At 40.2% G+C, this 69478-nt stretch overlaps 6 protein-coding genes across 12 annotated transcripts; 3 read left to right on the forward strand and 3 right to left on the reverse strand.

The window, feature by feature from the left end:
• Window positions 1-316: 316 nt before the first annotated feature.
• LOC115756706 (sugar transporter ERD6-like 7) lies at window positions 317-5189 on the forward strand. 3 transcript variants are annotated; one of them, XM_048285600.1, is made up of 19 exons: window positions 318-575; window positions 611-911; window positions 1028-1090; window positions 1614-1703; window positions 1840-1899; window positions 2008-2073; window positions 2209-2274; window positions 2434-2509; window positions 2607-2674; window positions 2774-2863; window positions 2961-3041; window positions 3201-3285; window positions 3561-3604; window positions 3684-3746; window positions 3878-3937; window positions 4016-4069; window positions 4173-4232; window positions 4358-4472; window positions 4898-5189. In XM_048285600.1, the coding sequence occupies exons 2-19, from the start codon at window positions 726-728 to the stop codon at window positions 5017-5019; spliced, it is 1449 nt and encodes a 482-aa protein (XP_048141557.1). In that variant the 5' UTR covers window positions 318-575; window positions 611-725; the 3' UTR covers window positions 5020-5189. The 3 variants fall into 3 exon arrangements, with proteins under 3 accessions (XP_030552432.1, XP_048141557.1, XP_030552434.1); XM_030696572.2 differs by having other exon boundaries at window positions 317-911; window positions 2607-2671; window positions 2771-2863; XM_030696574.2 differs by having other exon boundaries at window positions 318-911.
• Window positions 5190-14142: 8953 nt separating this feature from the next.
• LOC115756712 lies at window positions 14143-17922 on the reverse strand. Its single transcript, XM_030696584.2, has 4 exons — window positions 16780-17922; window positions 15362-15569; window positions 15135-15264; window positions 14143-14922 (listed from the first exon to the last, which is right to left on the reverse strand). Exons 1-4 carry the CDS (start codon window positions 17787-17789, stop codon window positions 14612-14614), a joined length of 1659 nt encoding a protein of 552 aa, XP_030552444.2. The 5' UTR covers window positions 17790-17922; the 3' UTR covers window positions 14143-14611.
• Window positions 17923-28736: 10814 nt separating this feature from the next.
• On the forward strand, window positions 28737-30701 carry LOC115756711 (methyl-CpG-binding domain-containing protein 4-like). The gene is made up of 2 exons (XM_030696583.2): window positions 28737-28889; window positions 29917-30701. Exons 1-2 carry the CDS (start codon window positions 28851-28853, stop codon window positions 30421-30423), a joined length of 546 nt encoding a protein of 181 aa, XP_030552443.1. The 5' UTR covers window positions 28737-28850; the 3' UTR covers window positions 30424-30701.
• A 1284-nt stretch (window positions 30702-31985) lies between these two features.
• LOC115756705 (piezo-type mechanosensitive ion channel homolog) lies at window positions 31986-54075 on the reverse strand. Of its 3 annotated transcripts, XM_030696571.2 has the most exons (22): window positions 53908-54075; window positions 53503-53734; window positions 52327-52407; window positions 51835-51994; window positions 51590-51747; window positions 50145-50301; window positions 49857-50043; window positions 49018-49130; window positions 47859-47943; window positions 46412-46627; window positions 46155-46332; window positions 44339-44464; window positions 44013-44186; window positions 43637-43870; window positions 41493-43037; window positions 38769-41263; window positions 37958-38353; window positions 36351-36509; window positions 35698-36207; window positions 34141-34285; window positions 33894-34038; window positions 31986-32644 (listed from the first exon to the last, which is right to left on the reverse strand). In XM_030696571.2, the coding sequence occupies exons 2-22, from the start codon at window positions 53549-53551 to the stop codon at window positions 32509-32511; spliced, it is 7449 nt and encodes a 2482-aa protein (XP_030552431.1). In that variant the 5' UTR covers window positions 53552-53734; window positions 53908-54075; the 3' UTR covers window positions 31986-32508. The 3 variants fall into 3 exon arrangements, with proteins under 3 accessions (XP_030552431.1, XP_048140051.1, XP_048140053.1); XM_048284094.1 differs by lacking the exon at window positions 53908-54075 and having other exon boundaries at window positions 44339-44461; window positions 53503-53846; XM_048284096.1 differs by lacking the exons at window positions 46412-46627; window positions 47859-47943; window positions 49018-49130; ... (5 more) ...; window positions 53503-53734; window positions 53908-54075 and having other exon boundaries at window positions 46072-46209.
• A 3124-nt stretch (window positions 54076-57199) lies between these two features.
• LOC115756710 (auxin-binding protein T85) lies at window positions 57200-61630 on the forward strand. The gene is made up of 6 exons (XM_030696582.2): window positions 57200-57337; window positions 58692-58798; window positions 59349-59552; window positions 60196-60263; window positions 61175-61545; window positions 61587-61630. Exons 1-5 carry the CDS (start codon window positions 57211-57213, stop codon window positions 61278-61280), a joined length of 612 nt encoding a protein of 203 aa, XP_030552442.1. The 5' UTR covers window positions 57200-57210; the 3' UTR covers window positions 61281-61545; window positions 61587-61630.
• A 1731-nt stretch (window positions 61631-63361) lies between these two features.
• Window positions 63362-67227, reverse strand: LOC115756707 (exosome complex component RRP4 homolog). Of its 3 annotated transcripts, XM_048284109.1 has the most exons (9): window positions 67086-67183; window positions 66508-66719; window positions 66156-66257; window positions 65996-66041; window positions 65335-65424; window positions 64475-64540; window positions 64304-64369; window positions 63485-63979; window positions 63362-63449 (listed from the first exon to the last, which is right to left on the reverse strand). In XM_048284109.1, exons 2-8 carry the CDS (start codon window positions 66660-66662, stop codon window positions 63521-63523), a joined length of 984 nt encoding a protein of 327 aa, XP_048140066.1. In that variant the 5' UTR covers window positions 66663-66719; window positions 67086-67183; the 3' UTR covers window positions 63362-63449; window positions 63485-63520. The 3 variants fall into 3 exon arrangements, with proteins under 3 accessions (XP_048140066.1, XP_030552438.1, XP_030552436.1); XM_030696578.2 differs by having other exon boundaries at window positions 63362-63979; window positions 66508-66722; window positions 67086-67227; XM_030696576.2 differs by lacking the exon at window positions 67086-67183 and adding an exon at window positions 67062-67081 and having other exon boundaries at window positions 63362-63979; window positions 66508-66722.
• Between the last annotated feature and the right edge of the window lie 2251 nt (window positions 67228-69478).

Genomic DNA, 69478 nt, shown 5'->3' on the forward strand with positions numbered 1-69478 from the left:
GATGTATCAGTTTGGAGTTTTTCGTGATATTAATCCCAAAAAAAGAGTAATGTTCTAGTGGAAGAGCTCTTCTTTTTCTCGGATAGTTTCTTTTTGCACCAAATAGATAAGAAACTATCAATTTTTCTTCTTTTGGTCGAAGAAACTATCAATTGAGATCCTGTTTTCGTGGCACATAGACGTGGGTTAACGTTGAAGAACAGTGCCTCCATGCAAAAATGGGCAGAACTTAATCACTTTCCAGGTTAGCTGAATCCTGAAAACCATCTGGTTTTCAAGCATGGCACTTTCACCTTGGTTTTTACTGTTTTGTCTTTCTCCAGAGCCGTGTCACTAAGGAAGTCCAGTTCATGTTTTTCACTTGCCACTTGCGCATAAAGAGCAACCCAACCCGTTACATCTGTAATGATGCTGTTTCCGGAAACTCTGTTCTATTAGTGATTCCATTACCATTAACGATGGGCCAGTGAGAAAAGCAAAGAATTGCTTGCCAAGTCTGCAAGACTGAGAGGTCCCCGAGGAATTCCTAGAAACCGCGAGATCGGCGAGACGGGTTTTCCGTTTTAGCACTTGGGGTTTCTCGTTTTCGAGCCATCCATATGGAGAAAGGAGACTAGCCATGTTGGGATGAGAACTTATCTTTTTGGAACGTGTAGATTTGCTAGTTCCTTATATATAGTCAGATAGCGAAGGAACGAGCATTTTTGCAGACCGAGCGAGCAACCATGGCGATCAACGAGGACATCGAGAATCACGAAACCAGGGAGAGAGAAGGAGCGCGGGAGCCACTCCTTGTGCTGCGAGAGAAGGACCGAGCTGGGGAAGATGAAGGAGCCGATCAGGGTCGCCCGTGGATGGTCTACTTCAGCACATTCGTTGCGGTTTGCGGTTCCTATGAGTTTGGGGCCTGCGTAAGTAGGAAATGCAATTTCCTGTGAAAAGTTAGGGTCCGAAAGTAATGGTTAGATTGATAAAGGTTGTGATGTATTGAGTCTGATGAGAATTTTTTGCTTCATTGGATGTTCAGGCAGGTTATTCATCACCAACTCAGGAAGCTATAGTGGAGGAACTTAGTCTCTCTACAGCTGAGGTATGTCGAATTTTACCTGCGAGTGTTGAAAAGCACATGTCGCATTATATCTGTTCGTTGCTTCACTTCAATATTGGATTCGTCGCTGAACGCGCCCGTATACAAGAAAATCCAAGTAACGATCTGCTCGTATTCCGGGTCCATAATATGAATGAGTTATATGATCATAACCCCTTCGAGCAGAGTCTATAAAAAATATGGAGGTTGCCTTCGAGGTAGAGATGCCTTGTTCTCTAAACATCTTATTCTTTCTGCATCTTGACGAGTGAAATGTATACGGAATTTTCGCGTCAAACTCCATCGTTGAATGGGGTGGATATAAATTGCGTCTCTTCAGCTGAAAATTGCCACCGCATATCATTCAGGTTACTGATCGAAGCGATAGCTTTCTTCAGAAAATGTTTCCACTGAGATTCTTGGACATCTGGTGACTTTTAGCATCGTTAGCTAGATGGTAATTGAAGTTCTTGCGCTCGTTAAACTCGAGCTGATCTGCAGTTGTTCTTTCTGTGTCTTTGGACAGTATTCAGTCTTCGGATCCATACTGACATTCGGTGCAATGATTGGCGCGATTACCGGAGGACCAATTGCTGATTTTATCGGCCGTAAAGGGGTAAGCAGCAAAGGAACGCGTCTTTTACAATGGAAAACAAAACAGTGTAGTTCAGGACTCGAGAGTTTTAGCTTCGGGATTTAGTCATATCATGCACAGAGGACGTGCCAGCGTAAACATTTCCCGAAAAATGCAGGTGATGAGAATGGCGAGCGCTTTTTGTGTAGCAGGATGGCTTGCTATTTACTTTGCTGAGGTGTGTCCATACCCTATTTTCAAGCCTGTACATAGATGAAGACCGATTAGTTGCGTAAAAACTTCAAGTCTCATAACTCTCTGTTCTGTATAATTTCGAGTAAATCAGGGAGCACTTGCTCTGGATATCGGAAGGTTGGCCACAGGATATGGAATGGGAGTCTTTTCCTATGTGGTAAATCCTCATTTCGTATCACATGAATGCAATGTAGCGAGTTGTTCTGCGGCAACATGCTGGACTCAATTCGCAGTGACAACATGAGACTCCCTTCAGTTCAAATTTGTTGATCTTTTTCTAATTTATGTCCAGGTACCGATATTTATAGCTGAAATTACGCCGAAAGATCTCCGTGGAGCTTTGACTGCTGTTAATCAGGCAAGGTTTTTGTATGAAAATTCTTGGTTAAAATGGCAAGCATGGAGCTACTGTCAAAAGGCCATAGCGTGTAGCAAATTATGCCCTTTTCCTAGTGCAAGATGGTATTACATCCTACAGAGCCTACTGGGGGCCTAACATGTTCTCTTCTCTCCACAGCTTATGATCTGTGCCGCAGTGTCCGTTTCCTTCATAATTGGGACAGTATTAGCTTGGAGGGTTTTGGCATTAATTGGTAAAACCGAAAAGTAGCATAGTTCAAGTTTAGTGCCACTGTCGTTATAGAAAGGACCAAGTCTGAAACCACCTTGAACATCTGCGGTTTTTTGCAGGTCTAATCCCATGTGCAGTCCTACTGTTCGGCCTGTTTTTCATTCCAGAGTCTCCTAGATGGCTGGTAACAAATCAAGATGAACACCAGAATCTTCTTGTCTAAATTCCTGTAAGAGAGGGATTCGTAGTGTGGGAATGAATTTTAGGATTCTGCTAAATGCAGTTGAAAAGGGGCCGCGAAAAGGAGTTTGAAGCTGCGCTGCAGAAACTCCGTGGAAAGGATGTGGATATTTCTGAAGAGGCCGCTGAAATACAAGTAAAGGGCTTTAAGTGCATACTAATTTCAACTTAGCTCCTCGAACTTTATAAGTACGAATAGGTGATGGAATGATCGAATTTGCTTTTCTTGACAGGACTATATCGAAACTCTTCAACGGCTCCCGAAAGCCAGCATGCTGGATTTGTTTCAGAGAAGATATCTGAGCTCCGTCATCGTAATCATCTCTCTTTATTAACTGCTATGTATCCAATAAATTCCCCCTTTCCTTGCTTTCTTGGAATGCCCTGTGTATCAAGAGTATTCAGTAGTTGTACTTTAGGTGATATTTTCCGTTGTTGTACTTTTGGCTGACAAATTTCTTAATCTTGGCCAGATTGGTGTTGGATTGATGGTCGTCCAGCAGTTCGGAGGGATAAATGGCATCTGTTTCTATACAAGTTATATTTTCGAGGAAGCAGGTATGAAGGTCATAGCAAGAAGCTCTTAGGCAGCACAAAAATGAAACTCTGCATTCAATTTTATGATTCCAGAATGGATAACTAAATTAAAAGCAAAGCAGGGATTGCAATTTATCTTATGCAATTAATATTCGAATGGGTTAGTAAAACTCGCAACATCGGATGCTTTTGATCTACTTATCATCACTGAGTGAGCTGTTCACATCATTTAATGCTGAATCTCAAAAGCAAATGTATTAGCCTCGCCTTTTCAATTGCATTGGTAATCTCCTCAGGTTTCTCCTCCAGTGTTGGAACAATAAGTTACGCGATCCTCCAGGTCTGTAGTTCTCGCTCATTTCCTCTTTCCTGGGGATCTAAGTTTTACATTCTCACGCTCAAAGAGTAAATATTTGCAGGTTATTGTCACGGCTATTGGCGCTGCACTGGTCGATAGAGCCGGAAGAAAGCCCCTTCTCTTGGTAAAATAGACGAAAGTCGATGAGCAACCATGTCTATAGTAACAACACTTTTCCAGTTCCGCCCCTTTCGCGAGTTCTGCTACTTGGACCAGAACCTTCTCTGACTCTGTCTCTCTCTCTCTCGATCGCAGATCTCGGGGACAGGATTGGTTCTGGGATGCATACTAACTGCCCTTTCATTTTATCTAAAGGTAAATTCTGCCAGTCCTAGTATCTTCCTTCTGCTTTGCAATGCCTACCGATAACTTTTTGAGAATCTTCCAAGCCAGGTTCATGACCTGGCAGCTGATGCTGTCCCGATACTCGCCGTCACTGGCATTCTGGTAACAATCTCATCTTTCTTCATCTCCTTCTGGCTCCAACCGGTTGCCCGGCACAACAACTTCTACTATAAAATTTTCCTGTTCTGTTTATTCCAATGCTCAGCTGTACATAGCAGCATTTTCGGTCGGAATGGGGGCGGTTCCTTGGGTCGTGATGTCTGAGGTAACTCTAGACATCCCCTGAAGTTTCATGCTTATCAAATTAAAGGGCTGTTTTCGTCAGTGGTGTCATTATGAGAATGACAAAATTTTTGCCAATCATGTTATGTGTTGCTGGTGTTGGATCAGATATTCCCCATTAACATCAAAGGAGCTGCTGGAGGTTTCGCGACACTGGTGAACTGGTTCGGTGCTTGGGCAGTTTCCTACACTTTCAACTACTTAATGAGCTGGAGCTCCTACGGTACGACTCTGCTGAATACGCTCTTTGAACTATTACTACTCTGGCAGGAGATCGGTAAACATTTTGTCACATTGGAACGCGAGTTTTAGCGCGGATTCGATCAAATTACTCATCCTCGATACTTAGCTTTCCCTGAACAATTCAATCCTATTTGGAGGTGTCTATCACTCGGTTCTTCACGCTCTCAAATGCATTTTCAGCCCATTTATTTCAATCAACGCGTTTACAGAACTTCTACCTACATTCGAATATCACGAAATTGAGTCATAGTGTCGTTTAGAAAACAAAAACGTCAAGTGGGTCTTTCTGCAGAATGATTGACAGACGGGTAGTATATTACTGAAGCATTCTTCCCATGAGAAAAATGCCGATATGCCTCCGAAAAACTTGCCAAAAGCAAGTAACTTTACCGACTTGCTTCGCAGGTACCTTCCTTCTTTATGCGGCGATCAACGCTGCGGGGATGGTGTTCGTGATCATGGTGGTCCCCGAAACGAAAGGGAGGAGCCTTGAGCAGATTCAAGCAGCCATCAACACAGAACGATAACCGGAACGCCTCCACAAGTGACTACTCATTTGCTCTTCCTTGTAGTCTCATTGGAGCTTGCATGACACTTCCAAATTCCGCAGATTCAGAGATGGAAGATGATTATGAAGCAGGCGACAACATTTTTCATTTGATAGAACGACGTTATTGGTGAGATCTTTCGGTTCATTTGCTGAGCGGTTCATAGATCCAGCAAGATTACGAGGGAGTGATTGTAATATTGAAGTTTGACAGTGAGAACAAGTGAACATCGCTCTATCTTTGTGAACTTGAATATTGCAGCTATAGTCTTTGCGCGGGTCGACCAACGGCGAAGCTAGTGATTTTCTAACCGAGGCGCGTCGGTCCGTAACCAGAAATTGCCCTGTTGGTTTCCTTCTCTCCTGAGTGATGTGAAAGCTACGCATAAATAATTAGGCCGCCGTGTCATGTCTCCTTCACTGCGAGGACTGCAATTTCTACGTGATAGCCACTTTATATAAATTCCCGCCATACTTTTTCTTATTTACACTTTGATTTGTTGGTTGACTTGGAAATTTTGATGACTGACAACTCCCAACTCTTTTGATTCGCATAAGAGAAAACTTCAAATAAAGGCACGAAGTATTTTCATTTTTTTAAATAAGGGTCTGATGTAGATCTTGTTTCAAATAAGGACCTAAAATGTCATCATTATTTCAAAGAATGACCTAATTAAAGGTATTTTTGTCATTTATATTTTATGATTTTTTTTCTTGTTTTTTTTCTTTGAGGGGCATCGGGGCTCTCGCCGGTGGCAACAAAGGAAAAAAGATTTGGAAAAAATGAAAAGAAAAAAGAAAAAAAGAAAACAAATATAAAAAAATGACGAAAATGTCATTAGTCAATCTTTTCTTTGAAACAATGAGGGAATTTCAGGCTTTTATTTGAAATAAAGTTCACTTCAGACCTTTATTTGAAAAAAATGATGACACTTCAATACCTTATTTGGAATTTTCACCTTGTATTATCTACCCCTTCACTAAGCCTCCATCGCGTTAAACTTTCATGGCATCACATCAAATGATAGAGATGATTAACTCTCTGAGCTCCATATTTATGTTATGTGTTTTACTTCTCACATTACATGTTCTGCTACTACTAGGGACGAGTTATAGTGCAAAGAAGAAACACTTATGTGCCGCTTCCTCTTGTGGCGAGGTCCGCAACATAAGCAATCTCTTCCAATTGAAAGATGATTTAAAAGGTATTGGCCTTTCTAAGTATGAGCTATAGCTTGTGAAAATAACCACATGATTCTATATTTGTATATCGGCCGACATTTTGTGAAGTCAATTATTACGGATTCTATTATGGCGAAGATAACTTCGACGATGATATCATGGTGGTTGATGATAGACTGCAATAGGATAATTGCATGTCCCTCCCTCCTCACTCTTTGACGCATTCCAACTTTAGGGGTAAGGTGTCAAAAGAGTCCTAAACCTATTGCGTTGGTACCAATTCTTAAACCTTTCAATCGAGCCATCGCCTGTGGCCGGCAACCCCGGCCAGCCCTTAGCCAAAAAAAAAAAAAAAGTAAAAAGAAAGAAAAGAAAATAGAAGTAAAACATGAAAAAAATGAATTATTAAAATATTATAATGTCCACATTAACATCGGCTGCGCCACAAGGATGTTTGGAATTCATGCTAGCAATTTTCGACAAAAATTGACCGGATGGACTGAATTTGTATAAATACAAAATATGTAGAACTCAATTGGAAAAAAAAATAAAAGTCTAGATCTAAATTGACACAATTATAATAAGTTTAGAACTTTTTTTGGTAATTTTCCTCCCTGCTAATCAATTGCCAACTTTCCCCGTAGGCCTAGGAAAATACATACTCGAAGCTCCATGTGTGTTGATATCTCTAATATATAAGTGGATGAGAAGGCACCAATCGATTGATGCAAATATCGAAGAATACCTACAAGCTCACAACAACTGTTTGTAAAAAATAATGGCTGTTGGGTGGTCTTGGACATCTCTCACCCCAAGAGCTAGCTAAAAGGACGAGACTTTCCTTTACACTTGTAAATCGACCACCAGTCATTTCCACAACTGATATGGGATAACTCCAATAATGATTTAAACAAAATCGTTACCCAAACTTGATTCCTTATTAATAGATATTTTCCCTTTTCTGTCTCCACAGTTTAAACGAAGTGACAATATGAGATATTGGCCTTGAATAAACTAAAACCCCAGAGATGCCTTACTTATAAGTAAGGATTCTGATTCAATTCAGGGCTGAACATATTCAATTCGATTCAACTTTCAAATTGATTCCGAGAAGTTTCCTGCCTAATTAACGCAGAAACCTGGCCGACCGCACAGACTTTTTCTTCGCTTACTTTGTTTTATTGGTTCACTCGGACATTTCAGATGACTCCAACTCTTTTCCATCACATATGCATACCTTTATTGAGCCTCCGTCGCATTACCAATCAGCTCAAACTTTCATTGAATCAGATCAAATATTGGAGAGATGATCATTTCTCGCAGCTCCATATTTCTGTCCCGTGTTTCACGTCTCATGTCGCGTGTTCTACTGCTAGGGACGAGTTGCAGTGTCCAAGAAGAATCACTTGTACGTGCACCGTTTCATCTTGCGGCGCGGTCCGCAACATAAGTTATCCTTTTCGATTGAAAGGCAACCCCGAAAGGCTACGGCGCCTCCCTGTTCGAGCTAGCTTGTGAAAACAAGCGCACCGTCCTGTATCTACATGCTGGCCAGTATTTCGTGAAGTCGATCCATTATGGTTACTATGATGGCCAGAATAACTGCGGGGGTGATGTTTGTAAATTAGAACTATGCGGGGAGTGAGACGTTAACTTATGAATTGTTTGGGACATCTAGGGGAAGAAAAGCGCAATCGTGTTTCTTCGAGATGAAAGATCACGCTACAACGACATGGATTCCCCTAGTAAACAGAACAAATTTTGAGCTGAACACTATCTTGAAGAGTGGATTATTTTCACGTTTAACTGCCAAAAATGATAGATTTAATTCTTCATTTTCTAGTTAATCATTTTCAGTCACCTCAAACGAATTCTCTTGCTTTATGCAGATCGTACAACGTGGGACAAGTGTAGGCTTAAGGTAGATGCAGGTCTGAACCTTGTCTTTGTCTTGGGTATGACTCGTCCTTTAGTCCTCACAACTATGAAGATCTCAAGCAGCACTGTGATTACAAAAAAACTTGCGTTTGAAAAAAAAATTATTGCACTGTGCTAATCTATGGACAATTTCTATGCAGCCAACTTCGTCGCTGCAAAATTCATACTCGGAGTTCCATGCGTGTTGATACTTCTAACCTATAAATGGATGAGAAACCTTAAAAGTGGGAACGAAGTTTTTGAACAAATCAGATTCTAACGGCCAAGATTTTACAAGCGAAATGGCCACAATTGGAAGGATCCACCAAGTTAATGTGGTACAATTGGTCGGTTTTTGCTTCGATTACTCCAAACAAGCTCTTGTCTATGATTTCATTCCAAATGGATTTTTGGATAAACACATTTTGTATAAACATGGCGATGATCCTCTTGATTATAAGAAAATGCATAAGATCTCTCTTGGCATAGCTAGAGGAATAGAATATCTACATCAAGGATGTGATACGCGCATTCTACACTTTGATATCAAGCCTCGTAGCATTCTCCTAGACCAAAGTTTCACTCCGAAAGTTTCCGACTTTGGACTTGCATGATTTTATCCCACCGGTCACAACATAGTATCGTTGACTGCAGCAAGAGGAACTTAGGGTTCTATGGCTCCTGAGTTATTTTATAAAAACATTGGTGGCATTTCTTATAAAGCCAATGTTTATAGTTTTGCGATGTTGTTGATGGAAATGGCCGGTAGAAGGAGAAATCTAAATGCACATGCAAAGCGTTCAAGTCAAATTCACTTTCCTTTGTGGGTTTATGATCAAATCAGCGAAGAAAAGGAAGTTGAAACGGAAGATGCCATAGAAGAGGAAAGAGAAACAAAGAGGAAGATGATAATCGTCGCACTATGGTGTATACAATTGAGCCCTAACGATTGGCCATCGATGAACAAAGTCCTAGACATGCTTGAAGGAGATATGGATAAACTGCAACTGGCTCCAAAATCGCTTTTGTATCCGATCGAGAGGCCACTCGATGATGTTGATGCCGAGATAGAACTTGATACAGTCTCATCATCGTCAAGTGCTATGATAGTTTCCGGTAGTTACCAACTCTACCTTGACAGTGAGTTTTCGAAATCATGCATTGTGTGATTGTTCCTCTCTTGTGGAAATGAAATGCAACATACAAATAGTACTACCAACATGTATCATCGTCATTCACAAATGTGATCCGTGAAGCTTTCACATGTTTTTCCATATAGCACCAGTGTTTTCTGGTAGACTCCATATGGCCGTTTTATAAGTGACGATGAATGTCGCATACCATTTCATTATCAGAGAGGAAAGACAGAGTACGCTGACTATTTTGCATTCACGATGAATGGAAATTGAATACGTGATGGCCAGCACCCCCAATTTGTATGGTTGGAAAAATTATCAAAAAAGTCATAAATCTATTGTTATTGTGCCAATTCAGTCCTAAGCCTTTTTTTTTTTTTCCCGTTAAGTCTTAAATCGTTTACAATTGTGTCAATTTAATCCATTTAATCGGCGCTGACGTGGCAATTTTTTAGTAACTTTTTTCTATTTTTTTTACTTTTATTTTTTTTTTTGGGTTTAGGCCTGCAGCCCTACAGGCCACTAGCCCCTTGGGCGAAGGCTTGCAACCCTTGCCAGTTCTTGGGCTCGATTATTGTGGTTGCCCAAGCAAGGGCTCTTGGCCCTCGCCTAGATTTGGGCAATAGCCGCGGCAGCTACGGCGAGGGTCACTACCCCTCGCTCGCGAAGAAGGGAGGGCTCGCAACCCTCGCCGGCTATTGGGCTGGCTACGGCCATCACCCAAGCGAGGGCTCGCGGCCCTCACCTAGATTTGGGCAACACACGTGAGCCCTCACCTAGCCGCGGCGAGGTCACAAGCCCCCGACCTCACCGCAGCTGGGCGAAGGTTGGTGGTAAATAGGGCTGCTGCCCCCAAACACCCCAAAAAAAAAGAAACAAAGTTATTAAGCAATAATTTTAAAAATTTTGAAAATTGTTAAATATTATTAAAAAAAATTTCCATGTCAGTTCCGACCGACCAAATGGATTGAATTGGTACAATTGTAATAGGTTTAGGACTCAATCAACAAACAAAAAATATTTAGTACTGAATTGACACAATTTCAATAGGTTAAGACTTTTTTCGGTAATTTTCCCGTCATAAGACCATGCTGGAATTTTTTTTTTTATCAGACCGAGACTAAAGAACAAAGTATAGGATGTTTACTAAGAATTGACTAAGATTACCATGACATTATAGGCTCTTTTGTACAAGAAACAGAGGAAGTGGCTATCGCTTGTTTGTGTCGCGACAGCCATGGCTTTCTGATCGACGGCTTCGCCCAATAGGCGAGAGCGTCATAGGAGATTCAAGCAGAAGCTGCAGCAATGGTTTTTGAGCAGGAACCGGACGGCACCGCTGCTTATATTTTGCTATCAAATCTGTCTGCCTCAGCTGGTCCACGGGAAGATGCAGCAGCATCAGAAAGAAGATGAAACTGAAAAATGTTGCAAAAGAGGCCAGTTTTAGCTGGATTCAAGTGAAAAATATAGTTCACAAGTTCAACGTGGGTGATCTTTGAAGAACTGGACCAATTGGCCAGTCGAGTAAAGAATCTGGGTTATGTTCCTAAAACTGAATTTGTTCTCCATGATGTGGAGCGGGGAACAGAAGGAACAATATTTGCTCCAGCACAGTGAAGAAATTGCCTTTGCTTTTGTCCTTATAAGCACCTCCAGTCCGAAATATACCCAGGGTATTCAAGAATCTTTGGCATTTGCGGAGATTGTCATTCTGCCATCTAGTTTATCTCCATGGCGACTGGAAGATCTGTAGTCGTAACGGATGCAGACCGTTTCCACCATTTCATCGACGGAACATGCTCATGCTACGAAATCATTAGGGGGTGATAGGAGACACTTTGCGAAATCAGTAACAAAGAAAGAGCCAACATTGTACCCTAAAATTAGACCCGTCAAACATATAGGTCGAGTCGAAAATGGTCCGACCCAAATAGATCCATTTAACTCGTCGTTTTAACTTATTAATCTATTGATCCGTATTTGATTCGATCCATATTGCTAAAATGCATCCATATTTAACCCAATCTATGAAGACTCAAACCCCAACTAAGGTGAGAATGCGGAATAAGAGAGCGTGAGAGCCAGTGAGGAGGAAAGAGAATGAAAAGAGAGTTGTAGAGGCGAGTTGTGTCTAAATAAGTTGTAAATCCATTTAACACCCACATTATATCGGGCTTTACCACTTTAAACTGATTTATGACTGATCTACTGAATATAACAAACTCATATAACAACTCAACTCGTCATGTATGGCTTAAGAAACATATCTATGGCATATTTTGGACAGGTATACCTAAATACAATATTGTATGTATAGTTCATTGGCATTCGTGCATGAGATAATTCAGGATACTTTCGTGAGGTGAGTTTCCGCTTAAAGATTTGGGTAATCGTTCCTTAATATTCATCGACGATTTAGAAAGCAATTTGAGGTATTATCTCGTGTGGAGATGCTTGCAGAATAAACTAATCAGTGACCGTATTACTATAAGAAAAATGAAAGTGTGCAGCTAAAACGTCATTGGTTACGTCATTTGTCCCTATTAAGACAACCTTAAACAAGTAGTTTAGTCATCAAGTATCAATGCTTCTGACGATTTTTTTCTTATTTTTATTTTTTGCTGTCATACGTTGGGCGAAGGTCCGGAGTCGCAGACTTGTATTGTAAGGTCGCAAGTTCCGAGGATTCGTGCCGGTCAAACATATTGATGCTTTTAGATCCTGGGATTTTCTAAATCGAGATCCCAAGCTAAAAATCGAAATAAATAATGGAATTATATATAATGGATATATAACCAATGAGGAGAGTGCACGCCTATTGAGAGTTACTTGCGTCCTCCACCATGCAGATGGAGGCGGTTTCCAATTTGAGTAAATGACACAAATGATCTTTAGATTTTTGCTACAAGGTCATTCCTGAATTTTTAATTTCTTTGGTGTGGTCTCTCGACTTTTGGTGAATTTTCAATTTAGTCTATAAATTATATTAAAACATTCGATGTTGTTGATGGGCTATCCATGAACTTGACTATAGTCCATTGACCTATATGATAACACTAGATATTTTGATATGGAGGCTGTTAATCTAATAGTTTGATAGTATTGTCGGTTATTTCTGATCATACGATCTCCCAATCAATAAGTATTTTATGCAAAATACATGGTAATGGTGTGTGGATCTATGGTTGAGATTGTATAGTTCCGATGTCTCTCCCGCACCTTCTCCACCTCACTCTCCATCTCGCCCATCTCGGTCATACATGGTGTTGCACGAAACAAGCGATCGAACAATAAAATAGACAGAATAAGAAAATAAATCGGACACCAAATGTACGTGGTTTGGTCGTAGAGACCTACGTCCACGGGAAGAGCAGCAACGAATTTCACTATAGAACGAGTGATACACGGAGATTACAGACCAAACTCGAGTAACTCAAACACTCTCGGTGTTTCCCAAGCCTCAATTACATTCAAGAACGCACACAGTATTTAGCCCCAAATTCCTAGCGATATAATCTCTCAATCTCCCAAAGAAATTAAAACACAAATTCTTACCTCAAGAATTTCTCGACTAGAACATAAGAATTATTGATGTAATTCCATGAAGAAACCCACGTCAAGCACTCATTTAAGGATGGTGCTTCAAGACCTTGAATATCTCAACAACGGCGTCCTTTTTTTATTTTAAGCACTCCCACGGCCAAGTTCCAGAAGCATATATATAGGAAACCCAAGCTTGACCGAAATAGTATCTTCAAGTCCACATGGCACTTTTCAAATTTTGATCGTCACCTCCACAGGAACTAGGAAAGAATATTTTATTCTTTCTCTAACCCAAACTTTCCTTTTTCTTGTATTCTGCTAAGTAATTAAACTTCAACAAACGTCCTAATTGATAACGATCCAAGATAAACTTCGCAAATTTATGCACATCCGAGTATATCCAAGAAAGAATATAACTAATCTTTCAAAATCTTATCCTCTTGCCAAAAGATATCCAAAACACGCATAATATATTTTGCTCGATTTCGAACGTCCGTAAAATATTCGATTCGGAATATTCACAGTTTCACTTTGGGCTTAAACTCGAGACATATTTTAACACATGGTGTCAAATCCTTTGGAAAGTTTTCTTAGGAACCGGATCCCATCAATCTACGCTATAAACCCCGCATAACCACTTCAAGACGAATTTTCTGCTTCTGATTCATTAGCGTCCGACTCCAGAAATTTTTCATCAGAGCTAGCAAAGCGAATCTTCGATGGACACGGATTCCCAAGATTCGCGGGGAGGACAACTGGCAAACAGAAAATGCACTTGTTTAGAATGTGGCCCTTAGCATAGTTGCTACCTGCCTTGAGTGAGCTCCTTTCTTAGGCACAATTCTTTAAGTGCAATATAAACTGCTTCCTGGGTCAGAGAAGCATTTCCCTTTTCGATATAGTTCGACAACTAGATTGAACATTTGCCGAAAATTTCAAAGCCGCGTTGAACAAATTAAAAGTTTAGGAATAACATTACATATTGGGTCGAAGTTCACGGATTATTTATGTCATTATTCTTTTGAATTTTAAGTTGATTAATGGAATATAACAATCAACTTTTTTTACCGTAATGAGAATTTATTTTAGTCTCTCCAATTACGCTTACGATACCCATTAACTTGAAGAAAAGCTTTGTTAAGTGATAAGTATTGCTGTTTAAGGATGACTTTGTTTCGCTTAAGAGAATTTTGAATCCATTTATTTTACGAAAAATAAATGTTTCATAAATATATTTTCATAAAATTAATTGCTTGTATCACTTATAATAAAATATATTTATCACTGACAACAATTTTTCATTGTATCCACAACATACTAGATTTTCGAAATTTGCAATTTTTATTCTAAGGACTTCTGATCTAAAAACTATTCATCTTTCAATTACGCCTAAGATACAACTATTGCACTCTCTAACCTCGACCTCAGCAAAAGTCAACTTAAGATGTCGCCCTCAAAAACACAACTAATCTGAATCTTGCAGTCAAGATCACAAGCCAAAAGAATGCATAAAACGGTCAAAAGAATTCGCCAGAACCACTCAGCTCCAACCCCTGCTCGAAACGTAAGAAATCAACTCCGCCGTGTCGAAATCCATACAGATGTGATTAGGCCATCGCACCAGAACCCTCCTCTTCAACTCTAAACTTAAAAAGAGAAGACAAGATGCACGAAAGAATCGAAGATTTGCAGAGAGATCGAAGAGAGAAAGAATGCCCGAGATCACTCAAGCCTCCATAGCAGCAGCCAAGAAAAGAGTGGAAAGAAAAAGAAGAAGAAATGCGGATAATATCATTGGACTTTGCTTAATGTGTTCGTTTTCCATATACCCTTTGAAGGAGGAGCTGTGCCTGTGATCTTTACAACCGCCTGGTGGTGCTTACGCTGCCGTCGCGTTTTCTTCGCAACTTTGCTGTCGTTGCTGTTGCTTTCGCAGGGAGTGTTGATTGCGCATTTCGTTACGTCGACCTTCACGATGTGGTGATCCGATGTCCCTTTCGATGACAGTACCGAATACGACCCGGGAACAAACTCGTATGGGCAATCTGGTGACGCCAGTATGTAGTCCACCCTCGTGCCGTATTTGCACGTCCCTTGCACGCCTGATAATCGAGATAGAAGAAAAACAGACTCGTTTCAGATTACACATTTGGACAGCAGTCACTCAAAAAAGACTTTGGACTTCAATTTTTATTTAGGCTGATCATGGATTATCGAGCGAAAGGAGCTTCGTGCTTGGAAAGAACCTTAGATTAGCCACTTGACAGATCGAAAACAAATTGAAAAATGGGAAGGTGAACGAGAGAGTACTTACTCTGTCCTTTGGCAATGACGACCACGGACTCGCATTCTCCGGCGAAGTCCTTAGCATCTGTGTACTGCTTGTTCTTCAGAAACCTCATGACTTCAACCTTTGGGGTTGGTTTTCCCATCTCCTCATAGTACTATAGCAAACACAATTGTGAAGATTAGGCTATCCAGTAGTCGAGTTTCGAGTGTGTACAGGCACACTTAGTTGATGTAAAGGGGCACGTTCCATACCTTGACGATGTCAGTCCACCTCTCCTGCGAGTAATCGGTCTCGTCAAGAGAGTTGAGGCCGCCGGCCAAGATGTGGGGGGAGTCGCTCGAGTGGATGATGGCGCCAATCTGCTTCATCCGCCAGTCCTCGTCCAGATGATCCAGGTGGGTGCACTGGAAGTTCACTTCCCCAACTTGAGGCACTTCTATTGTTGCCTTCAGCACATTCCTGTGTTCGTAAATCAATCAATTCGTGATCACACCCACTCCGATTCCGGGTCGATTCAACATGTCGATCGACCATATTACTGTCAACCCTTCGAATTCCCACGCGACAAAAACGCAAAATCGCTTCCCTATTTATGACCGCGGCTCGATTAATTGAACACAAAAACTTTCAGAGATTGACTCCATGACGAGCAATTGCTTGATTCTATCTTGTTTGTCTCACAATTTCAGAAATGTACCTTTCGAGGCTACCCAGATGAGTAGCCCTTGGCACGTCTTCAAGTCATGCATCTGATTCGGCAAACGCATAAAATAAAGTAAAGAATCCTCCCCCCACGTTACTGTCCTACCTACACACACCTTGCCCCGCCCCTCATTTAATGTACACATAAAAGTTCTTATCCTTCGTTCATTTTCCCAACTTGTCAGAATAAACGTTAAAGTAAGAATGATTTTAGCAGTTTCCTACGCATTCTTTGAGTGAATCAGCAATTAATGGAGAATATCTTCAAAGCTAATCCTCATCCACCCACTAAATGGGAAAAAAAAAAGATGAATGAAACTAGTTTTAAATAGTTATCTAAATCCTAGAAAGGAAAAATGGGATTTTTTTTATTTAACTTAATTGTTCAATTCTGACTGGCATTGCTCACAGCTGGTGCTGGGAACCTTGGACAGGCCCACCATTGCTGTGGCAGAGAGCTTTCTGCATTATGTCCAAGGCAAACAGGCTGTAGAAGAAGAAATCTTTGGGAGTTCTTGAAATCTTTGGGAGTTCTTGAAATTTGGTGGTGGGGTTTCTCATGAACAATTGTTTTATTTTAATTCTTCCCGGATCAATTTGGACAACAAGATGATTCCAAACGAAAGAAGGCTGAAAGGGGAACGTGGAATTTCCATCCACAAGTTCTGATGGCAAGGCAAGTTTTGTTCTTGATAATTTAAAGAAGACGACGACCTTTTTCAATACAGGGTAATCAATTTTTTGTTCATTTTGTCAAGAATTGTCATTACATCAACCTTAATTTCAGCGAAGTTTCAATAGTTGGAAGTGGGTTTGGTTTTGAAAACTTCCACTTTCCTGTGGTGGACTCCTCAAATAAACAAACATCTTCAATGAAAAAGAAGAACCTATCATCGTCGCCATAATTGCGAAAATCGAGAGCAAGAAAAGGGCTAAAAAAAAAATAAACAAAAACAAAATGGCGAACCTGAAATCAGTGTCGTCGAAGATCTTCTGGACCTTCCACTGCTTGATCGGCCACCTGGAGAGGACGGCGTTCCCGTACTCCGGCGCCCAGCTCTCGGCGAACGCGTAGCTCATCCCCAGCGCCGCCGCCAGCTCCGACAGCGGCTTCATCTCCCTCTCCTCCTCCGCCTTCACGTCCTGCAGCGCCACTATGTCCGCGTCCAGCTCTCGCAGCACCTCCACCACCGTCCTCGTGCTCCTGTACGCCTGCCGGCCGTTGTGGGAATCGCCGCCCCCGCCATTCTCGAAGCTCCACCTCGCCGTTGCCGGGGCTTTCCCTTTGAAGATTCGACCAATCGAGGCTGATGCCGAGGCCGAAGACGAGGAGTGAGGAGAAGAAGAAGGAAGAGGAGGTTCGGCGGCGGCGGACGATTCGGTGAAGCTCAGATTCCTCCGGCTGCGGAGCAGAGAGATTTCGTTGTCCGGCAGGTTGATGGATACCCGGAGCTTCGATCTCGCGAACTTCTGCTGCTTCGTAAGGTGATCCTGGCCGTTGATCGGGTGCAGGGGAGACTGCTTGAGTATGCCCCTCGGACGGTCCAGATGGGCCGACTTGGCGCGGAGATTGACGACCACGCCCTCGCTGTCGAAATCAAGGCTCGACGATTTCTCCGGGTTTGGGACGGCGGGGGCCATGGAGAAGAGCGCCGCATTGAATGTCGCGATGCGGATCGACTTCGGCGACAGCGGCGGCGGCAGCTTCGAGTCATTCGGGTGGTTGTTCGGGTGGACGGTGGACGAGGATCCGTTCGTGGCGGGCGGTTGCGGGCCGGCGACGTCGTGGTTGGAAAGGGATTTGCCGAATTGCTGGACGACGACCTTGGAGTCAGAGGAACGGCGGTGGCGGAGGCGGAGAGGCCACCGAAGGCGGTGGCAGAGACGGCGGAGCTTGGCGTGGAGGAGGCTCAGCATTTTTTTGTCGGGGGGAGGAGTCGTCTTTACATTGGCAATGCTAGCGTGTGTGCTGGACATGAAACGATAGTAGTTAGCACTATTTGTGTGTCCATGTGTAAAAGGGTAAGTCTCGTTTAGTTTATACTATGGTAGTCAGTAGTGGCCTAGTGGGGCCCCTTGATATATAGGAGAAAAAGGAAAAAAGTTTATATTGCTTTAAATTTAATGACATGTGAAGAGAAAAATCAACCATCAATGGAGAATCTGTAGAAATTGGTTAATTAGAAAACGGAGAAAAGAAAGATCCACCTTTCTTTTAATTTGTGTGACGATTTGATTACGACTTTTTTTTATGTCGGCTCACGGTAAATAGTTGCTGTTAAATATCCTACGGCATTGGACATTGTTCTAACGTTTGACTTTGCATTGTCATCAAAGCGATGTCATTTTTCATAAACCAACCGCCTTTATTTTCTAATAATCTCTTTCTCTCTTGTTCGATTAGTCATAATCGCCGCTCGACGTTTATGATCATTCCTTAAATTCGCACCACCACTAGTAACTCCACTATCCTTGTGCCATCTCTCTCTATCGATTAGCACACACGAGCCATTCGTTAATTCTCGTCCGGACGGAGATCTCAACGAGTTCAACTTTATCTCTCGTGTCTCGAAGGTCGTGCCTTATTTCCTAATGGTTAACTACTTGTGGTAAAGTTATTCGCATGGTAAACATCACATCATGTCGAAATCGACTGCGTAAAACCTTATAATTGTGGGGGCATCATCGCTAATCTAAATGTCTTAACTAGGAGGGTAACTTCGGCCGGTCTTCCAAGAAATGGGTTCCCGACACGTGGCAGAGATGTAGGGCTAGAGAGAGGGAGAGATGCCAACTACTCCACCAGTCACAGTCCAGACAGGGTAGAGAGAGAGAGGAGGGGAGTTTCCTGGGACGGTACATAGATGTCGTTTTGGGGAAAACGGGGAATAAGAAATGGAGAAGACCCCAACAACTCCGGTCCATGCAATATGAATTTTCTTATTTTAAACGCCACGTCACCTGAAATCCGGCGTACTTAACTCCCATGCATTTCCCAAAATTCAACTCCTCTTTCTTTATTTATTTAATTTTTTTTCTCTCTTTTTTTTTTTTTATTGGCTGAGAAGATCAGGCGGCCTAATGAGATTACCAGTTGAAATGGCAAGTTAGGTTAGGTTGGATGAGTTGTACGGTCTTTTCCAAGCGGGGCCGAATCATCGAAGGGCAGTACTCAAATAGTACGCGATTGGATAGGTTTTAACCTCGGTTATGATTAATTAGATCCGTCAAAGAGGTGAATTAGATCGGGTCATAAATGGCTTGACCTAAATAGACTCATTTAATCTCGTTCATGACTCATTTATTGCAATGCAAATCTAGTGACACATACTCGACTTGACTCATATTCCAAAATCATTTCCATAGTTAATCCGATCTAAGAAAACTCATACTCAAACTAACGTTCATAGTGAACGAGTGTGAGTTCGAATGAGGGCGTAGAGAGTCATAGAGGTCAGTTGAGTCTAAGTAAGTTGTGAATCCATTAACAATCCATTTATGAAAATTTAACATTTATATTATGCTTGAACTCATTTATAACCCATTAAACTAATACATATAATCACTCAGCCTATCATATATAGGTTAAGAAATGGGTTTATGACTCATTTTAATAAGTTCATGAATAATTAACTAGAGAAATGTTGAATTGACGGCAATGTTGCCACTGCTCAGTTAGACCACCAAGTTTGGTCTGATTTTCAAAATGCTGGCCACCGCCATGCCTTCTCTTCATTTTCCTTGTGTGAGATAGCAAAAAATAAAAATAAAAAAAAAATTCCATCCACCAAGGAGGAAAGTGTCAAAAAAGTCTTAAGTCTATTTGCCAATTTAGTCATAAATCTTTGTTGGTATCAATTCAATCTTAAACGTTTTGTGATTGGTGCCAATTCAGTCCTAAACATTTTGCATTTGTACCAATTGAGTCAATTTAGTCATTTTTTGTCAAAAATCACCGATGTGGGTGTCGGTTGTCCTATATGGAATGGCTACGTTAACGATTTTCGGTCAAAGTTGACGGGATTGACTCAATTAGTACAAATGCAAAAAGTCTTAGGACCAAATTGGCAGAATGATAATTGCGTTTATGCCAATTTTTTTATCGGACTGAATTGACATCAATGCAATAGATTTAGGACTTTTTGGACATTTTTACCTCCACCAAATTCATGTTAGAATAGAACGATTCATCACGTCTCTTTATTTTTAGCAAGTTCCATGTTAAGACATCTTATGATCTAAACAAAAAGGTTATGATGTATCGTGCTCACATAAAATTTTACTATTCATGCATTTGAGAATGGCTCGTGTAAAGGCGTGAACCCAAATGAATGATTTCCCCTTTTCTTTTTCTTTTCCTCTTGCTTTTGCCTCTTCAATTGAAAGCAACATCCCCTTTTACAATGTTCTTCCCCCTCATTCTTAAGGTAAGTTTGAGAAGACTTTCGAAATATTTTTGGGCATGGAAGGACTTTGAGTGAAGGCAATTAGGTATTCGCTTCTTCAACTGAGTGCAATTTGACCTCTCTTGGTGCCCATGTTACTTTGAGAAAGTGAAGTGCTAAGGTGAGAAAAGGAGTCCGGCGTCGGCCGTGGATAAGAAGGTCGAATGGCTCATGACTTGATTTCCGTAGTTCTAAGCATGTTGAGCTTTATAAGCTCTTCAGTAACTTCCCTTCCCGCGTGGTCTCCCTTCAATAAGTTAAAAAAAAAAAAAATCAAGATACCCATTTTTTTTTTATTCTATCATATTTCAAAAAGCACATTGTATGTGCGAGATCTCACTTTCTCACTCATGCGTCCCCACTTCTAACCCCAAGAAAGGGTGGGGAATCGAACTCCTCACCTCCACCTTCCCAAATGGGATGGGCGGCCACTAATGCAATCCCATGTGGTTAAGATAACCATGTCAAACATGCAACATTTGGGCTAAAAAAATTTCAAAAAACTTTTAACATATACAAAACTCGTTTTTCAAAATCAAGACTTGTTGATTCGAAATAACAAAAGCTACTACTGAACTTTGAGTGTACATATGACGATAGCTATGCCCATATGATACGAACCCCATTCGATTTTGCTATCGAAATTTTAAACCGCTAAGTGGATCCAAATGAGCGATGCGGGTGACCATCCATACCCTTCGTCCATAAAACCAGGAGAATCAAAATTAGAGCAAAGGAGAAGGACCTAGATGACATCACGGGCTGCGTTGATGAAGTGAATAAAAAAAAATGGCATGTCAGACGTCAAAAGGTTGACAAAATCGACAAATATACTATGCAAAATGAAATCGTGCATGGTCCATAAAAATAAGGACTGGATTTAACCGATTAATTAGAGAAGAAAATGATTAGAGTAATGAGGATTAGGTGATCTATAATTTGGCTAGTGGCGTCTAGGGCTGTGCCTGTGTGCAGCTGGAATTAATTTTTTTTTTTTTTGAGAGAGAGAGATATGATGGGGTTAGGTTTTTTTTTTGAGATCCTTTTTGGCCAGATGACAGCTCTTGGGTATTTTTGGGGATGGCCCCACCTGCATGGTTTGATGCTGTTGGGTATTTCCCATGCAAAAATCTCAGTGACCTGTCTCTATTGTTGATTTTCTTGGGGATGATTTAATTAGTAGGGGATTATCTAGTTTAATTACGACAGCTTGGTGGGGGAGTTTCTCAAATCTTTTTTAATAATTTTACCTGTTCTTGTCTGATTTTGAAAGTTGACTGATGTCCTTAAACATGTATTGATTTTCTGTTGAAAGGGGCCGTGCTGGAGACTCCGTCTGTGTGGTTCCTCCAATTTTAAGGTGTTATTGTCAAGAGGAAAATAAAAAAAAGGTTGAGGTCTAGATAAGGTCACTGGTTTTCTCGGTTAGATTAGAGCGAGTATTGCGTGATCTTATTGCGGGTGAGCTCAACTCACGTAGCTTCGGATCATATGGATCACGCGTGAGTCCGGCCTCGTTCTTCGGAGAACTCGAGAAAATCTCGGGGAATCTTGCGTTACGATGCATCCTCCTCTTGGTGCGATTTTGTCGCGTATGTCGCGGTGTCGCAAATAGGGGCGAGCGGCTTTATGGTCGATCTATCGTCCGAGTTCCGCTTGGAATTTGGACATACCCGTCAAAAACGGTTTTTTAATTTTTGTGAACCCGGAACCCACCTTACATATCTTGAAACCCAAAATCTAGACCGATTTTGATAGATAAGTTCCAGGTGAAACTAGGACCAATTCCGATGAGTAGGTTTCGGGTTTTAGCCAAATAGAGCTTTGACCGACCTTGAAACCTCTCGCCCCTAGGATATTGCAAATAATAATGTTCACTTTCGTTGGCTTGTCACAAGTTCGCACTACCCCACGAAGGAGTAAGGTTGCAAGAGGGAGGAAAAACCCGCAAACCTGACCCGGACCGAACCCGCGTTTTTGGTTCTGGGTTATGCGGGTCGGGGTGAGAAAAAGCCATGCATCAAATACCCGACACGAACCAAACTATTGACACCCTTAAAGCATACGTGTGTAATTTCCTTAGGAACAAACGGATCACAAATCTAGGACATGCAATAAACGCAGATTCGAAGCATATATGTCTGATTAGCCGCCTTGTTCAATTAATCCCCGATGAAAAAGAACGGTCGCCAAAGCTGAATTCGCATGAAACTAGCTTTCCTATACGTGCTGGTACCTATAGCCGCGAGCGAGGGGTCGCATTCAATGTTTTGCAATGTGCGGACACTTTGATCAAGCGAGCATTTCTGTGGCTACAGCTGCATAATTTCTCGTATTATTATTCCTAAAACCAGTGTTGCATAAATCTGCCACGGCCATAAATAAAAGGACATGACAATAATTTGATGCGCCGGAGCAGTACAACGAGTGCGCGTGAAAATAATCCGAAAGAATTGTTTTGATCGTTAATTGAAAAATAATTTACTCGCTATAGAAATTGTGCATCCATTTAACCCAAAAAAAAAAAAAAAAAATTGAATGCAATAGGTGTATGATAGATGTCTATGAGAATCCTTACACGGAATTTGCCTTGAAATCTACCGGTAGGCATTGAACTGTTTATGGGGATCATTGAATCAACTAGCTGAATCTTAGCTTATATATGTATATGCATCATCACACACATGTATGCCAAACATGGCTATATTAACATCATTATTGGGGTACGGTTCACACTCTCATCAACACGAAACCACGGGGTCTCTCGTTCCTCGGTGAGGGAGTAGGGGTTCGAGAGGGCCACCCCGATAGGGGTCGATGGGGGCAGCGTCCCCGAGCAGCCAGATGACTTTTATAGTTTGAGCCCATATTTTATTAGCAGCTAGTGCGCATTTTTGCTTGTAATCGATCGATGTAATAAAGAGGTGCCGGGTGCTAATTATAATGAAATTCTCTGTTAGATAAACTTTTGCGCTTCATTTTCTCTTTCTCATTACTCTTTATTTTTATTGTGCCCGTGTGCCGAATCTTAACAATTGTTGGGAACTATGGCATGAGCACGACCTATCCGAGACAAAAAAGGAAATCGATCTGTTTTTTTTTTTTTTTCCTTTAGCCATGAATTCTTTCCATTTAAATAGATAAAAAAATTTTCCATAAAATAAACACTAGAAATAGGGAAATTGATTTGCCATATAAGGCTACGTATGCTTGTTTGATTTCGAATATGACTCGCTTATTTAAATACAGATTACCATCATCCTAACAACTTAATCTAATCGTATTTCCAATATAAGCTCTTTCTCATTCAATTTTCAAAAAGTACATTAGGGTTTTGCCTGAAAAAAGAAGGAGGTTTAACCAGGGAACAAGAGCAAGAACAAATTGAGAAACTTCTATTAGTGTACTGAATTTGAACGTTGTCCGCAGCACTACCTTGTCAAAATTTGTCTATTGCCCCAACTTCATTAAAAGGCCCAAGCCAGAATCAGCTCGCAATAAAAATAAAATTGAAACTATAACATCGAGATTAAAACTGAAAAAAAAAAGAGAGAAAAGGCTCTTGCTGGAAATTCTTCTTTGGTCATTTTGTTAAAGCATATGCTTTAAATTTTCTCATGCTGATGGGCTTGCTTGACTTTTAGTCTTGCTCTTTCGAAATTATTGGACCCTTTAGTGGAGGTATGGATTGTAGACAAACCCCAAACCCTGGAAAGACGAGATGTGAATACTTGGACATTTTAGTGGGCCAGTTATTCGCTCTCCGAGGGGCCCACAATGACACCAAGCAAATGTTTAACGTTGTACTTGTTAAAATATCTGTCTCGAGTACGAGCCATGGACAAAACTTATCTAAATTGAAGTGCTGGACAAGAAAATCCAAATTGGACTTTGTGGACGTTTTCTTCAAGATTGAATTAATTTTCTGCACTTTGAATCCAAGGTGGAGTTGGACTTTGACCATGAGAAGGAAAAGTTGTCAGTAATCTTTATCCGAAAGATCTAGAATTTCAAATTTCAAGCAAAGATAGATGCGTGGGAGTCGGAGTCGATTTGTTCAACTTTTCATGTACGAGTCAGAGAGATATTTCTTCTTTGTCCATACGAATCAACGTGGACTTCTATCATTGACCAACGTGGGACTCCTTTTGGCGGTGGCATATATATATCAACTCTCAATGGTCTATGTTTCCCTCGCACCGTAGTTGACGTGAAGACTTCTTTGAAGCACCGTTTGTCGAGTGCTTGCTCGTGGAGTTTATTCTGCGGAATTACATCAAAAATTCAAGTGTCAAAATCGATTAAATCTTGATGTTAGATTTGTGTTAATTTCTTTGCGAGATTGAGAGATTGTTTCGCTAGGAATTGTGGGCTAAACACTGTATGCGTTCTTGGATGTAATTGAGGTTTGGGAAACACTGTGAGTGTTTGAGTTACTCGCTTTGATCCGTAATCTCCGTGTATCGCTCGTTCTATAGTGGAATTCGTTGCTGCTCTTCCCGTGGACGTAGGTCTCTACGACCGAACCACGTACATCCGGTGTCCGATTTATTTTCTTGTTCTGTCTATTTTATTGTTCGATCGCTTGTTCCGCGCAACAATTGGTATCAGAGCCGGGTTTATCGAGTTGAAGCGAATCGATGGCGACGGAAGAAGTAAAAGTGAAAATCGACAAATTTGAGGGGAATGACTTTGGTTTCTGGAAGATGCAGATTGAAGACTATCTATATCGGATGAAGCTGCACTTGTCCTTGTTCGAGGAGAAACCAGAGACGATAAAACAAGGCGATTGGGAATTCTTGGATAGACGAGCGCCGGGTGTTATTCGACCGACGTTGGCTCGTAACGTTGCGTTTAATATCGTCAAAGAGAAGACCACTGCGGGTTTGATGAAAGCCCTGTCGAATATGTACGAGAAGCCCTCTGCGATCAACAAGGTCTATCTAATGCGACGTCTGTTTAATTTGAAGATGAGTGAAGGTGCGTCTGTTACAACCATATCAATGAATTCAATGTGATCGTTAGTCAATTGAGTTCAGTTGATATTGACTTTGAAGATGAGGTATGTGCTTTGATTCTATTATCCTCATTGCCTGATAGCCGGAATACTACTATTATCGCTGTTAGTAATTCCTCTAGGTCAACAAGTTTAACGTTTGATGGTATTCGAGATTTTATTTTAAGTGAGGATATCCATAGAAGAGAATCTGGCGAATATGTATCTACTGCTTTAGTAGGTGAAAATAGAGGAAGAAACGATACTCGTGGTAGTAGAAGTAGTATGAACTCAAATAGACTGATCGATCTAGGACCGGCGGTCTTGTCTGTTGGAATTGTGGCAAGAGAGGGCATCTTAGAAGGAATTGCTTAAAGCTGAAAAACGAAACGGGTAAGAGAATTAGAGTTGAATCTACGGATGATGTTGCAATTGTAGTTGATGATTCTGATGGTGTCGATAGGGTCTTGTCTGTCACCGAGCATTCGTCATTTGATGGATGGATTATGAATTCTGGTTGTTCTTTTCATGCTACACCAAACGAGAACTGGTTTGCTACTTATCGGTGCACGGATAGTAGTAAAGTGCGGTTATGGAACAATGCTGAATGCGATGTTGTGGGTGTTGGTGATGTTAAAATCGGGATGCATGATGGTATTGTGAGGACATTGGTCGGAGTAAGATACGTTCCAGAATTGAAAAAGAACTTAATTTCCTCGGGTGCCCTAGATTCAGTTGGATGCGGGTATTCTTCACAAGGTGGAGTTATGAAGGTTGTTCGAGGTGCCTTGGTGATAATGAAAGGAATCAAGCATGGAAGCCCGTATGAACTTCAAGGTGAAACATTGACAGGTTTCGCTCCAGAGACGTTGGTATTTGTTCGAGGGTCTAACGACTACTCGAGGAAGACTTGGGTGATCGTGCCGAAGCACAAGTTTGATGATGTTGTCGGGAATACGCAATCGAGAGCTTTGATCGAGGTGGAGACTACTAAGTCGATCAAGCATGAGCGAATTGACAGTAGCATGGAGTCATGCTCGAAGCCGGTAAATAAATTTTGCATGACAAGGAGCATAGTGAAACACCGCACTAGTGCCGGTAGACCACAACGGTTTGCAGAATTGATGAGCAGAACATTACTAGAGATGGCCGGTAAAATGATCTCTAGTGCTGGTATGGCTAGAAGAGTTCTAGCAGATGCGTTTAGTATGGTGAGTTACCTGGTGAATAGATCTCCATCGATTGCGATCGGATATCGGACTCCCGAAGAAGTGTGGTCGGGTAACGTTGCTAATTATTCTACTTTTAGAATGTTTGGTTGCCCATGTTATTATCGAGTAAGTGATGGTAAGCTTGATGTGAGGGCAATGTGCATATTCTATGGCTATGCACGAGGTGAGTGGGGCTATCGGTTGTGGTGCTCAAATATAAATTCACCTGTTCACAGTAGAAAAGTTACCTTTGACGAGTCTCCAATACTTCAAGCTAGGAGTGTTTGTGGCGGTGTTAATACGGATCCGGACGGTGTTCGACTTGACGTGGAGTTGCAACCAGAAATTCTTGAGGTAGCGAGTACTAGCGTGGTAATCGACACAGATGGTGCTTGTAGCGAGGTGGAGCCCGTAGAGCCAACGGTTGCTGTATCTGGCGATATTGACAAGGTACGTATTCGATCTCGCGACAGATATAGATTTAACGATGGTTTTGCTTTATCCGTGGTTAAGGTACTCGTATCGGAAAGTTCTTGTAGAATAGTTAAAGGTGCATGTTCGGTTGGTATTCTGATGAGGTCCACGGTTATGGCGAAGTTCAAGCGCGACTTGAACTTGGATGATGTCTGTGGCGATTGAGCCCATTAGGGCTATTAGGAGAGTAGTAGCGATGGAGTTCGGATACTAGCGAAACAATGGGACTTGGCTCGAACGTCGAGCCAAGGTAGAGATTGTTAAAATACTTGTCTCGAGTATGAGCCATGGATTAAACTTATCTAAATTGAAGTGCTGGACAAGAAAATCCAAATTGGACTTTGTGGACATTTTCTTCAAGACTGAATTAATTTTCTTCACTTTGAATCCAAGGTGGAGTTGGACTTTGACCATGAGAAGGAAAAGTTGTCATTAATCTTTATCCGAAAGATTTAGAATTTCAAATTTCAAGCAAAGATAGACCATTGCGTGGTTAGATTTGTGTTAAAAAATTTAGAATTACATCAAAAATTCAAGTGTCAAAGCCGATTAAATCTTGAGGTTAGATTTGTATTAATTCCTTTGCGAGATTGAGAGATTGTTTCGCTAAGAATTGTGGGCTAAATACTGTATGCGTTCTTGGATGTAATTGGGGCTTGGGAAACACTGTGAGTGTTTGAGTTACTCGCTTTGATCTATAATCTCCGTGTATCGCTCATTCTATAGTGGAATTCGTTGCTGCTCTCCCCGTGGACGTAAGTCTCTACGACGTAACCACGTACATCCGGTGTCCAATTTATTTTCTTCTTCTGTCTATTTTATTGTTCGATCGCTTGTTCCGCGCAACAGTACTTTTGCTTTTGATTTGTTGGTAAACATTCAACGTAGTCCTTTGTCTCGATCAAGTTAGAGAGAACGTTGCCACACAATTCCCCTAATACTTCGCGAAATGTGTACTTGACTTTCTATAGCTAAGTCCAAAAAATCAATCCTTCAGCACCATTCACAGATTTTCATCGTCACGGACACTATACAGATATCAATGCACCTTTTCGTTTCAATCGGTTTCCTAAATCGACAACAAATATACAATATTTTCATTAATCCTTTTTACCTTTTTGGTTTTTATAGATGCAATAGTAGTTCGATTTAAGTATATTTTAGTTTACGATCTTTGCAACAGGTAAAGTATAATCTTATTTAAAGTTACGCATGGTTGACACTATATTAATGAACCTTGTCTTGGCGATAGCTTACTGAGAGGGTTTGCATTTTACAGTTTTCGCTTCCAAGAGGCGACAATATGCCAATGTCTGTAGGGAACGAAACCCATGTGCGGATTGTAGGTGATCAAGTTTAGTATTAATCTTGGGCTAATCTAATCGGATGTATTAAGATATAATGTCATGATACGATCCATAAATTTTAAAAGCTATTCAGACAATTGAATTTTCGTCTTACGTCCAATGATGAAAAGACTTTGAAATTGAAGGACATTCGCATGTTGACATGTGTTTACTAATGCACATTTGATTTACCCATCGGCTAATTTTGAGAATTTATTTTGAAACCACGAAAATTTCCACCGTACGAGTTTGATATCTTCCTAATTTTATTACCGATGATCTCATTTTATGTCAGCTGAAAACGTGACGTGTGGCGATGATGGAATATTCCCGCACGACTTATGTGGACGGCCGAGATCAGCCTGTCGTCCACTGACGGTCACGAACCCCGCCAAAGTGCCACGTGCCAGGGTTCCACGTGTCAAGCGGTGGAGCACTCGAGAGGGCAGAGCTGCGTCCTACCTCCTGTGGCGGTATCGTCGCTCCCAGTTCGGCCCACTCACTATTTATAGGACTGTGGAAGCGAGAAGGCGTGGAAATGAGAGCTTGACCAGTTGCGAGCGGTGATGTTGGAAAGCCAAGAAAACCCTAAGTCGTCCTCTAAGGTAAAAGCGTCGGGATCGTAGTTCTTGATCAATTTCCCGCAATGTTTTCCGCTTCTCGTGTTGTTTACTGTGCTTTGATTGTGCTCCGAACGGTTGAGGTTGCTCGTGCCCCGTTTGTCTCGTCTCTCCGCCGCTTCGAGTGGTCATGCTCCTCCGTTTCATCGCGGAGGAAATTCGGGGAAGAACCTGAAGTTTTCGGGGTCTTTTGTGGGATTAGGAGTGTGGTCTCCGTGTTCTGTCTGTCTGCTTACAGTTACGGGTAGAATTGCTTGAGGTAAATGTGGCTATTGCCGGAAATGTTCCGCTTTCGGTTTTTCATTTCAGTTCTGTCTTTCTCAGAGAGACGATAATGCGTTGCATGGAGGATATTTTGTTGGTTTTAGCTATTTCAATCGTTGTAGTTTTGCTGACTAGGGCAGTGTTCACGAGTCGTTTGAGTTTGATTAATGGGAAGGGTAAGTTAGTGATTTCTTCTGTGGAGAAAGCTCAGCGGGAGATTGGTGTGGAGAAAGAATTTACTAATTTAGCCACGAACGCAAAATGTGGGTTGACACATCTGTCGTTGTGCCTTATTTTCCTTGTTGAGTTTATCTAATGATCTTACGGGATACATGAACGCGATGTGCCGTTGTTATCTTTAAGCTTAGTGAAGAAACTTTTGTGTGTGTCCATGCTATGTTTGTTAATTGGAGGTTTGCACACAGGTCCATGGGGGATTGGATTGTTGCGTAGTTAGGCAAACTGTCTGGTGCTTCACTTCTACTGTTTTGAGGTCAATCTTTAGTGTATTTGCTATCCTCTTAGCGTCTTTGTGTTGTCCGTGATATTTGCTTTAGTTGGAGAAGGGATCGATTACTTACCTATCTATATGGTTTCTACCATTTTCATTTTGCTTGTATGAAACAGAGTTGTTGTTGCCATCACATCACCCGCGAGTCAAGGATAATTATCTTGTTGTGTGGGTTGAATATTGGGGCTGATTGAATGCTGAGATAGTTTTCTGTTTTTCTGTTTTTGTTACTTTAAGAAATCACCATCTGCGAGTGGCTCAATCGACATATATGCCGTGCAATGTGGGAAATGCCACAAATGGAGGGTGATCGGCACACAAGAAGAGTACGAAGACATCAGAAGTAACTTCTCAGGGAACCCCTTCGTTTGCAGCAGGAAACCTGGCACTTCATGCAAGGATGCGGCTGATATAGAGAAGGATGCATCTAGAACGTGGGTGATTGACAGGCCAAACATACCAAAAACTCCAGAAGGTTTCAAGAGAAGCCTGGTTCTGCGAAGAGATTTCACCAAGTTGGATGCTTACTACATCGCGCCTTCCGGGAAGAAAATGAGGACCCGCAATGAAATAGCGGCTTTCTTGGAAGCAAATCCTGAACACAAAGGTGTGTCCATCTCGGAGTTCAGTTTTCACTGCCCCAAGATAGTGGAAGAAACCATTCCGGAGCATGTTGAGAAGAGGGCTTCTGGCGGTGGCAGTGGCAGTAATAAGAAATCTAAAACAATGAAAGATCAAGAATAAGCAGTTGGTGACAGGTGCCCGGTTCCTAGGGAAGCTGTTGTTTAACGTAGTATGCTCGTGTGATTAGCATGGTGGGGTAATTTTTGGGGGATCTCCAGGCTTGGCTCTCTGTCTGTTCTCTGGCATGCACTTGAATCTAATTTACATGTGGACGTCTCGAGAGCAAGTGCTTTGTGTGTTCCTGTGGGTTAATATTTTCTTCCAAAATGCGATTAGAGGTTACTCCAGGAAAGGAAAGCTTGTTAAGTCAAAGCCAAAACTAAGAAGTTTGGCTTAAAGTTTTTGCAGGAGTATTTCTGTAAGCGTGTTGCTTGACAGAATTCGGAGGGGGTCTTGCCGACACCGACTGTGCTACAGTTTCTTGTCATTTTGGTACGGTGATTGCGTGGACTCTTGCGATGTTCTTGTTCAAAATGATACGGAGATTTTTTTTAAGTGCTGTATGTTGAAAGTTCGTTAATGTCTTTATATGAAAAAATTAGCCCAAAAAGTTGGCTATGGTTTGCCATTGCATTTGCAGTTTGGAACGTTATCGATAGCAACGACCCGTAAACTCTGTTGTCGTATGCATTTGGAGTTGTTTCGAACTTTCTTTTTCATGTTGGAAAGAAGCCCTCTTTTCTGAATTTCTCCGGGACTTCGAGGTCTAATTCAGAGAACAAAATCCCCGACCACGTACAGAAAAATTAGTGGAGATCCTTGACCTCTGTCTGAGGTCCTTTCTTATTGATGAAAGAAAGGTGCCTCCGAATCAGTTTGAGGACTTGTGTTGGCTCGTTTCCAAACCGTTTGTTACAAAGCTCACACTCCATGTGCTCCATCTTTGGCCGACTTAAAAAAAAAAAATTACAAATTCATACCTTAATCTCAGTAAGGAAATGAAACCTCATCCTCCATTATACTTCGATTAACATTCCATTAGATGACACTGCTGCTTACTGGACTCGCTGCCTTTGAATTTCGAAGCATCCGAAACAGAAAACTCAAAACAAAACACTCTCATGGAAGGGAACAGATCTTGTTATCGAGATACAGTCTATCTTACATAGTCAATATTAAGGCCATACAGATTTGCAAGAACTAGTGATAACTTCCGCCCAGAGCGCTTGACTAAAACAAATTGAAGACGTAAGAGCACCAAATTGAGAGTTCAAAGCACGATCCATCTGTCAATTTCATTATCAAATCAGGCATTGGTCTTTGGAAGAAATTAAGCTACTGATCCAAAAACTTCAGCTTTGTGAGTAACAGATGGACCAAAGATGATCAGGTGGAAAACTATTAATCCAGGTATCTTTGCTATGAAGAAAGTTAGATTAGTTGACAAAATGTCTTATAGGGTTCAACTTCCATTCCTTCCTTTATCCATGCAGGTAGGAAGCATATGAAAAGTTCTTGTTCCTTCCCAACGCACATTGCTGATCTTACCTCTCCATTTTCTCACCACTTCTTTCTTTCTCGAGAAAATATCATTACAGCTTGTGTTTCCACCGATGTAGGTATTGCATGTTCTTCCTCAAAGCACAGGACGAAGCTCCAATCTGCAAGATAAGTAGACAAAATTTTTGGGACAGTCACAGATATTCCATTTCACAAGCTTGCTTACGTTAGATAACCTATTTTTTTTCCAATTTTGTTGAAAAGTATTTACACAAGTATTTACAAACAAAGAATGTTACCAAGGGTTTACCAAATACCACCTCCTATGAACCTATATTTCTCTTCCGATACAAACAACTCAGCAACTTACATGGGGCAGTAACATGCTATGTACATCTAAGCCTAGAGGTGAAAGAAGATCACCTTCAGTGCTTGGAAAAACCCGTGGTGTGGCCAGTGTCCCCAGCTTATACATTGTGAGAGCTAGCATTAAAAGCACAATCCACAATGAACATAGACCGATGTGAATCAGAAGAGCAAGGTCTATGTCTCATCAAGTAACAGACCTAAGTCCTCTGAATAAAGAGCACAGATCCTGGGGCTCATGAGCTCCAACGCATGGAGCATGTTGTCATCTTCTCGATGGAATGCTCGCAAAACTGCTAATTTGGATGAGATCAAGATTTGGATCCTGTTTTGCATGACCTAGTCAGGTTTGGTGTACTCAAGAAGCATGTGTGGGGACCGGTAAATCTTCACTAACGTCCAGTAAAGGACCTCCTCTACTCCAAGTTCACCTTCTGCTCTTGCAGCATATATATCCTCGCAAATTGCCATCAACCTATCACAAGCCAAATATCTCCTGCTTAACATGTGTTCACTATGCTGATAGATGCTTTATCCAAATCTTTTATGCAACTTCTTCTATGGGGAAGTTAGATAATTCAGAAAAGTAGTACTTCCAGATTTGGGTAAATGAGAACTGAAAGAAATCTTGAGTGAAGGTAACACAAGCATAATGGTTGCCAGTTATTGTGATACCAGAGTTTCATTTTCAAGAGAACTGCTAAAACAGTGGGAATTTGGTGCGGTTTTTCCTTCAGCTTGCCCTTTCCTTGAACTTTTAGAGTTCAATTTTGGTTGATGTTAAGCACCTCAAATACTGAAAACTATATGTCAACTTTTTTAACGCCCTTTTTGGCTAAAACCACCATTTTAAAATTAATTGACCAAATTAACCTTTCAATAAAACAAATATTTGTTATATCTGTCTCACATATAATTACCCCTCTAGCGTGCATATCATGTAATCCAAATTGATTAATCATTTTCAGGTCATTGGCACTATCATGCAGAATCAGATCACCACATTCTCTATTGTAATCCGAATCGGGCTATTTAGCTTTACTTCTTGTGCACATGAATTCAACCAAAGCAAACTAGAAACATGAAAAAAGGATTGGAAAATTTGGACAAGGCCTTTTGCTTTGGCTTAAGGAAACAACACCTCATCCATCTTTTTGCTTTCTTCAGGGACAATAAATGGAGAAAGGAAAAAGTATGTACATATGGAACTGGCACTCTACCAAATACTGCATTGCTATTTGAAAAGCCGATAAAAGATTAGACTTGGACATGTATTTCCTTGTCTCAAATAAAAATAAACCTCAACTAAGACGGACTGTAAATTTGCGAAACCTACAAAAGTATTCTTCAAAAGTAAGATTTAATTTGTCTTCACACATTATTCTCGAGAACAGTGCACTCTTAAAGCAATTGATTTATTGGCTATTCAAATAAAGAAAAAAAATCTGCTTCTAAAATTTAGACCATTGCTCTTACAGCTGACGTCACAATGCAAGGTTGGAGCGAAAACACACCAATATACATCTGGACCCTAGTTATGCAAGAGTAGCAGTATTTCATAAGGGAAGTTCATTTCGAACTCATTCACGGTTTTATTGAGTGAAATAATATACTCTTAACGAAAACAATGACGACCGACATCATAATACCACATAATGTTATCAGCATATTTGGGGATTAAGGTGATGAGAAAATAGAAAGAAGGGAAAATGGAAATCTACTACCTGTCACAGGAAGGTAGATTTTCATAGGGTATTCTCATTCTCAAGTCAGCACACTGAAGTCTGATAAAGCGACCGACAGCCAGCACAAAAGTAATATAGAGGCCCCAGATGCTAAACTTGCTAAGCGTGTCACCAAGTATGCCCTCTGAAACATATATTCAAGAAATTAGTCAGCTGCAATTGTCATGAAATATCATGATAGTTCTCTGATTCACTAGTGAAAACAAACTATACTTTTATGACTTACGGGGGGGCGTTTCTTCAGACACTATAATTGCCATTGGTCCCTTCAATCCTCCACATCCACTGACATCTGATGAGTTTATATCATGGAAGGACCACCACTGCCGTTCAGCACGATTCAGGACAAGGTCTGCACTAACAGCATTAACCTGATAATTTATGGTGCATCAGTTGTCTTTGAAATTCAAATCAGTATGCAAGTACAAGCCCAAAGAGGAGAATAAAGATATATAAGTTTTCCTGGTTGCCATGTCTCACATCATCAGTTTTAATCCTAACAGAATCACCATTGGCACAAACAATTGAGGTTGCAACTATGTTGGCAAACTACTGGCAGTAATTGAGTCCACTACCTAGTTAAAATTCAAGAAAGGATGGGCCTGCCTCTTTCATTTCATCTAACTTCATGATACGATTGAGCACATTTTTGTAAATTAGTTAATGTGATCCTGATGGGTTTAATTCTTTTATTTCGAGCAATACATGGAGTGAAGACATCATGAGCTACACATGTCAACTATATTGGTTCCATGTTTCTCCCACCATTGCTTTGGGAAAGACTCAAGCCCCAAATTTTTGGTGAAATTTGCTAAAGAAAAATAAGTACATGTAATGAAAAGAAACTCTTTCGATCGCATCTCCCATTCAAGAAGTAGTTCATCTAAGATTTTTTTCCCCTCACCTTTTGACAAAGAATTTGCCGTTACCCACTGCCTGAAGTGAAAGAGAAAATGGCTGCCATGACCCATTTTCTTTTAAAATTCAAGCTACGTGATGTGGTATGCACTGTAAGATTTCCAGAGTTCTCCTATGTGAAACCATAAATTATCAATCAGCGAAAGATTGTATATACGATGGCGGATGTCCCATGAATCTTAGTGTCATATCCTAGAGGGATGCAATTATACATCTATCCCCATATTTCCTTTCTATTCTAGAACAACTTCCACATTTTTGGGCTATAATCAATATATTAGCCCATGGATGATCATGGCTTTCTCTAATAACTCAAGTTTTTGAATATAGAACAATGCAAGAACAGAATGGATCTGAATCATCAAAAGTATAAGTTTACAAGCAAATTTTTCTTTAAGCCGGAATCGCCTGCACCATTCTCACATTCAATTGCCGTAAAATAAAGTAAAATTGCACAATCAACTAGCATAAAGCAATAATAAATATTCTTTTTGTGTGAATATTCTTAAATTAACACTAGAAGTGCACGTCCAGCTAATTTCTTACATGTATCCTAATTTTATTGGGTTAGTCAGAAAATAAATTGTACACCTGCATTTCACCGATTTAGCTTATGACGTAACAGTTTGAAAGATATCATATATGGAGCGCAGATGAACCATGCATAATGCGCTTTTGACACATTCAATGACGGGATGATTGCACACGGTTATAGGCATGTACTGTCTGTGGTTTGTTGCAGTTTCTGGTTGTGATTTAGAGCGCGCGCGCGCGCGCGAGAGAGAGAGAGAGAGAGAGAGAGAGAGAGAGAGAGAGAGAGAGTCTGTAGGTAAACAACTGACCAATGACTGACTAACCAACTTACCTCCTGTTCAAGAGGTCTGACTTCGCCGGAACCTGTGACACGGAAGTACCTTGGATAGATATTATATATCCTAAAGCTGTTGCTGGAGCCATTGAGGACCTTTTGGATATTTGCTCTATTTGGAAGATCCTGATGATCGACAGGTCTCTCGTACTTGACAAGTTCCTTTCCTTTGGGTCGGTTCCTAGTAAGTACCCAGGTAAACGATATACCCATGTCCACATCATGTTCAAGGGACTTGGAAAATCCAGACTGAACCACATTGGGGACAAGCCACAACTCGGTTGCATCAGCTTGGCAGCATATCAATTGGATATCATTCTTATCAAAGGTATCCAAGTAACCTTCAGGATCTAGATCAACATCAGTGTTGAGCTCGAACCATTGGAGCTTCTCACATAGAGTGGTTTGATACAAAGTTAACCTTCCACGGATGGTCTTGATATCAATCTGAACGCTGGCATCTTTGATGGGATTTGCAATATTAGTCGGGTTACCACTGCTGTACATCTGACAACGGCAAGGGGGAAAAGTCACTTGAGTGTACTTCATCTACAACAGTCTAATGAGCCTTTTACTGACAAGTTGTGAATGTATATTACAAGAACTCTAAAATAACTTCACGTAGAGTTAACAAGCGTCTGATGTCTTACCAGCATTGGGGTCCAGATAACAAATATCAATATGAAAAATAGACAGATGCCACTGCAACATTTGGTCATTTTGGTCTGTTTCGCTCCTTGTTTGTGCTTGGCTCTATTTAAGACTGCATCACACTTGACCAGGTACAGGCTCGCATAAATGTCCTCCAACTAAGGGAGAAGGCATTGAATCAGTCCATGCACCATACACACATGCAAAGTCCATTGAATAGCCTCAGCAATAATTATGTCAATCATCATTAGATTGTGAAACAAAGAGACTTTTGCATTATATGGAAAGAAGAGAACTAAAAACCACAGAGCAACAACGTTATCTGTCAATAGTAAAAGAGTTCTCAGATTATAATGCGGCAAGAGGCACTGGATAAAATTTACTCCCTGAAGAAAGAAGATGTATTCAATACCACAATTATCACCATTAGCACATAAACATCCATGTTCTGTTTGAAATCCTTAAATGTGTCTATAGATGATTTCACAGTTATTATCTTCATGACATTCCCCCCTTTACTACAATCACATAAATAAATGATAAGTCCAGAAGATAATTCAATTAACAGCAAAGCCCCCATGATTATATTTCTTTATGGTCTTCTCACTTCTCAACTATGTGGACGATCGAAAATTGGTAAAAGAAGAGAATAAGACAAAGGGGTCATCCTAGGGCAGCAGATCTTTAAGGCTTGTCTAGAACACTACTGGATATGGCAAAACTAGGGTGGGGCAGGAAAAGAACTTGAGCTAGCCATCACGAATGAAATAAAATGTGAATCAAAGAGTTTAGTTCAACCTCGAGGCAAAGGGGAAAAGGAAGAAGGCGACAGCTGAAGAAATGCTTTACATTCCATTCTCGTACTCTTATAGCGATCTTGGGGTCCTATAGAACCAACTAAGACACCTAAAAGGTGTTCATGCAGCCTCTAAAACTATTCCAAAGCTAAATATCAGCTTAATCATCCTTAAACTGGAGGTTCTATAAGGATGGAAGAACTAAAAGATGGTGAAGAAAGAGTATGCAAGCTTCATCAACTTGTCGAGGGATGTGTAGTTCATATCAAGAGTTGGTCACTCAAGTGAAGTCCAGGCTATGTAGTTGTACCTCACATCCTAGAACCAATAGCCACTGTTAAAAGAAAATAATAGAGAGAACAGAAAACTGGCATTAGTGAAAAAGGACAACGCAAAACTTGTCATGTTATTCCACTATCTAAAGTCAACTGCCACTAGAAGTTCACTACATTCTGTTCTGAGGTAACACAACATGATTCTCCAGGTAATGAGATTCCATAGCTACGTAAAAAGTCTTGCAATGGAGTACCCAAGGTGAGATTGATAATCAAGCACCCAGGTATTGTAATTATGATATTTCTTATTTCCGAAGAACAATCAGGTGCTCTTTTGTTTTCTATATCATTGAGTGAGCTTAATTTGATCCAAGTTACCTGAGACTAAAATAAGGGCATGGAATTTATGCACGTCACTACTCAAAACAAAAGAAATTAGCTCAAGCAACAAGATCAGAATCAGGACACACTCAGGTGCCCTTTTGTTTATCAGGGAAAGGAAGGGAGTGAGGGCGTGAAGGGAGAAAGACTCACCTTTAGCCAGTCGTACATTGTCAAGGATGTGGTTGTGCATGACCAGTCCAGCACACATCTTAACTCATAAAGGAATGGCAAAGCACGGTACAGCCGATAGCCTAAGTAATTGACCCGAGCGACTCGACTGGTCAAAAACTGTCGATACAAGGTGCTTTGATGAGGAATGCCATAGCGTACTTGTATGGCTTGCAGTGACAAAGAAACAGATTTTGCTACATATATAGCACAGAGAGCTAAAACTCCAGCTTGTTGCTGGGAAGGCCCCAAGCGCCAGGCATACTCAGTTACTGAGTATGTGAAAAGAATGAGACTAAAAAGATAAAAGATCACTTTCCACACTGCATAGGAACAAAGGTAAATTACGCGGTCAACCACGATCATGAAGAAGATTATCTGCAAGATAGAATATAATGCAGTAAGAAGCAAATTGACATGTCAAGCCCAGATGAATGCTAGAATATAATGACTTGTCATAACTTCAACTGACTGTGCTAATTAGGCAAAGAATACTCAGAAGTCAGAACAGACTTCATATACCAGTAAATAACATTATTAGCCATCTAACTAGCCGATAATTGAAGCAAAACATTTAGGCCACTCTAGAACACAGAACTTCAGATTTTAGGTATATTTTTAAAGTCTACAAATCTCCAATCTACAAAAAGACATTCACAAATGACCAAACAGATTGGTGAGTGTGTACGGTTGATACATTTGAGCTGAGTATAAACATCTACTTGAAATCCTTTGGAATAGACACAATCGTCACTGGACAGAAAAGCTACAGAGTGGTTAAAGAATGACTTACCATCAGTATAAAGACAAATTCCTTTGGAAATTGATCTTCGAGCTGAGATACATCAAGAAACTCACTTTTATTTTTTATAACAGATTGATAAAAAATTGCCACCAAAAAGAAAACAGTCAGATCTGCACCAAAAATGTAGGCATACAGATCAATTTCTCTTTTGCCACCTCCTATTACAGAAAGTATGCTATAAGGGAATCCCATTTCTTCAACAAATCCAGATTGCTGTGCAAGCATGATCTCTTTTGCTACATCACTTGCAGGAGTTAATGACCTGTACCATTCTGCTGAAGCACACTCGGTCGGAGGTGAGGCATATGTCACCTCAAAAACCGCCAAAGCTATATTCATCTTTTCTTTGCTTCTTTCAATGCTTTGAACGTGAACCCTACTGGAAAATGGGCAAAGATTAGGATTTCTATCTGTGCATCTCTCATTGTGAACAATTCTCAGCAATTGGTTTATTCCAGATTCTATTCTCTCTGGCTGAATCCCATCATCAGGCCACAAACCAACATCCATGGGCACCTGAACAAAGTAAGGTGGAGATTCTGCTCCCCGTATCAGCGACTTCCAGTACCAAAAGAAGTTTCTGATTGTCATTTTAACCATGTTTATCATGTGGCATAGCAGCTCTTCAGCTTTCTTGCTCAAGCTATCCCTGACCGCGACCTCTTTTCTGCACAGAGCATTCACTCTACGGTAATTTACTTCACTGGACGACGTCCATTCACCATCCTTTGCAGTTATTGAGCTCTGTATAAGGGTAAATAGGTAGACAAGAAACAGTGGCAGTATCCCAATAACAAAGAAAGATGTCATTTTATGTTCAGGAAATCCCAACTCATGAAGGAGGCCCGAATCAGCAGTCCAAATATGGTGGTGGACAATAATTTGGTAAAGATATTGAAGTAAAATATAAACTTCTGTGTAGATCAACATTATGACCCAGAAAATATAAGTGGGACCGGTATTTACACAAAGGGCATACAAAAAGAGTGCAGCAAGATACGCCATTGACAGCAGGCTGAAGTTCCACAGGAAGACCAGAACAAAGCAACAGTAACACACGATATCGTTATTGGACTGCATCTGGGACCATATATGAAATAATATCCTCCCTAGTTGAAGACTTGCAGCATCGACACTCTTATCAGATGGCAGAGATGAAGAACGATTCAAATCCGTAAATCCCAGGTTTTGGCTTTCCATCTCTTCATACTTCCCATCTTCTTGTGCTGTGGGTTCATTGGCATCCATATCTTCTGGCTTGATGTTCAGGAAGGTAACGAGAGAACTAACCGCCTGGTTTCCAATAGATTGGACCTGGGAAACACCATCTCCTAAAAGCTGTACAGCAGAAACTATAGGGTTATCCTTAGCTTGACCTCTGACTTTCTCTCTCTTATCTGAATCATATAAAGAACCTCCACCATCCTCCTCGGCCTCAGTGATCTCGCAATGGGAAAACTCCAATGAATGATCTGCTGAATTCATTACAAGAGGACTTTCAGCATTCATACTAGCAGGAGAATCATAAAATTCGAAAGGAAATACAGACTCCTCGCTGACAGCATGATCTTGTCTTCTCAGCAAGCTATTCTCTTTATCCCACATCCCAGAATCTTTATTTGAAATTAAAGAGCTCCTTCTCCTCCGGAGCCCTTCGCTACTTGGAGAAGTGCTGTCACAGTTTGCAGTGGAGATTCCACTATGAAGTTGAATTTGCAGGTTGAGCATCTCAGATTTCATTTTCTCCACTTGCATGTTTCTCTGGCGTTTCTTTTCCTCAGATTCGCGAATATACTGTAGCTGAGCAGTCTTCCATGCAGCTTTCTTCTCTTGTTCACTTACGATGGTACCAATTTGCTCTGCTTCAAGATATCGGAAGACATAGTCGAATTCTTGGGAAGAAAACATATATGATTGCACTGACACAAGAATGAAGATAATAATCTCAACCAGTGCAGATCTTGCAGTGATGCGGAAACCATAATCGTACTTGTGAAAACCAATCACCTCAAATATATAATTGACTGTCTTGCATTTTTTGGCACAAAAATCTCCAACAAAAGGAGATTGATATGCAAGAGATAGAACAATAACTGCAAAGTTATACATCCGCAAGAACTTGAAATTCCTGTTTCTCTTCTTCAATATTGTGAGTCTCATCCGAAAGAAAACCAGAGCAAAGGCAAGATATCCAAGATGCAAGATATCATACTCCAGGGTCCCGGTAATTAAAACTAAAGCAAGCACAAGATCCAACAGATGGCAATAACAATATAGCCTCAGGTAGTCGAGAACTGTCCACATGCTCTTAGTTTCAAATGAAAGGTCTCTCCATACAAATATGTTTTTGCGTTGAGACATCACTTCTCTGTAAGTATAGGACCCTGAAAAGCTGGACCTGTGATCGGCACGAAGTTTTAAACAAGCAAGCATGAAGACAATGAAGTAACTGATCAGGACACGAGAATCATCAATGGTAAGACCTGCATCAAAGTTGCGCATATATCACGGATTTGAGAAAGCACTCCCATAGAACAACTGAACAAAGAGTAAAGCAGTGAAAGTACTGATAAACATGTAAGCAAAGAGACATCTGAAAAAGATCAAGATCGATATAAACTATGATGAGTTCATGCCCCTCTAACGAGCTTCTTCAGTATTAAGAGAGAAACTCTCAACCGGAGAAAGTATTAAACTACTAAGAGGCCTTACCTAACCAACAACTTTCACAGTACTGCAAATGTGAGCTTGAACTTTGCGAGCAATCGTTGCAATGTACCTCAGCCTCGCTTGATGTCTGTGGATTGGCAAACAGTGTGCTCTTCCAAATGACAAAGTATTCAAGGACAAGAATGGAAGCAAGCAAAAAGACAAGTGTCGGCCATAATTTGCGAATGACATTGCGATTTAGAAGTATGCAAGCAGCAAGAAGTGCAATATATAGCATAGAAATGGCATTTAATAAAGCAAAGCAGGCAAGGAGCAAGGCCACCATGTTTATCTCGAGGCCAAAGAGGTTAAACAAGTTCTCCATCCAAAACTTTATATAGACTATGAAGATTGTCATCTGTGTTTCAAATCTCTCCCTTCTCATGGTGATAATCCTTTTCTTGTTCCATTTGTGGCTTTCGTTGGTGCTTCCCCAGATATATCCGAAGGAATATTTTCTGGCACTGCCACCCCCCGAGCCTCCTGCTTTGGGTATATTACTTGATGCTTGAGAAAAACCAGAAGCTGAGGAAGAAAAATTGATTCTCACGCCCTCCCCTTCACAAGGAATTGCAGGAGAATCTGCAGGTGGCTTGCTTTCCCCATTTGAATTAGAAATATCCGTAAACACCTCTTCTGCTGATACAAACAAAGGGCAAGGTTCGTTGGTACGATCTTTGCTCAAAAAGTGAGTTGGCACCTTTTGCAACCAACGGAAGACATTGTATTGAAGGGTACAAGCAGATATCACCAGCACTTTTCCCCTCAAACCCAATTCTAGACCCCAAAAGCCTGACTGAAATAACTTAAAACCCAAGAAACTGGCTAAACTAAAGTTCTTTTGTCCAGGAAACATTCCTGCCTGGGCACCCAACATCTGAAATAGATACTCTGCCATCACCAAAATTCCTGTATAAAGAAGGAATAACTTCGATGGGATTCGAGATGCTTTAGGTAAAATGGAACATATGACAAGACCAAGCAGATAAAGGAAGCCAAAGAGACTAATTGGTGACAAAGATGCATAGAACACTGCTATATACACTATCTTGTCACTGTGCCAAATGAGGAGCCTCTTCATAAATCCAAGTGCACCAGATTCCATAAGTTCGGAGTCATCAGATTGGATATACTTGCTCTGTCTCCTCTCATAGCTGTAAAGCTGCATCACAATCAGGATTGCAAGAGACTGCCAAATATTCTGCCATAGCGAAGCTTCAGAGTTGTAGGCCAAATAAAACTGAAGATCGATCAACCCTGACATCCACATCTCAAAGGTGGAGAAATTGCTCAAGCTGTATATGAAGATAAACACAGCGATTGCATATGCTTTTAACGGAAACCAAAGGTGTCTTCTTGTCCTTTCAACAAGTTGTCTTCCTATAATCCAACATAGGAGGAGCAAAATGTAGCCAAACGATATGTAGTTGGGTGTCACCAAGTAAACTGTTAGGAGGATTGTCAAAAAAGCAATATACGTGCCACATGAGCGATATACAGATAGAAACTTCTGCCCAATTGCACCGAGAAACAATGCGATCCTTCTCTCTGGAAATTGAAAGGAAAATACATTTTAGAGGTACAAACTATAAATACCTGTTGTATAAATTAGAAAAACAGTAAACAAAACCATTCCCGTATAGACCTCTACTAGTGAATCTGGCATCCTGAACAGCACAGTGCATAACTAGTCAAAAGTCCACCACCATATCTAAATAGAAAAAGTCCAGTCATTACTTGCATGCTATTAAACTAGTGGATAATCAATTTTCATGCAGAAACTCCATGGGGGTATATAAAGGATGTGCTGGGGTGTAAGGGATTTTGGAGGAGGATGGTGGGCTTGATATTAGATCCAAACTATCCCCATTCATCTTCGTTATGGTGGTGCACAAGAAAGTTTGCTGTTCAAATTCCTGCTACTCCTCTACATGTAGTACAACTGCATGGTCTCCAGAAGTCTACATAAGAATAAACTCAAGGAGAAATACAATATACAATTATCACTGCACATGAAAAAATTACTCCATTTAACAGTTGTCCTGACAATTTCCAAGGGAGATTACACCTTCAGAGTGCTCTTTAATGGGTCAAAAAGTAAACTCTAACTCCATTATTGCTGAATGTAAATGAGCAGCAAAGTATACCAGAGGAAGCGTTTCCTTGGGTGCATCTAGCGTTTCGAGAAGCATACACAGACAGCAAAACTGATTTGCTCAGACCAGCTTTCAAAATCCCAAATCCAATTGGGGTGCTAGGCGAATGTTGCACAACTGCTGAGAAGGAAAATAGCATATCGAAACCATGATTATGGATTGCACAGAAGCAAGCAAGCAGAGCAATTTCTAGGAAGTCCCAGGAACTGTCACGATCCAGAAGACCTGCAGCAATTTACCCAGCCAAATCCACCAAAACAAAAGAACAACAAAATCAGATTCTCCAAACAGAATATAGACCAATCCGATAACTGGCAACATAGAAGAAAGAACAGGTGTAAAAGTGAAGCTGGAAAGGTTTGCATACCTAACTGGGAAAGAATTTGCATGCCCAATGAGGATGTATCCTCTAAAGTTCTAAAAATCAAACCAATCCGAAGAATGTAAAGCAGAGCAAAATGAGCCTCACAAAGGAGAATTAGGGATTGTCGTATCTTTCTGCCGATCTCATGGCTCAATAGATACATCAGAAAAAATATCACTGAGGCAAAGATCAGAAAGATGCAGGAATTAGTGAGATTCTGGAAATATATCTCACATAACAGGCATTCCAAGAGACCGAGGAATGAAAGACGTTTAGATGATGTGAGAACTCAATTAAATTGCATATAAAAGCATAAAGCAGTTACTTACCATACACAGCATGGATGAAGCCAGGTTTCATTGCTATCAGAAATATCAAAGCCAACATGATAGCCCGTGAGCATTTTCGTAGTCCCCAAGCAACAGTAGCCACAATCAATACCTTGGTATCCTCTACTGTATTTAAAAGAGATAATCTCAGAAGATAGACTGGAAGATATACCCATTTCAGGATGTTAAATAGCAAAACATGACTTAAACAAGAACAGTCTACAAAATCGAAATGTGTAGCTAAGTATGACATGGCAAAATAAAAACAGGGATACTGAGGTAGTTGTGTCCAACATGGAGGAATAATAATAGCATAGCATTTTTATGCCGGCTTCATTTAATACACAATGTCCCACTACCCAAACACATATATCAATGGTGCTATAATATCATAAAACTAGATCCTTTTAAAGGCAAAATGGAGGGACAAAAAAAATACTGAAGTAGATCACTGAACTTCAACATAAGAGAAATGAAACAGCAATCCTCAAAATTACCCCATTTTCCACCTTATCCCATAGCGTTTAAAACTCAATATCTTACTTATTGAAGTATTCTTGCTCCCTAATCAGTCTTAAAGCACTCAATTTGGCCATCGACATCATTTTAGGTGAATCAGGATCACATTTCTAACAAGCAATATTCTCAGCCAGAATGCCGAAGCAAAAGTTTGTAGATAAGCGGAATTAAGTTCCTTATCAGGGGCGAGATGTATGACGGCACAAGACTCTCATTAAAACAGTGACAACAACATCAGATACTAGTTTCCCTGAAATCATGACCAGGCAATTGTCAACAAGACTCCATATTGACTGCACCCGGATATGATGCTATGCGTTAAGATCACTACATGACTCAAAAACAGTTTTCACAGAAAGTAGCACTCACAAATGAGAACATGACAGATAGATAAACATGCTCATCATTCATAAGATTGACATGAAGTCTTCTCAACATCACATAAGGACCTTTTCGTCTACTAGAAATGGGGTAAATGAATCATCTTACAAGGTTACGCAATATTCAACATTGTTTGTGCTTTAAGATCCTTCTAAAAATGTTCATTCTAAAGGGTCCATCTTCATATTATTTCAACATTTCCCCTCCTACAAAGTCATGTCTTCTCATTGAAGAATATTGAGGTCATCCTTGCACAACTAAGTGTCACATTTGTGTTTCTATCATCGTATCCTCAATTTTGGACCCCACCCAAATATTCCTGGAATACACAGTCTTAGACTGTTTTTCTCCGATCTCTCGTATTTTAAACCATCACAATCGAGGATATGTTTATTCATGTGCATCTTCTAACTAAGATAAGTGTACTCTTCCCAAACACACCAAACACATAATATCAACACAATATTTAGCTGAGGAATTTTTCTACGAACTGCTTCTCTAGAGGTTTATTAACATTCAGGAACATACCCCCCTGACTGAAAATAAATATGCCATACAACTGCAGGTATTCCCCTCTAGAATGTAATGAACTTGTCTGGTTATCGACTTACAGCATTAATGTCTGATGCTTCCGTAATTTGCAACACATGACAAACAAGGTCCACCTTTTACAGACTTTTCTAATGCCATGGCACATAATTCACATTCATCTCTGTTGCTAGTAAAAAATTGAATGTTGAAAGCAAAAATGGCTACACCAAGGAGAACAACGATGCATGGGGTTCATGCACGCAAATGAAAAGTAAACTATCAAGCTAAAGCAATTACATTACATGATGATCATACGGCAAGGATGAGTAGCAAATCCCCATTATGAAATAAATAACAGTACTCCTCCACCTCTTCCCAAAATTACCTTCTCCATAAGAGTCGTCATTTGGATGTTGCCCATACTCATCAGATAAGCTGAGGAAAACGGAGTTGTTCACAAGATTTCCCAAGGCGACTAAAACTCCGAGACAGAATTGAGCAAGAAGAAAGAATCCAGGAACTGGATAATGCCATAAACCAACCATCTCCCAGATATCCATGTCCTGAACATGCATCAATAATTAACATCACTAGAACCTTCTAAGAAGAGGATATACAACTTAATGCAAGATAGGGAGCTACCTTCCCAAGCTTCCCCTTCAAGAAGGCAAATGCTACGTTGAATACGTATGTAGCCACAGCCCATAGGAGAATGAAGACCAGCAGAAGCCCATTTAATCGATGCAATCGAAACAAAGAAGGGAAGGCATAAACAATGTACCCAACATATGCAAGTAAGCCGAAGGCACATATGCTGGCAAAATGGAAACTCCAAAATGAGAGGGCAAATAAGGAGACCTGTCATGTTCAACGACAAAGTTTGAGAGATATTCAACTAGAATACTGAGAAACAAGTGCACAAGCACCTGAGTGCTTAACCCTCGTGCACATATTTCGAAAATAGACAACTGCAGGCAAGGTATGGACTTCAGAGAAAACCACACATGGCATGCCTCAGACAAGCAACATCTTTACAGTGAAAAGAATCCCTGGGGTAATGATATCAAATGAGAACTTTGAATACTGTCAACTTTGGACAGGCACCATATGGAATGTAAGTTGTGCAGTCCTGTCTTATTCCAAAGACAACTGTCCATCAGAATTGTAGGTGTATACCAAACGATTATCACATTTACTTCTGGAAAAAAGCTACAATCAATTTCAGAGATGGTTGATGTAGATCTGGGATACCCTCGCTTGGAGACATGCCACCTGCTTTTGGTTTAAATAACTATTTAGCCTAATTGACTAACCATCATGTGGATAAAGCCTCTAAAGGCTATCAGTTGAACGCTAGTGAATAGATCATCAGTCGAATGCTAGACGTTTAACTTTATCACTTTAAAGTGTTCTAATTAATATTTCGTTCCTAGCAAATTTTAATCTTTCCAAAACCACTTAGCATGTGAGTTTAACGATAGAGATTCAAGCCAGCATAGGAAGTTAGGACCATACATAACCACAACGGGAAAAAGATGAAATCTTTTATCCAATTTGATCAATTTAATGACAGAAAAGGGTTGCTGGATCAACGGCACATGTATTTCTAATGATTTTAGTCTATTTAATGGAAGAAGTGGCATGATAACCGAGAAATCATTTTGCCTGTTAAAGATGAAAGTCAGAGCACAGTGACTGATTAGCTCCATTTTATCAGCAACAAATACATCACACAAAATGCTGAATTGGTCAGTATTATTAAAGGCATAACCTTTTACAAGATTGAAAGCAAGATAAAAGCAAATTAGTCTTGGAAAAACCAAAAAGAACTTGTCCATTCTAATATAGATTTCCTTCATATCATATTTCCCATCCGAAAGAAAGCCAAGAACAGCTAATTATAATGATTATGTTAAATACGAAACACTATTGTGTAGGATAAACAAAGATTTTCCTTAAAGAGGATTTAGTCAACATTACGAATTGATATTAAAAGTTACAAGAAAAGGAATGAGGATAATTATCATGCGTATTATCACAAAGAGACAAGTTGAGAGCACAATAAAATAGCAGTTTTAGCAATGTGTACCGGGAAACCGTATGTGAAAAAATTGATACTGAAGGTTCGAAAAACTGATCCCCTCAATAACACATTGGTATGTCTCACGCCAGATCTGTAATTTGACAATGTAATTCATCAATTATAAAAGTATTTCAAGCCAAATGTGGCGTAAGAATATTCTAAAGTTCAAACTGTCTGCTCCTTCAAAGACGGACAAACGGTTGCAATAAGACTTTGATCTCCAGTTAAAGGAGGTAGAGACAAAGTCATTCAAGAGATTATATAATAAAGCATGCAAATATAAAAATTTAGTTTACAACTATCGCTTCTATAAATTAGCTACTACCCTCCCACGGCTCGATTATAACAAAGAAGCATCCATCACTTTCGACGCCATTTATGTTTTCAATCTCCGCTTCGCATTCCACTTAAGAAACAAAGAGATCAGGTTAGAATGCCTTTTCCAAAATCTTTGGATGCAGTTAAAGGTTAAGACTATCCAACTTAAAAAAATGACATGAGATGTGAAATTACGCTAGTGTCAATATTATTTGATGTCGACTTTAGGTGCAAAGCCTCCCTTGGGAATCATGGACTTGGGCAGGTGATAATAACTCAAAGTTCACCTATCTAAACTCAACAGCAAACACATGCTGCAGCAATATATAGTATGTTTTATCCAGCTAGTGATTTCATGTAGGAACCTCTGAAGTTAAACAATAAACTAAGATAGATGCAATTCTCCTGGATTGAACAGTTCACAGACCTTGTGATAAGACCAAGATTAATTAGATTAGAAAAATATTAGGCATAACCCATTATTGAGGTTGCTTACATATAAGTTGCTATTACCCCATGGAACATCCACCCCACCTAGAAACTTACTTGAAAGAACACAAAAACATCAGAGAAAGCATAATGCAACCGCAAGAAAAGCCTATTAAGCAGTAGGAACTGATAAAAGAGTAATAAGAGGGAAAATATGGTGCAGAGTCTCAAATTTCATCATACACTATAATCGCCACACCCCTAAAAAAAAAAAAATATTCACAGATGCATGAAGAAGAGCTCAGACAACACGTAGATGCGGATATTGTCCTATTTTGATTGTTATACCAATAAAAAGCAAAAATAATAACTTAAAGTACAGACCTTTACTGGATAGAAAACAAATAAGGAACTGTACCTCGACTCACGGATAAAAAATGAATTGGAAGGAAGAAGGTGCTCTGTCAAACTACTCTCATTTGATGATAGAATGAGATCCATCTCCTCTAAATTACATTTGACATGGGATAGCTGCAGTGCAAAGGAAAGTACTTATAACCACATGAGAGCAACAAATGCACTCAAACAAGCAAACACAATCATGGTTTTCACAAACGATTCAAATAAAAATGGTTTAACGGTCAACCTAATATGTCCCAATCATGAGAAAGCAAGCAAAGTTGGACCAGATAGTGACTTAAGTTAATTCTTGTTGTGAGTGAATCTGATGTTATATATTCACAGCCTCAGTTATGTTTTGACCTCTCACTGCAACTTTAATTTTGTAATATGCTCCATGTTCTATCCATTGTGCATGACTGTGACGTACCCACATTTTTGGGTCCATATTGATGCATCACAGGAAACATCGTAGGTATCCATCCTATGCTAGTTAAATAGCTGAGAAAAAAGGTCCAAATGCAACTTCAAGGTCAAAAAAACCACTGAAGCATTACAATTTTGTCATTGGCTAGATTATCTAACATCTCTCCAATTAAATAACTAAATGAAAGTGCTTCCCTTCCAAGTGACCCAACAACTTGAGAAAAGTCACCCTTGTAAGGGCATAATACTCCCAAAAAATGCAACAAACAAGCTATAAATGAAGTTTTTTCTAGAAAAACACATAGCTAAACTTGAATAAGATAAAAATGGAACACATGACAGAGATCAAAACAATCAGATTGCCTCAACAAGGACCTATGTTACTGATCTTAACCAAGGAGTCATTTGATCAAAGAACTCGAAGCTACATACCATCATATAGAAAAGAACAAGGGAAAGACCAGAACAAATCTTTGGCCACTCAGTAGAAGTGGATATTTTATATAAACCAATGAAGTCAGCTATCCAATTTGATATCTCCGAGAAGTCCACGGGGAGCTGATACACATAAAGCAGAACAATGTTGAATCCTGCATAAATCTGAAGTGCCCTCCACCACCTTCAAAACCATGTAGTTGCAAAGCACCGGACTCATTAAGAGCAGGCATGCTGTGTAAATGGAATGAGGAAAAAGAAGAGAAGGGTCACTGAATAAGTCACCTGAATAGACCAAGAAAGTTGCTACTTAGAGACCAATCTACAAGGCTGACACAGCTGCCCACAAAAAATGGCAGAGAAATCCATGAAGGGTAGCTGATTCCCACAACAAGCTGGACAGCAGGCAACACCAAACAGAAAGCAATCCTCAGTCGGGAACCTATGATTTTGTAACAGACAGGTAAAAAAAATTCAAGCAACCTTGTCAGTTGGAGGGCAAAATACAAACTTAAAGACTATTAATTCTTCTTACAAAAGCTTATCCCTTTGGTGGAATATTACTTCATCGAAGGAAAAGAATATACTCTTCTTACAACCAAAGCCAAAATCACAAATCCATTATCAAGAAGGAGAAACCAAATTTAAGATAACATGTAACAGAATAGCTGTTGGCTTAGAAGCATTAGATAACATGTAACAGGATATCTGTTAGCTTAAGAACTAATGCTGCTGATGCACCAAAGAATATTTTTTGGTCAGATAGAAGCCCACTTGATGCAAGATGATTTCTATAGGTTTGCATGAATAACAGATTTGCAGTGTACCGTATGTATCATCTAACATCTGGAGTTTCTCAGAAGCACTAGGTTGTTAATTGACATGTACCTAAAACGATAGAGCACTACCAGTATGAATTCCAGCTAGGTGTCTGGGCTATGTAGGCAAAGCAAGATTGCGCAAAATTTTCATGGTTTCAACATGTTGAACCTCTTAATATTGACCCTAGGATATTTGACAAGCCAAAGAAAGTCCTAAGCAACCTCTTCTTTATGCTGTCTTGCTCTTGCAAAGCTACTAAGCCATACCTACGTAAAGTATGTATCAATAATCAACGGTTACAGCACTAGTCCACATTACCACAACAATCAGAATCTCACTAACTTTCTATTACCTTGGCTCCTTAATGGTCTGCCTCCTATAAGGCATCAACACTGGACTTAAATTGCACCTTCTTACAGATGCATGATATTAGATCGCAAAGTTCATGAAAAAACCACAGTCAAGGTTTTTATTACAGAGTTTCCTCATGGTTTTTATTACAGAGTTTCCTCATCTATGGCTAGTAAGAATAATTATCAACAGATTGCATTTTAATTCCTAGGTATTCATCTTTCTCATAATCTCCACCATATCAACCAAATTACATAAAATAGGTATTAGAAAAGAGGTCTCTCCAAACTTGTAGCATGGACTGATAAAAGACATTCAGCCATAAATATGAGGACATAATGGGATGAAATTCAACCTTATAAGCCATGGCAAATTAGAGTTTTCCAGTAGAATTGAATTTCACTATCACGCATATTCTCTAAATATTAGATCAGCCACATAATTTTCAAGATGTCTTGGACAACGTTTACAGATAGTAAGTTATGAACTTGAGATGAGATGCTAATTGATTTATGAAGTCAAGAAGACATACTAAATTGTCTCCTTCAATTACTCACCCAAATGTTGAATAACAGACACAAAGCTCCCCCAACACGAATCTGGTGATACAATTTGACCAAACCTATTCCAGTTGATTTGGAGAAAAGCAACAACAACTGCTAAAAGGTGTAATGCCAAAAAGTAAATTGCTGAGGGATTTTTCCAGGAGTGGACTCTGCATACATAACAAAACGTGAAGAATATCAGAAAAACCAGAGGTGATTTGTTAAAAAGAGCAACAGACGATAAAAATAACTCTCACATTAGGAGTCCAAAAAGCTTAGCCCATGAAGCATCCGCTTCGCTCCATCTTCCCCCATGAATAGCCCATACAATAAGAAATATTGATTCACAGACCATTACAAGTATGGAAAACACAATGATGGACCACAACAACCAGGGAGGCCCATGACGACGAAAGCCTACAAGTAAAACAAAAGCCATGTTTGTACACGTAAAAATTCCAAATAAAGCAACAGGTGGAAAGCTATTGCAACAAACTCGTAAAGAGTTAAATGGGATTACTTTGAAGCAACAAAATTACTGAGAAACGAACATGACAATAGCATTAGGATGCAAAAGTTTTGGTTAGAAGTGGAAAAACACTATGGGAGATTATAAGAAATCATGTTTAATTAGCATGTGATATAAGAAATTTACGCACCATATGGATTTTGCACTTGTAGTTTCTCATTCAAGAGCATCTCTTTCCTTGAAATGTCAAGTCATAAAAGATGGAAGAAATGTAGCTTACCCAATTTGGACACGTTAAACTGAAACACGAGGAATGCAATCAAATCTGCCAGACATATCAAACTCCAGTTGATTAAAGCAGCTGCACCGCATGAAGTTGAAAATATTAATATGGCATAATAAGCAAGCAACCACGCATACTGTAAGCTTCACAGAAAGGATTACAAAACGACACAAAAAGGGAGAGTAATCATGAACTTTGCAAAAGATAGAAAAGGGAAAACAAGAAAGAAAAGGACAACCTGATTCTCTATTAGCAACAAATGAAAACGACCAGGGAACTTAATCAGCAAATTGATTAGTGAAAAGTCCACTGTTAGTTGAAAAAAGAACGAAAAGAAGAGAGAGGATATTAGAATTCACATGCATATGTAAGCAGGTATTTTCATTCTCATTAGCAAGTTTCACTGTTGCAAGGAGAGCCCATTGTTGAGCCTCGACGTTGGTTCCCTGAAATTCAATCTTTAATTTTAACAGGTGGTGGGTCAACAAGGCAAACTGTGGATAGCATTCAGTAATCCCTGACAAATCATTTGTTGACAGCTTAAAGATAGCCCAAACAACAGGCAACTATATCTGTTATTTAGCCAAAACAACAGCCTCACTGGTAGTTTCCAGTGGCAACTCCTGATCATCTTTCGGCCAGTGTTAAGGAATGAAACTGAAGAGCATTAGAGGGGTCAAAATCAATAGAACCGCTTAGAGAAAGAACCATTTATCTTGTCCCTAGTGAGCATTTCCAGACAAACAATGACATGATTATTTCTGTCTCAGTATGGACTGCATGATTCCTCCAAACTGAACTTCATTTCGTTTGTACATGACAAAATGGCACCAGCAAAACAAATAACTCTTCTAGAAAACACTAACTTTTTACCTACATCCCATCCACAAAGCTAAAACTGGAATTACAGCAAACACATGATAAGCCTACTTTAGAGACAAACTAGAATGTGGTAAAGAAAAGCCAATAGAAATGGGCCTACACAAGAAGTTGCATAAGCTCACTATAACCTTGCATTAAGATTCTACAAAATAGTTTTGCCAAAGCATAAAGCACAACGAAACGATAATATACACAATATCTCCGACTTTCCCAATGTTCTAGATAGCTAGTATATATATCAAAGAAAACCCCACTGAAGACAAAGGACCTTCAGCGCAAATGGACTCCTACCTGCCAAAAGCAGCAGAGGCAACAAGACTCCAGAAATGAAGCTCCCCATTAAAATTTTCTTCCCCCTCTTAACTTGCGACGAGACACCTTCTTTATAATCGCGTTCTGTGAATTCTAACAATTCGGGATTTCGATCTCAACCTATATCACGAAAACCCATTTCATGGAAACTCCTGATCGAAATCCAGCAGTCGGCAATTCGAATCCCAGAAAGTGGAGCTTCGTTCGTCCTCTGCTCGGACCAAAACCATAATCCAAGAAAAGGAGGAAACGGAAACAAGACCCAGCCTTGTTAGTTTCCTAATTAAAAGGGTAAAAAAAAAAAAAAATCAGAACTTGACGTTGATGGTCAGAACGCAACCCCCGAAAGGAATTCATTCGAGGGAAAGAAACATATGTAACTACCAGTCTCAACCAGAAGTCTATCGTGTCTGTTGGTTATATTGCACGAATACGATGATTATTGTCGAAGTGACAGAGATTTGCAAGAGATTGCGAACCCCGGCGCTATGGAGCATCGGGATTTCGACTAAATTCTTGATCTTTTTGTCCTGCCCTTTGTGATGCGATGCATGCGAAGCTTTTCGAAACAATTGGATTGAGAAAAATCAGATTTAAAAAAAAGGATTTTGCTGTAAAGCTGTGTGTTTTTGGCCCAACGCATGGGGTTTGTTGTGGGGTGCTGTGGCCCTACGGTGGTGCCTTGGAAGTTAAACTGGAATATGCTTGCTGTGAAGGTTAAAGCTGCACAATTTCAGGGAGGGCATTGTGGCCATTTCACAGTAGACATATGTTACATTATATATATAAATGATATTTATTGAGTGTGGTAATCCCCAACCCACATGTATTAAGAAACTACCTAGGCAAAGAGCAGAGTCTTAAGAGGTGGCCTTATGAAAAAGTGCATTTGTGACCGTATGCAGTGGTGAGCACATGTTCAGGTTCAACCCGATAATTGAATTGAGTAGACCAATCCCAAGGTGATTCCCGATAACGTAACCGAAAACCAACATGGATCGATGTAGTTCCTCGTACGAGGAGATCAAGCCGGTTCTCGAATAAAACCTTTTTCTTGCTAGATGCGCAATTATTCGAAAAGGAAAGATTATTTAAATATATTATAGAGACTTGATTATACATTTTGTGCAGGTAGAATGACATGATTAGAATAACTTAAGTACATACATTCATTTAAGAATCGTTCAAAGTATGGGAATAAAGAATAAAAGTTCTTCCAAAACCAAAGCCTCCATTCATTTGTAGAATGCGACAGTCACCTTTTAAATTCTCATGTATATTCGACCCAAAGAGAAAAATTCTCATGTATAGAACTCCTCTTGTTGTGTCTCTCTATCATTTCATGCTTGCCTCTCATTTTTTTTCCCTAGAAATGCTTGTCCCGCCATGTCTTTTTGGGTCCACTCAAGAACCGATTCAGTTCCAAACCGGTTTCAAGAGGACCCAATTCGGTTCCTAATTCCACAAACTTAGTTCCGATCTTGACTAGACTAAGAGCTCATTAGATTAAAGTGTCCAGGAACTTAAGAAATCATTAGATTAAGGATCCAAATCATTGTTATTTGCACTCTCTTAGAGAATCGGATCACCACCATGTCCCTGGCATTTGAATTCTGGCTACTTTTGCTTTTTCCTTTTGTGCATATGAATTCAACCAAAGTCGCACCACAAAAAAAAAAAAAAGGGAAAAAGTTCCTCCGCCCTCAATGATGATGTCTTCTGCATTTTTGAGTCGGCTCATTTTCACTGAATTTGGAGTATTTTTCAATCTCGCATGGTGTTGCTAAGTTACCAAGACCGTGAAAAATAAAGAACAAGATTCGGATTGCAATTCGTATCGATTTAACAAATTGTTGGAATTTACAAGGTGATACATTTTCCAAGAGCTATATGTTCTTATCATTGATTAGCAATAATTACAGTATCGAATTTAATTTCGTCCAAATATGCGTCATTTGATCAATTAACCAAAATAAATGCGCTTAATAAATAACGTAAAAATGGACCTCACACTTCAAACTTTAGAGAGGATTACGAGATTTATATATATATATATTTTACGCGGGATTGAAATTTTCTAATACTCGACATGTGGATTAAAAAAAAAGGAATTCATAATTTTTTGTTTGGAGTATGAATAATGTTTCAAAATTCTTATAGCTGCTGTAATTGTTTTTATTGCTCTAAATGGTAATTATAGCTAAGTTGTCTGCGCCACGGGGTATTAAAAAGAGAACCGACCGATGAGGAGCCTCCCTATTCCAAAGCTCTTTTAAGATTTGTACCGCCCCCACAAGTGCTCCGACAATCGAGAAGGGACGATCGGACATCGGTCGGGCTCACACTCGTCTTCTCCGCAATGCCCGGCGCTTCTCGCTGCTCGTCAACTCAGAGGTTCGAGTCTTGCACATGCAGGAAATGCTTATCATCTAAGCCAACGCCTTGTTTATATATGCCAAGAAACTACCCAGGCCATATAGGCTATGTAGCCCCGGCACGACACGACACGACACGACATGCCTCGGGAGAGTGTCGGTGCTACATAAATTGTAAGCACAGTCTTGAGAAGTGGCCTTGAGAAAAAAAAAGTACATGCAATCAATATGTGGCGGTGCGCGCGTGTCCCTTTTTAATCCGAGAATTGACTCGAGTCGACCACTCTCGAGGCGGTTCACAATAACAGAGCCGAGAACCGACATGGACCAATTCAATTCTCCATTTAAGGCGATCAAGCCGGTTCTCGGATAGAACCGTTTCCTTCCTAGATGTGCTCATGTTTGAAGGGAAAAATATATATTTTTTTTTCCCGAAGCAAAGCCTCCACTCCTTTGTGGAGCATGATAGCCTCTTATACATGCCATCATCTCATGCCCGTCAGCCAATTTTTTTTTTTTACCCTGGGAATGCTTGTCCCCTCTTGTCTCTTGTGGGTTCAGTTCCAAATTGGCTCGAAGGGGGGATCCAATAAGCTCCATAGTTCTAAAAACTTGGATCCGATCTTGACCAAATTAAGAGCACATTAGATTAAAGCGGCAAGAGCTCAAGAGGCCCAGATCAGATCATTTGCATGTTATTTGCATTCTCTTAGAGAATCGGATCGCCACAATCTCCCTCGTATTTGGATTCTCGCTATTTTTGCTTCACTCCTCGCGCCCATGAATGCAACCAAACAAAAGAAATGGTAAAAAAAAAAAAAATTCCTCCGCTCTCAACGACGATGTCTTGTTCGTCTTTGAGTCGGCCCATTTTCGTTGAATTTGGAGTGTTTTTGAATCTCACATGGTGTTACTATGTCATTAAGGTTGCCAAAAAAAAAAAAAAACAACAACAACAATCACGGTTCGGGTCGAATTTAATCAATTGTTAGGATTCCCAAAGTGATACATTCTAGAAGAGCCGTACGTTCTTATTATTGATCAACGATAATTAAAGTGTCAGGTTTAATCCCGCCTAAATACGTGCCATTTAATCAATTAACAAGAGGGATGTGTTTTAACCCAAAAAAAAAAGGGTAAAAATAGACCTCCCACCGTAAATTCGTTTCTTGACCCGAGTTCGTTAAATTGGGTTGATCACAACCGTTCATTTTAAAACCGGTCCAGTGGACCCGGGTCGGAAGGCAAAAGCTCACCGACCGAAGGGAGCCTTCGTATTCCAAAGCTCTCTTGGGTTTGAAGCCCCACACAAATGCTCCGACAATCGAGAAGAGACGATCGGACAATGGTCGGGCTCCGGCCCCATTTCGTCCTCCTCTTCGTCCTCACTCTCCTCCTCTCCGCATTCTCCGACGCTTCGCACTGCTCATCGACTCAAGGTTCGGCTTTTTCTTTCTGCAATCTAGGAAAGAAGCAACATTTCTTGCTCGAAGCATCGGGAATTTCCCAAATGCTTCCGTCATTTCCTTGCTAGTTCGACCTTTCTTTCGTGCGGAGTTCATCTTTCCTGGAGATTAGCTCCCTTTCGTCTGTGGTGGACAACGTCTGAGAGCGTGCTTAGATATAGGCTGATCTCTTTTTCAGTGGGGGTTCTTTTCTTGTTCCTCATACTGGAATCGATGGTTTGGTGTATTGGGAGTAAGGTTGGTCATCTGGGGATATCCATGTTAATTTCTTTTCATATGACGTTACTGATTTTCTAGAAACCTGTTCTGATTTATGTGGCAGCATACGGTATCCCAGTTATTGAAAATGACTGTTGGGCATCAGTTTCTTCTTTCTTTGCTAATCATGGTCTCATACAAGTGATGTGGACTGTATACTTAGTAGTGTGTCTTGGGTTAGCAGCAGAGTGGCAGTATTAAGAACTGTGTTTGGTGTGGTGTAGAATGTTAAGAAATTTGCCGTGGTCCTATATACTGAAGGATTCAGAGATTTATGAGCAAAAAGAAATGCGACAAAGGGATGGTGTGTACCAAAGAGATATAGAGTTTTGGTGATATTCTAATCCAGTAAATCGTATCTAAAATTCCATTAATCAACACACTCTAACCCTCAAGGAAGCATTAGAGGGGTTTATATAGACTCAACTTGGAAAAACCTTCCAAGACACCGTATCTTTTATTTTCCAAGACAAGAGCAACAATCCCCAGATTAAACATAAATAAGAAGGTTAATTTTATACTCAAGTTGACTCCAGGAACAACATAAAATTCATATCATTACTAAAAGACTCATTGTCGGGGTAACTCGAGTAGCACATAGAAATTTTAACTTAACGTCCTCCTGAAGACTTCAATTTGCTTGAAAATTGATGCATTAAAAACTAGACATATAGGGCTTTCCGACAATATACTATGGGACCAGTCTGGAGCAAGAAATTCTCTTTAAAATGCACAAGAAAGTGACTCTTAAAATCTGCTAGCAGAATTGAACATAGCAGCCTCCAAGCACTTCTGTATTAAGTGCTGGATAAGGCTTTAAAACACTCAAGGTGATGCTTCATCGCTATTCTTCTACCTATGTCGTGGTAATTGGTATGAAATATGAAATCGTTCTTCTGTTTCATAATTTTGCTTCTGTTGCAAAGTCGCTGCAAAATTTCTGAGTCAAGTTCAACATTTTTAACCAACTATGAATGTACTGGCCAGCTAGTCTCTATTACTCCTCTCCTTCCATACTCGAATTTTTCTTTTCCAAGGAAATTAAAGTGGTGATTCGTTTTTAGTGCAGGTTTATCACTAGTGAGGAACATCAGCGAGCTGCCACAAGATAACTATGGAAGGGGAGGTTTATCTCACATAACTGTTGCAGGTTCGTTCATGCATGGGATGAAAGAGGTACCCTTTTTGAGGGTTTTATTCTTTGCGGACATCTTCTGGATGCAGTTTTTTCTTCCACCACACAGCAAGAGCTTAATGACTTGATAAGTGCTAACTAGGAAGGGATGGAGGTCAAATAGATGGGTTTCAATATGTAATTTCTTCTGAAACTTCCTTGGAGCATGCTCATGTATTTATCCAGAAATAAAAACGTTTAACCACTAGATGACAGGGGCATACTTGCCTGACCGCCATCTTACTATTCTATGCTTTGGTTTTATTATGAACAGCATTTTGAAATTATCAATACAATGGAATGGTCTGATTAGTCCAGAAACATCTTTCTGTCTTTCAGATTCCATAAAATGGTTGATTTCGTCATTTATATTCCTAAATCATTCATGCAAATCACCATTCTAACGATAATTGTATGTTGTACAGGCTTTACTTCATCTTGCTCCATCTTCAATATATTTTAGAACCTGCCTTTGTACTCCATTGGTGGATATGTTTCAGATGACAAACTGTTCTGAGGATCATGTACTTGTAATTTTATGTGCTTCAATAGGTTGAGGTGTGGCTACAAACCTTTTCTCCCGGTACTCACACGCCAATACATCGGCATTCTTGTGAAGAAATTTTTGTTGTCCTCAAAGGGAGTGGTACTCTCTATCTTGCCTCAGATTCTCATGGAAAGTACCCTGGAACACCTCAAGAGTTCTCTATCTTTTCGAACAGCACGTTTCACATCCCGGTTAATGATGCTCACCAGGTAATGATCCCCATCTATCCTCAATTTTGGTAATACGTGGAGTTCTTGGCCAAAAATATATGCGCTTTCTTGAGGTGTCTTCTGAGCGAATTTATGAGTTTTAAATATGGTATTAGGGTCTCGTGTCTTCAACCGCATCCCTCCGTCTTATAGCTAGGACTAGAATTAGCTTTGTAATCTGATTTATTCAGTAAAAGGACTAAAGGATACTACTACCACTCACCTATTTGGCAGGTTGTCTCAGATTAGTTTGTGTGATAGGTCTGGCAGTTAAGAAGGTATTACTTGCATCCTCTTTACTTCTTTTTCTGAGGAGGAGAGGAGACTTTTTTTTTTTTGGTTGGGGAAGGGTTTTTTTTGGGTTTTGGGGGGTGGGGGGTGTTGAGGGTTGGATGAGGGTGAGGGGAGAGAGGGTGGTTCATTTCAGGCAATTTGGAAGGTAGCTGAAGCCCTGGTTCGACGTCTTCATTCTTTCTATGGAAGGAATAGGCCAAGGTCGTTGCTATTTTAGATTGTAATGTCATGCTTTTCGTCTTAAAATCTTTTCTTCTCAAAAATGCTAGAAGTTTTCTTTTGCATTTGATAGGCGCTTCCACTGTTAAATCGATTTTCAAGTATTCTAGACTTAGCTATATATTTGCAGGTATGGAATACAAACAAACATGAGGATTTGCAAGTTCTTGTCATCATATCTCGTCCACCAGTAAAAGTGTAAGCAAATTATCTTTCTCTGCTGGCATATTACTTTCTATGGTTCAATCTCTGTTTGTATTCTTCACAGCATCTTGGCCCTACTGGCCTTTTTATTTTTGCCTGTTAATTGCCTAGTAAATCTCTGGGATAGACCTCAGCTGTACAGTGGTGTAGATATCTGCCTTTTCTCATAAGATTATCAAGTTCATGGCGGTTCCTCATCCAATTGAAAGTTTAATTCTTCATGCTAATTTGTACTTTTGCTGAAGGATTTTGAGAGATTTAAGTTAACTAGAGTTGATGTAGAGACTTTGGTCCAATCTGTGGCAGAAGTTATTGTTGACAGGGTTCGAGATTGAGAGAGAGGCCGACTCTTAATGCCATTGATATGGATGACACTGAGAGAAAAGAATACGGTAGAAAGAATCAAAACAAGTGCAGAACTGTTTAGGCTGTAGTGATAGAAATGCATGGACCTGATGACTGTCTTCCACTAAGAATGAATTAATTGCTGGGATTGGCAAGGCCAACTTGAACTTGCGAAACATAGTTATATATTTGTACCTCGCTGGGACATTTCAGAATCCCTCTTGTACCATCTTACACTGCTTTGGCAGAGATGATGCCAGATGTAATGTGATATGTGGTAAACATCTAGCTAGGACTAGATTTTCTTTTGTGTGATGATTTTAGTTATGTGATGCATTTCGAATAGTTGGTTACTCACTTAAGAAAATACTCTAGATGCTCTGCAAGTTTTTTGAATATTGAAAGTTGTCGTTACGGTATGGATGAATACTTCACTTTCACGCACAAGGAAATCTATTTTGTAACTTCCCTTCGCTGTTCCTGAGCCTCATTGCATCCCGTCAGACTTTCATCCTTGTAGTTAACAGACTAAACTTATATCGAGCGGCCTTGATTTTCAGGTTCATATATGAAGACTGGTTCATGCCTCATACTGCTGCAAAACTGAAGTATCCTTACTACTGGGATGAGGAATGTCTCAAAGCTTCTAGGAAGGATGAGCTTTGATGTCCTTGCACTCCTGCCAATTTGTTACTGTTTATGTCCCATGGTGTGCTAAGAGGATATATACGAGAGATGGAGCTTGGAAAGGCATTGTGTCCTTGTCCGATATCAAAACTTAGCCAGGCTTGTAAATTTAATTGTCAGCAACTATATCTGCCCCAATGTTCGATCTCTGTTCGACGCATATGACTGCATATATAGGAGGACCATCTCTTGGTTCATCTTCATGTACTGTCCGGAGCCAGTGACACATTTTATTGCATACGAAGTGCAGCCTCTTTCAGATATTTTTATTGTCTTTGTTTGGAGGTGCGGATCATTCTGGAAGCTGCGAAATTTGAGCCTGAAAAGCGGAAAGATTGAGCATTACTTTTGTTTAGGGGCCAAACATGAATTGCTTCATAAAGTTACACATTTTCTTGCATATGGTCTACCGTAGTGACCAAGGCAGAACCGTGAACTACGAGAAAATGAGTCTGGAAGTTCATTTTTATGAGGAAATCTGAACAGGCTTGTCCACTTCATAACTCATAAACTCACATATGCATAGGCATTCGCTGTGAAGGACCAGAAGATCTTCCTATTTAGCACTAGCTCTATAACGTCTTAAGACTAGTCAGGTAAGCAATGCTAGTAGAAAGAACAACCTCCCCTGCCAAATTGAATGCACTGAAGGAAAGTCATTCATTCCCCAGAACACAACGGTGTAAGAAGTGTTGTAGAATAACGTCCCCGGAGGTCTTACATGGCATACATTGTTCTAATCAGACAACTCAATTGAATCTCCTGGATGATATAAGACGTCACTCTCCAAGGACTTACCCGGATAGGCAGTCTGGTTTTGCTTGTCCTTATATCAACTGATAAAATAGACTATAAATCTATACACACCATAGCCGAGGCCAACATCTTCATTGGAACTCCAACATCGACATGCCATTTTGATGGCACGAGAAGCTTTATGACAGCAAACACTTGTAACGGGGATGAAGGGAACGGCAACAAGTGCTCACGATTGGGCAAATGGTTGGACTCAAACTACCTTTTGTTTTCATCTTCACCTTCCTCATCTCTGCAACCGTTGATGCTTCTCGGCACTCAAGTCAAGTTCTGCTTCTGCACTTCCGCCACAACTGAAGTGCACTCCTCTTTTTGGAATCAACACATTCGGTCTCAGCCGAAATGAAAAGAATTAGACTTCTATTTACCTACTTGAGGCATCACTTGGATCAGCAACGGGGAGAGTGTTAAGAAATGTATTCGATAGGATATAAGGCATTGTTGAGCATCTTGCTAGGTGCAGCCCAAAAGGAAAACAAAGTCTCTTTCGAAAGTCCTTTTCCTTCTACCTTCGTCAAAATGCTGCATGTGGCATTGTCATTCTGTTTTATTTTTCTGCTTCTTTCTAATTAGTATCTCGCCGGCAAATTCAGACCCCAAATTCAACGATTTAGCACGTGAGAAGGAAGTAACATTCGGTTTCTGGTGCGAGTTTACCTCTAGTGAGGAATATCAGTGTGCTACCACAAGACATTATCAGTTTATGCTCAAGTTCTTCAGAACATCACAGCTCTCTCAGCAAATGAGGATAAAAAGTTTCCCTCTTGTGTTTCATTTCAGGTAGTCAACTGGCCGCTAAACTAAACTTCCCTATCTTCTGGGACAAGAAGCGTTCACAAGAATCTAGCAACCACAACTATAATGACGACCACAACTGTCTTCTCTACGGTGATTGCGCATAGAAGAACTATATCTGGATATCCTGAGACATCATCCTCCCTCATCCAGATTGATTTCTTTGTAGTTCTTCGTTTTGTTGTCACTCAACAAATGGCTGGCTCGAATAAATAAACACCACAGCAGTCCAAGACAATGAATGAAACAGAAAACTCCAATGAAGAAACTGAAGTGCCATGTCTACATTCATCTTTTACCATAAAAGATTTCTAATTTTTTTAGGAATTTACAGATTATTCCAATTTGAAATGGCAATGACACTTCAACTATCCAAATATCTAAATTTTGGTTGGCCTTAAAAGGGAAAAAGGAAAAAGAAGCTTGCTCGCCTCTGGTTCAGCATATTGGAAGCAAGGAATCAATGAGCAAAACTGAGGGAAAAAAACCAAATTCCTATCATCTTACAATGCCACTATTGGAAATATTGTTTTTCCTTTGAGCTTCATTGACTTACCCAAGTCGCTCTCCAGGCAAAGTTAGAAACATCTAACTCATTGAACTGACACCTAGTTACCCCTTGTTCTTTTCTGGCTCCGCCGTTCAGCCTCCCTTTCCGCAACCAACACACAAAACTCCGATCCTAGCATCTCATGTGTGTCCATGTTCTGGGAGACACCCAGATTGACTACTTCCATGACCACTTCTATCGTGACTATAAATCCTAACATAGATAAGACACGTATGGCATTTGCAATTCTGCATATGTTCTGCCTTGTCTCCAATGGTGTGTATGTATGCTCTCGACTTTCAAGACTCATGGAGTAATCGTTTGTTTTTGAAGTTTGTGATTCAGGTTTGTCTTGATCCACCAACATTTCATCCTTGGTTTCCACGTGCTCGCCGACCCAGACAAATCCATTGCAACCGAGTATCAGGTCAATCCCGTACTCTTCTAGGTAGTGCCAGTGCTGCTTTTGTCTCTTTACAATATAAGGAGGGATTGAGAGAAGTTGTCCCCGCTGAAGCTGTAAGAGTACAATTGAGAAGGTTACCACAATGGGAACAAGCCCCAAAGTGTTCTTTCAACAGCAAAAAGAAATGATGCATGATGCGCAAGACCAAATGTGCGAAGATGAGCATATTCACATAGACTGCATTTGAGCAGCTCAAGTGCAACCTTCAATCAACCATGGCATTCACAAAGAATACACAAATAGACTTTCTTATCCCCGCTGAACCATGGCATATTTTCATCCTAAGCATGTTTCCCAATCCCTCAAATTCTCTAGACGTAGGTTTACAAAAACTTAAATCTTTAGGCCTCTGCATCTAAAGCACACAATGCAAACCTTTCCATATTTCTGACTTCTTGCTTGGAGGTGCAGACCATCATGCTGAAAGCCACGAACTTCAGCCTGAAAGGCAAAGGAAAAATCCTTACATAAAGCTGAAGACCTGCTACTCTATTCATAGACCTAGTTCCCATTGTAAGAGCCACAAAGATAGGAAACTTGACTTACACATAAGACATCATTTTCTTCGAAAATACTGCGCATGTTAAGCTCATCCTCTGCAGTTCTTCGCCTCTAGTAATCAAAGCAGGAAAACACAGGAAAAGTGCAACAATGAGCTTCAAAAGTTTATCTGTCCGGAACATCTGACCTAGCTTATCTACTTCTTGATTCCAAGAAACAAGTATCCAGCATGGTAGTAAAGGATCATAAAATCTGGTAGTCGCTCAATAATGTGATATGAATGATAAGTATTAACGGAACTGCAAGTAGGAAATTGAGAGAAAATCCTTCCAAGCCAAATTGCAGACACTAGAATCACTATCATACCATCCATTAGATTTATGACGTTCCCTAAGAATCTACATAAGCTCCATATCAGTCAAGTTGTGTCTGCCAATCAGACAATCATTGAGCCTCAGGAATGATTACAAGACATCGCTCTCCAAGGACTATGAAAAAGGATAAATGCTTCACAAAGTGCATCCATGTATTCCACAAAAACAGACCTTCAAAACTATGGTATAACATATGCACACTCTGAGTTTATGGTACAGTTGGCAACACGTGTGGAACATTCTTTACAGAGAACCTTCTTCCTTTGTATGTTGACTTTTCTGTTTCAAGGAATTCCATGCATTATAAGATTCATTGAATAAAATAAAGACTACAGAACTAGTAGCTCTCATCATTCCATTTTTTCACAAATCCAGTCATTCGCAATCTGTGTGATAACTACAAATACAGAAAAAAAAGCAGAACAACAGAAAACATAGAGAAGCTGAAAGACTGCATACCACGTGTGAAATCATACAAAGATCGAAGCATCTAAAAGAAAAACAAAGAAAAAGAAAATGCTACATGGTTACCTGAATTCCATCAGGCATATTAATTGAAGAAAGCATTAACACAGCATCTTGACTATAATTTATATCCAGTCGCCAACGCTTTGGAGCTACCTGAAATATATAAGCTGGGAAAATTGAGAGAAAATTTCCCACATTAAGTACTAAATGTAAGACAATGTTACAGTAAGATATACAGCACATGCAGGTTTCACATATTTTCAGCAGATATGCAAGAAAAATATCACCGCTTGGCAAATTATCAACAAGAGAAAAAAATTTGCATTTTCGCTGCAAAGTACAAAGAGATATTGAGTATTGGGTGATACCGGATATCGAACTTCATTTATCTTACGACCAAAATTTAGAGCCCTTTTCCAGCAAGCTAAATAAATCAACTTTACATTTTTATCATGCATATGCAATTATCTACATCAATCTTCTGTCATCCTATACTGATTAACAATATCCTATACTACCTTGTAGCTAAGCTTATAAAAAAAATAAAAGACAGTGGAAATTATGATGATTGAATATTGAAATAAAGCATGCACAGTTGAGCTTATGTCGTCATTCACATGCGCACATATTGACATGAATTATCGACATAAGGTTTAAATTTACTGAAGTTGATTGGATTATTTGTGTGCACTAAATGATTAAAAAAATGCATTAAGTATATCACCTCAATAACACGTCCAACAATGATGTCTCCAACCTCTGGCTTGTATCTACACTCATTGTGATGTTAAGGGAAGAAGAATAAGACTTGTTTCAGAAGATCTAAAGAAAAGAAACGAATAGCAGTTCTTCTTGTACACAGACAAATTCTGACATTGTGCTACCTGGCTCGCAGAGTACGGACATAGATCAGCTTGTTGACTCGCTCAACTACTCCACATACTGTAGCAACAACTTCGCCATTATGTTCAGTGGTTCCATGGCCCCTTGTTTTCATCAATAAGCACAGCCCAAATAAAAATGATGTAAATGAAGCCAATTAATAATGTGTGTACTTGCAAATATAACTCTACGATATGCTGAGACTGGTTTCAAAACTTGCAGGACCAAGCCCTCCTTAAACCAGGTGAACTTAGCAAAACTGGAGCATATGGGAACTAATATTATATATCATGCCCAATACAGTCACTTAAAGGGTATATCAATATAAAAACTGAACTGGGTCAGCTTCAGTACTTGAGAAAGGCGTCATCGTAGTTGACAGGAATCGTGTCGGCCACAGTGACAGAGGCATTGGAGTTGGCCTTCGACAACAAAGCCTCGAGCTTTTCGAGTGCTCTCTGCAGCCTCACTTTCTGGGTTTGAGTCAGTGGGAGCTGCAATCCTCTCATCTCTCACCCTTTTCCCCCTCCCTTCCTGTCTGCTGAAGTCTCCTCGGCCGTATCTTCCTTCTAGATATACAAACCGAAACCAATTTTCCGATTAAACCGGACTCGGAATGTCACTAAACATCAACATCAAGAATATGTTACAGGAAAACAGAGAAGTACCTAGATTCAACGCAAAAGAAACCAAAAGAACAGAGCATCACAGGCTAAAGAACTTGAACAGAAACAGATGAAAGAACAAAATGACACGAAGCCACGGAAGAACGGATCAATCCTTAGGTTCACCAGCCTGGATTGCTATGATTCACACGTATAAGAGAGGAACGAAATCTTCGTGCACAACCATGAACAGAGCAACAGAAAAAGGGCTGAATGAAGTAGCATCGCGAGACAGAGATTTGCGAGGCTTGAGCGGGTGGGACTCACCTGTGGGAGCGACAACTCTCAGTGGCGGTGGTGGCGAGTTTGATCCTCGCTCGATGGTAGAGACCGAAGAGGTCGGAGCAGTCTGAGGTTTAAGGGAGGGGTTTGTGGCTTGTCCGACCGATCCGACTTGCGTCCGTTGGATTCCTTCATTTTGGGATCGGGTCGGACTCCAGGTTCGAGCTTGAAAGCCCGCGCCCACCCGAAGTAATAATCGCCAACGGGGCCCAAAACATGTTAGCATGATTCCTTTTTTTGGGGCTTGGCACGATTAGTTAAGGTTGTGTTTGTATTGTGGGAATAACGAAAGAGACTTGAGGCCCAAAAGCAGTCCTTTAAAATTAAATGACGTCATTTTGACTCCTGAACCCGACCAAAGATCACTCGAAGCTCGAGCTAAGGCGAATTGGAAGGATCGGTGGCTGGCATGCGCCGAGATGAAGATGGCGTCGTCGTTGGTGGCTTCGCAAACGGGGTCCGGGCTCTCCCGGCCATGGAAGGTGAAAACCGAGCATTGAAAACGGCATTGCCGAGTGTGCCGGAGGAGAGATGAGAGAGAGACCCGAAGGGGAAGGTGGATCCCATACTCAAACTGAAGCCAAAGGTGGAAGTACAATTAGATTGTACTTTACTTTGCACATGTCTTGAGGGGCCTGACAAAAGCCCATGGGCTATTCGGCACTCGATAGAGGATTGCAGAGAAACGTTGGGCCAGCTCGAAGACGTCCAGGTGAAAAAAAATCTGTCCCTCGCGAGGCCAACAGGTGTGGCCGATTGGATCGCCAAGACACATGGAAGGAAAATGCTCCCATCAAATTGGCTTGTCAATTTTCCCCAACCACTTTGGGATTTAATTTGTTGCTAATCTTTGTCTACTAGCAACTGTAATTCCGACTTTGGATGAATGAAATGCAACTAATTTTCGATTAAAAAAAATAAATAAAAAAATAAAAAAACTCTGTGTTCAACTCAAACTTAACCCTCAAAATTGACTTTGAGCGTCCTTGGGACCTTGCCCATGAAAATAAAAACATTAGTCTGCTTCATATGTTCATGGCAATACGTAGAAAAAAAAATGGGATAAGTGTACCGAAAGTCCTAAAACTTGTCACGAAAGTACAATTAATCCTAAAACTTTCAAAAAGTGCAATTAAATCCTAAAATTTGTCACGAAAGTGCAATCGAGTTCTAAAAATTTCAAAAGATATAATCAAGTCCTAAAATTTGTCATGAAAACACAATCAAATCCTAAAATTTTCAAAAAGTGTAATCAACGGAAGGGTTGGAGTTCACCGACCGGATAAATTTTAGAACTTGATTGTGTTTTTTGAAAGTTTTAGGACCCAACTGTACTTTTTAACAAGTTTTATGACCTAATTACACTTTTTGAAAGTTTTAGGACTCACTCGTATTATGGTGACAAGTTTTAAGACTTCTAACGTACTACTATTGAGTATTGTCAAGTCCGAGCCCGAATTCATTTCATACTTGAGCAGCACCTTTCACTAAATGAGAATTGACTCGAGTCCCAAATACTTAACAATAACGCCCTTCCCGTGTGTGTATAACAACTTAAGACAAAACTTTAAAAACAAACGACTACGGATCATTTAACTGGATTCTCTTTCACGTTGATGACTTTTTCTCAATGATGTGAACCTTTCGAGGGTGGTTTTCTTTTCTTTAACAAGGAAGGAATCCATTTCAAAATAAAGGAAAAAAAAAGGAGAAGAAAAAGAGACCTTCGTCGGATAAACGTTCACTGCTTTCCTCCAAACAACATTTTTGAATTCCCTATGTCCTTCCCCTCCTCTCGCAGACGTTGAAACCATTATCCTTTCGTATATTCGGAAATTCTATTTAGCTACTACTGCTTATATTCTGAAAATCGAATTATCTTTCGGAATTATGTTTCGCAATCGCGTATAACTTAGCAACGAATGCTCGGTCAGAACGGGAACCCGCAACAAGGTCGTATAACTTACCGTGTACTCAACCAAAAGCGACGCATACGAGTCGAGCTCATGTTAAACGTCTTTCTCAATTTATCCGAAAAAAAAAGGACCCCAAATTGGTAAATGACTAATGAGGCTGAGGTTCACGTCTGTTTGCCCTAACGTACACCTGAGAAAAATCAAGATTGCCGGAAAGAGAAGGCGTATTCAAGTGCCAGTGCAAGTGCAAGTGCAACCAGCCTTGGTAGTAGCTTTTGACCCGCCTAACGTTATGTCATAAATCAAAGTGAATCAGCAAATGTGGGTCCTCTTTCTCCAGAAATATATGTGAAGACATCCTATTTTTTCCCGCCCACCCGACACAAACAAAAGTTGTTCTCTTCTTTGACAAGAAGTTAAATCGTATGAAAGATTCTGTTTTTGAACAAAAGTGAAATGATC

This window comes from Rhodamnia argentea, chromosome 1, assembly GCF_020921035.1.
Source record: "Rhodamnia argentea isolate NSW1041297 chromosome 1, ASM2092103v1, whole genome shotgun sequence".
NCBI lineage: Eukaryota > Viridiplantae > Streptophyta > Magnoliopsida > Myrtales > Myrtaceae > Rhodamnia > Rhodamnia argentea.

Bases quoted from the DNA above. Each gene is read 5' to 3' on its own strand.
- LOC115756705 (XM_030696571.2), bottom strand. From the start codon at position 53,551: ATGGGGAGCTTCATTTCTGGAGTCTTGTTGCCTCTGCTGCTTTTGGCA. The intron at 52,408-53,502 runs GTAGGAGTCCAT...CATGCGGTGCAG, and splicing joins GCCTCTGCTGCTTTTGGCAG to CTGCTTTAATCAACTGGAGT. The intron at 41,264-41,492 runs GTAAGGCCTCTT...ACTTTGATGCAG, and splicing joins CTGTGAAAGTTGTTGGTTAG to GTCTTACCATTGATGATTCT.
- LOC115756706 (XM_030696572.2), top strand. From the start codon at position 726: ATGGCGATCAACGAGGACATCGAGAATCACGAAACCAGGGAGAGAGAA. The intron at 2,672-2,770 runs GTAACAAATCAA...TGCTAAATGCAG, and splicing joins CAGAGTCTCCTAGATGGCTG to TTGAAAAGGGGCCGCGAAAA. The intron at 4,473-4,897 runs GTACGACTCTGC...CTTGCTTCGCAG, and splicing joins AATGAGCTGGAGCTCCTACG to GTACCTTCCTTCTTTATGCG.
- LOC115756710 (XM_030696582.2), top strand. From the start codon at position 57,211: ATGCTCCGACAATCGAGAAGAGACGATCGGACAATGGTCGGGCTCCGG. The intron at 58,799-59,348 runs GTACCCTTTTTG...GTGCTTCAATAG, and splicing joins TCATGCATGGGATGAAAGAG to GTTGAGGTGTGGCTACAAAC. The intron at 59,553-60,195 runs GTAATGATCCCC...ATATATTTGCAG, and splicing joins CGGTTAATGATGCTCACCAG to GTATGGAATACAAACAAACA.
- LOC115756711 (XM_030696583.2), top strand. From the start codon at position 28,851: ATGTTGGAAAGCCAAGAAAACCCTAAGTCGTCCTCTAAG. The intron at 28,890-29,916 runs GTAAAAGCGTCG...TGTTACTTTAAG, and splicing joins ACCCTAAGTCGTCCTCTAAG to AAATCACCATCTGCGAGTGG.
- LOC115756712 (XM_030696584.2), bottom strand. From the start codon at position 17,789: ATGTCCAGCACACACGCTAGCATTGCCAATGTAAAGACGACTCCTCCC. The intron at 15,265-15,361 runs GTATGGAACGTG...TGTTTGCTATAG, and splicing joins GGTGGACTGACATCGTCAAG to TACTATGAGGAGATGGGAAA. The intron at 14,923-15,134 runs GTAAGTACTCTC...CTCGATTATCAG, and splicing joins CGTCATTGCCAAAGGACAGA to GCGTGCAAGGGACGTGCAAA.
- LOC115756707 (XM_030696578.2), bottom strand. From the start codon at position 66,662: ATGAGAGGATTGCAGCTCCCACTGACTCAAACCCAGAAAGTGAGGCTG. The intron at 65,425-65,995 runs GTGATATACTTA...TATATATTTCAG, and splicing joins TTGTTGGACGTGTTATTGAG to GTAGCTCCAAAGCGTTGGCG. The intron at 64,541-65,334 runs GTAACCATGTAG...TTTGATTACTAG, and splicing joins ATATGCCTGATGGAATTCAG to AGGCGAAGAACTGCAGAGGA.